Source organism: Eumetopias jubatus, unplaced genomic scaffold (genome assembly GCF_037043125.1).
Source record: "Eumetopias jubatus isolate StellerSeaLion01/CBP00866 unplaced genomic scaffold, mEumJub1_p1.0 scaffold_1, whole genome shotgun sequence".
Lineage (NCBI taxonomy): Eukaryota > Metazoa > Chordata > Mammalia > Carnivora > Otariidae > Eumetopias > Eumetopias jubatus.
In genome coordinates, this window is record NW_028274807.1 from 15,009,968 (window position 1) to 15,082,056 (window position 72,089).

At 35.7% G+C, this 72,089-nt stretch overlaps 3 protein-coding genes and 4 pseudogenes across 3 annotated transcripts in view; 6 read left to right on the forward strand and 1 right to left on the reverse strand.

Annotated features, from left to right (window-relative positions):
* The first annotated feature begins 15,925 nt into the window (after nucleotides 1–15,925).
* On the forward strand, nucleotides 15,926–16,117 carry LOC114217423 (keratin-associated protein 19-7-like). The gene has a single exon (XM_028114266.1). It carries the CDS (start codon nucleotides 15,926–15,928, stop codon nucleotides 16,115–16,117), a length of 192 nt encoding a protein of 63 aa, XP_027970067.1.
* A 6,400-nt stretch (nucleotides 16,118–22,517) lies between these two features.
* LOC148164980 (keratin-associated protein 19-7-like) lies at nucleotides 22,518–22,715 on the forward strand. The gene has a single exon (XM_088022549.1). It carries the CDS (start codon nucleotides 22,518–22,520, stop codon nucleotides 22,713–22,715), a length of 198 nt encoding a protein of 65 aa, XP_087878675.1.
* Nucleotides 22,716–27,398: 4,683 nt separating this feature from the next.
* On the forward strand, nucleotides 27,399–27,590 carry LOC114217637 (keratin-associated protein 19-7-like; annotated as a pseudogene).
* Nucleotides 27,591–34,140: 6,550 nt separating this feature from the next.
* LOC114217482 (keratin-associated protein 19-7-like) lies at nucleotides 34,141–34,326 on the forward strand (annotated as a pseudogene).
* A 1,861-nt stretch (nucleotides 34,327–36,187) lies between these two features.
* Nucleotides 36,188–36,715, forward strand: LOC114217047 (NADH dehydrogenase [ubiquinone] iron-sulfur protein 4, mitochondrial pseudogene; annotated as a pseudogene).
* Nucleotides 36,716–40,048: 3,333 nt separating this feature from the next.
* On the forward strand, nucleotides 40,049–40,241 carry LOC114217994 (keratin-associated protein 19-7-like; annotated as a pseudogene).
* Nucleotides 40,242–71,670: 31,429 nt separating this feature from the next.
* The window catches only part of KRTAP15-1 (keratin associated protein 15-1), a 453-nt gene continuing 34 nt past the window's right edge, over nucleotides 71,671–72,089 (reverse strand). The window contains exon 1 of the mRNA XM_028116864.1: nucleotides 71,671–72,089. This exon is cut by the window's right edge and continues 34 nt beyond it. Within this exon, the coding sequence (XP_027972665.1) occupies nucleotides 71,671–72,089 (419 nt within the window).

Genomic DNA, 72,089 nt, shown 5'->3' on the forward strand with positions numbered 1-72,089 from the left:
ATGCCTGCACTTTCTGCTTGCACCTTGGAGCACACTTTTGATTTCAGGTGACTATCTTCTAGTTTGCAATCCCCAAAGTGCCATATAAACACTTTCAGTTGCTTTACAGCCTCATTGTCTACTTGGAGGCAGAATGGAACCGAGAAAGAATCAAACAGGGTGAAGTAAAATCTTTCTTTATCCTTAATTGATCTAAAATGTAACTGTTTACTTAAGGCAATAATAGTAACAATGTATTTAGTAAAATAGCACAGGGATAAGTGAAGTGCTGTAAGAGGCAGGAGAGGGGAATTTAGAACACTCCGTTATTAGGTATCCATAGTACTTGTGAAGTGGTACTGCTATTTGAAAATGAACTTAGATTAGCTTAAAATGTGTGCTGTAAACTCCAGGGAAAACACACACACACAAAAAAGTATAATTGAAATGCTTTCTAAGAGAGGAGATAAAGTGTAGCCATATAAAATGCTCATTAACAGCAGAGAAAGAAGAAAAACATGAGAAGAAACAAAGACCAAATGCAATAGATAGAAAACAGTTACAAACACGGATATTAATTCACCTATATAAACTATATAAATAAACACTTTTAATGTGAATGATATAAATCCATCAGGGAAAAGACAAAGATTTTCATCATGGATTAAAACAAACAAATAAATAAAAACACCACCTAAGACTCAACTACCATGTTACCTACAAAGAAAAACCTACTTTAAGGTTATAGTAAAGGGTTGGAGAAAATACACCATGCAAACTAGGGTTCTTATTTCAGATAAAAATACTTCAGAAAAGGGAAAATGAATAAGAACAAAGAAGACAAAACAATGCAAAACTACATGCACTTAGCAGAAGAATGTAATACTGAGACAAAACCTGATGAAATTTATGGAAGAAACAGACAAATCCAGGCGCTCCTGGGTGGCTCAGTTGGTTCAGCATCTGCTTTTGGCTCAGGTCATGATCTGGGGGTCCTGGGGTCGAACCCTGCATGTGGCTCTCTGCTCAGCAGTGTGTCTGCTTCTCCTTCTCCCCCTGCCCTCCACCCTCCCCTGGCTCATGTTCTCTCTCTCTCTCTCAAATAAATAAAGTCTTTAAAAAAAAAGAAATAGACAAGTCCAGTCCTGTAGCTGAAGACTTAACATGTTTTGTTAGTAACTGATCAATCAAGCAAAAAAATCAATAGAGATATAGATGACATAAAGAATTCACATGATCTGTTTGATAGAATTCATATCTATAAAATATTTCATCCAATAAGAGTAGAATACACATTCCTCAAAAGCTTGCTAGGAACATTCATCAAGATAGACCACATTCTGGACCATTAAACACATTTTAACAAATTTAAAAGGAAATAGAAAACATACAAAGTATGTTCTTAGACCACAATGAAGTTAATTTAGAAATCAATAATGGAAACATAGCTGGAAAATCCCCAAATGGTTGGAAAATAAACAGCACACGTATGAATTAAAAATATGTCTCAAGAGAAATTGAAAAGATATTTTAAACTAAATGAACTAAATGAAAACTAAACTAAATGAAAAAATGCAATTTAGTGAAATGTGTAGGACTCAGCAAAAACAGTACTTAGAGGGAAATTTATAGCATTAAATGTATATATCAGAAAAGAAACAAAGTGGTCTAAAATTGATAACCTTGCTTCTACCTTAGGAAACTAGGGGAAAAAAAAGAAAAAAGTTAAGTCCAAAAGAAGCAAAAGAAAAATACAGAATAGCACTAGAGAAGAAATCAATCAACTTAAAAAGAGAAAAATAGGGGAAATCAACAAATCCAAAAGCTAATTCTTTGAAAAGATGCAATAATTGATAGATTTCTATCAGTTCTAGCCCCACCTTACTCATATTAGAAATGAAATAGAGGTCATGACCACTGATTTCATGGACTTTAAAAGATAATAAAGAATGTACAAATAATTCTACACCCATAAATTTGATAACTTAGATCAAATGAACAAATACTTTTAAGATACAAACCCTAAAAACTCAGATGAGGATACATAGATCATCTAAAAAGGCCTATATCAGGGCGCCTGGGTGGCTCAGTCGTTAAGCGTCTGCCTTCGGTTCAGGTCATGATCCCAGTGTCCTGGGATCAAGCCCTGCATCAAGCACTGCATTGGGCTCCCTGCTCGGCAGGAAGCCTGCTTCTCCCTCTCCCTCTGCCCCTGCTTGTGTTCCCTCTCTTGCTGTGTCTCTGTGTCAAATAAATAAATAAAATCTTTTTTTTTTTAAAGAAAACTGGTTTAACATTTGCAAATCAGGTAATGTAATATACCCTTATCAATAGGCTAAAAAAATCATATGATCATATCACTAGATGCAAGGAAAGCCTTAAACACCCAACTCCCTATTATGTTAAAAATTCAACTCCAACTAAGAATAGAGGAGAACTTCCTCAGCTTGGTTAAAACAAAACAAAACACCAAAAAACTGTTAAGAAAAATCTATTGTTAATCATAAGAAACTACGTTCTTTACCCTATGATTGCGTTATTGTATACAGGTTAACTCAGCTGTTTTCCCTTTATACAGGTTAACTCAGCTGTTTTCCCATACCTTTTTTCCACAGCAATTAACTTAGAAAAAACTTTTTATATGCTTTCCTCTCCAAATTGCCTTTTTTCAAATTAGTTTCCTTCATTCTTGTTGATTCTAAATGATAGGCTTGGGTTACATTATTAAATTACTTCTTTTTCCCGTAGGCTTAAACAAGCAAACATTGTTAAACTTCTAATATCTCAAAAAGACTTATTTCTCCTATTCTTCATCAACTCTGATCTCACTTTTGTGCATTTCAAAGTAGTATGGAATAAGTTTAAAAATTGAATGGTGGTTTAGATAGGATAAGTTATTGCTAGGATAGCTCTCAGTTAAAAGATAAAAAGACAACTATCTAATCCATGAGCTGCTTAAATATCTCTTAGGTCAATAACCTCCTGAAATATTAGCAGCCTCTTTGCTTAAATAAAAGGACTGAATAAGATCAATCACATCCCTCCACTTCTTGGATACCTCTGTGAGCTTTCCAATACCTACAGTAGGAGTTAGTGGCAAATAGTAAACATTTTAGGTTTTCTGGTCAATTATTCTCTAGCACAACTACTCAATTCATTGTAGTAGTAGGAAATCAGTCACAGACAATACATAAATGAAGAGTGTGCTTGTTCAATAAAACTTTATTTATATTACAAGTACTGGCAGGATTTGACCCCAGGGACGGCAGTTTGCTGATCTCAGAACTGGAAGATAAAATAAAAATACTTTAATGGACATATAAGATTTTTTTAGAAATGTAGACTTCTTTTTGTCTCATTTTACACCAATCCCTTCCTTGCTCTTTTTATTTTAGGGTTATTTAACTCTATTCTATGTATATGCTATGTACTATGCCACTTAAAGTTCCTTCAGAATAAAAGTTTATTTTTCCTTTTGTTCCACCTGTTAAATTCTTATTTACATTTTCTGAAAGATCTAATATATATGCATTCATGTCTAGAGAAAGTTTGCTGGTTTGACCCTCTTAGATATGAATTACTTCTAGGTGACCAACCAACCTAGTTTACTCATGACTGAGAGTTTTCCCAGCACTTGGTACATTTAATGCCCAAACTGACACCATCCATGAAAACCAGGCCAGTTGGCCACCCCGCCATTTTATCTTCAGATCTCTTAAATATTTAAATTTAATATTCCAAATTTTAAGATTTTAGATTTTACCACAACTATGTCAATATTAAATTATAACACATATACTTTTTTCTATTTATTTTCCATAATAATAAATTCTGTAACAGTAAGTTATTATTCATGTTTTATTATCCTAAAATATTGTATAGTTTCTAAACATTGAGGGGAAAATATGTGTGTGTGTGTGTGTGTGTGTGTGTATATATATATATATATATATATGGCATTAGAATTCAGTTAAGAGCAAGAGTGGAAAGCAAGAAGGAAGAAGGAAGAAAGAAAGGAAGGGTTATCTCTATGTAAATGGACTATAAATGAAATACAATTTCCATTTTAATAACCAAATAAGATTTATAGTAAAAAATATAAAATTGTTTGACCTTGCAAAATGTAAAGAAAGATTTTGGCAGAAACACTAATTATTCATTACTCCTTTTTGCTATAAGGAATGAGAGTAATACTGACAGAAGAATATGAAGATGTATTATTTCTTTCTATTATTGTAACATAAATTATAAATATTAAATAGTGGCCTCATTGATTGCCTACTAAAATGCCAAACTCAAAATCTTCACCTCTAAAATACTTTTGTGTTACCAAAGATTAAAACATGTTTCAGGAAACAAATGCTAAAATGTAACATGAGCTAGTTCACAAAACTTGAATGGGAAAAAGTTTTAAAAATACATATTTGATACTACATGGTTGTCCTCTTGTCATGTTCAATTAATTCCAATTTTATATAGTATTGCAACTTCAGTCAGCAATAGATCTAACAAGTATCTTAACAGTGAATAGATAAAAATAATGTATACAATTAAATTTGGTGAAAAATAAGTGTCCAAGGAAATGGACTGAATAAGGAGATACTATTTCAGGTGACATCATCAGAGGGCTGCCTGAGGCCTCCAAGCCTGGCCTATAGTTGACTTCGTGGAGGATTAAATCATGGTTGGCCTTGCAGGGCCCATGAACTCTTCTCTTTATGTGCAATAGGTTTCGTGAAATGCAAACTCAGCAGGAAAATCAAATTAAAAATGTAAGCTTCCTTAATTGGGTCTTTTCTAATTAAGAAAAGAAAAGTTTAATTGGATTTCTATAGTCAAACAGTCTTGGTTTTGAATACGCTTGAAGTAAATCAGCATGGTTTGCCACATGGACTGCTGAGGTAGTAGATGAGCCTCTCTGCAGGTGCTAGTTCACACATGGAGGAACTTGGACAACCCTCAACCAAACCCACAAGTCCTCACACTAGCAGCTGTTATGGAGGCCTGAGCTTTGACAACAGTGGTCTGGATTCTGGTTCTGGTTGTGCTTTGCAAAAGCTCCCATGGTCCGATCTATGGCTTAGGCTCTAGCTATGGAGGTCTTGGTCCTGGCTCTGGCCTTAGAAGATGTGGATTTGAACTTCTACTGAAAAATCTATTGATGTTTCTGCACCCCAGAAACAGAAAGCTTGACTTTCAGATCCTTTTCTCCAAAGAGTTTTCTAATATGTTCCTCTTGGATTCTATAAAAAGCTTTCATAACCCTGGTGGGACCTTCCACAAGAACAAGGAGTGGCAACAGCATCACCAGCAAGACTGGAATCCAGGGTTGAAACCAATCATGGATTCATCTCTAAACCATTCAACTACTCATATATCATCATTGCTTCCATTTCTGTAGTAATTTTTCAATAAAGCTTTAGTGACATCACAAATTCTCCTCTTCTTTCCCTACCCCCAACTGATTAAAAATAAAGAACATATCCAATCAGGAAAATGAACTTCCTTTTTAGAGTGGGATTTTTCCCCTCATGGTTGTTTCCTTATCCATGACCCACTTAGGTGACTGAGCCAACGTATTCCAAGGAATATTTTGACTTGCTTAACTGATGGTGCTTAATTTTTTAAAAGAGCTACAAGTTAAGAGTGTTAACATTTTCATGTCTTCAGATAAAAGTCATAGTAATATTGACTCTCTTCCAAATGCATCTTAGGTTTCAGGTGAGGCTTCCTCCCCCCCGCCCCGCCCCAGTGTAAAATAAGGGTAAATGGGAAAATTGTGGCACTAAAAGAATTCCATTTTTGGTATACTCTTAACAGACTCAAGGAAGCATTCTTTCAGGAATTTTTTTCTCTAATAAATTAGTTTGACGTTTAAAGAGTAGGAAAAAGGAGAGCCCCTCAAGTTTGGATGAAGACCTGCTATCCTTGCAATGCCAGAAAAAGGAACTTTGACTTTTCCAAAGTGGGCATGAGTGAACTTCTGGGTGAAAAGCAGAAACTTATTGCTTCTATGAGTGCCAAATACAGTGTCATGGTGATTGAGATTTGTGTATATAGTAGAATCAAATGAAGGTACATTCACTCGATAAGACTTATTGAACACAGACTTTATGTGGTAGGCATTCAACAGATAAAAAGATAAACCTATATAGAATTAACAGATCTTATCTGGTGCTTACAGATAAGTTGTAGAGGTTGAACTGTCATCAAATATCTACAACAAAACATGATATAGTCAATGGTAGAAGAGAGATAGAGACAAAGTTTGAAATGGGTGTTTAAAGGGATCTATAGATTTTTTTCACTAAAAACAAAATGATAATATCATTCATGGGGCAAGCACTAAATCTCCCCAATATCTAAATTCAGGATTATCAGCAGCCTGGTATTCTTGCTTGAAGGCATAATAAAATAAATTTATACTGAAGGTGAATATGTGGCAAACATAATTAAAACCTAATAACACTAATTGGAAAATATTGATTGATCTGATCCACCAAAGCAAGCCTAGTTTTAATAGATGTGAGGCCCCCTTTTTTCATGAGAAAGCAGATTACTGAGGTTTTCTTCCATATGTCCTTTGGTATAAATATTATATAGAGAGTACCTAAGACTGTCACACTTAAATGTCTTTGACCATCAACTCTACACAGTGAGCTAACTGGCAACTACCTGGGATGCCTGGATGCCAGCTTCCATGATCAGGGCTATTGCAATGACCTTGGATGTGACAGCTTTTGAAAACAAGGTATGGCGGTGGTGGATATAAATGCTGCCATCCAATTTGTTGTGGAAGATGCTGGACACTTGGTTTCTACTAAGTTTTAAGATCTAAGATTCTTGGGAGAATGATCCAACAATAAGATTTAACTTCTTAAATGTTTAATTTTATCAAATCTATTTCCAGCTTATATCAGCCAGAGAAGACGAATTGCAGGCTCACCAACTTGTTGGCCTAAGATTTAAGAGTTGTCCCTGTATATACAGCTGTTCAATAGCAATTCAAACTTATTCTATAAATATTGGATATTTTATCACAGCCATTAGTCTCCTTTCACTCTCAAGACACTCATTTTTCATCGGAAATGTCTTTAGTGTGTTTTATACTGGGAGAAATCTCTATAATCATTTTCCATTTTCCAAACACTAAATGTGTTTAATGTGGCATTACAATATGGTCTTAACTTTAGTCATTTATCTTAATAATTTTCCTTTGTTTTATGATATTTCAAATGAAGGCAACTGTTTCTCTTCCTGAGGATATCATTTATTTACATTATTAAATCAGTGAAAAACAAATACAGATTTAGCTTGAGAGGGAGAGGTTGCTGGTCTTTTCCAGCTTGCTATTTTTCTTCCCTCTTCTGTATTTGTGAGTCAGGATCCTGACTTCCAGTCCCAGGTAGTCTTGTCAGTGATCACTGAAGGTACTTATTAAATAGTAAATATGCCTTAGTTGGTTTTTTGAATTCTTAATCAAAATTTATATTTGAGCAAACTCCAATTTATGGCATTGATTTGGAGTGCTAAAATCCCTCCACTAAGATTCTGGTTATAGTCTTCATATAACTTTAATTTATTTGACCAGTTAGCCCCTGGTTCTATCCACAGTATTCTGAAGAATATTGATTCTTCAGAGAAGAGAAATTGATACCAAGGAGCTGTGTGAGAGCTTTGTAGTGAACTGCTAGACCAAGGAGTCTAACAATCCTACCCCACAGACCCTGTTATTCATTCTCTTTTCACTAGCTGCCTCATGAGTTGTTTGTAGGGTGAGGACTACTTAATCTGCTCATCAGCCAGAACTTTTTGGGCCTGATGTTTTTCCCCCAAGTATTTGTTATTTCCACAATTGAAAATTGCTTTAAATTAAACATGTTAGCAGAATTTTTTGAAGTATGGTACTGTGTGCCAAAACTTTAGGCTTAAACTCTCTTGGGAATCTATCACAAGATGATAATTCCAATGGAGAGATTAGATTGGAAATTGTATTAGAAGTCACATTAATAAAAATTAGAAACATTTTTAAATCAACTCAAATTTTATGTAAGTTAATCTAAGTCATAGTTATTGAGTAAGAAAAACAAATTTTTTTTTAATCTTAGCACTTCTAGTGGTTGAGTAGTGTGATATAATTGTGGTTTTAATTTGTGTTTCCCTGATAACTCTGATAACTAATCATGTCACACAATTTATTTGCTTATTGTATATCTTCCTCTCAATGTTCTCAGGTTTTGGGGGTATATTTGTCTTTACACATTTGAGTTGTAGGAGATCTTTACGTATGATGGATGTCTCTATCTCCATCATCTCTATTCTCTATCTCTGATCTATATCCATACCTGTCTGTATCATCTGCCCTCTATTTCTATAGCTATACTGCTTTTTTTCTGATCTGTGGCTTGCTGTTGATGAATTTCACTGCACAATGTTTTATTTTACAGTCAGTGCTTTCTGTGTCTTAAAACAAAACAAACAAAAAACCTTCTAGAAGCCTTAAAGTTTTAGTTTTTATGCTTTGTTCTGTCATACATTTGAAGTAATTTTTTGTGTAGACTATGAAGAAACGAAGGTCATTTTCTTCTTGCCCCAATAAATATCCCATTGTTTCAGTACCATTTGATGAAAAGTCTTTTGTTTGTTTTGGAATCTTTGTAGGGAAAAAAAGCCTAATTCTAGACTCCCTAATATTTTTCATTGACTTATTTGTGTATCCTCACACCAATAACAAATTTTCTTGATTATTCGAGTTTAATAAGTGTTAAAATCAGTTAATGTAAAGTTTTTTTCCTTTTTAAATATTGCATTGGATAATTTAGGTTTTTTGGATTTCCTTATACACTTTAGAATCTTTTGTAAATATATACATCATACTGTCATTTCAATTAATGATTTTATTTAATATATAATTTGGGAGGTATTCTATCCATGATCAATATATGAACATTTTATATATGTCTCTCTCTCCATATATATCTTTATTAATTTCTTCCAGCATTAATTTGTAACTATCAAAAACTAAGTCTTGCACATTTCTTTAAATTATTGTTATTTTATTTTTCTGATATTGTTAATGATATTCTTGCATTTTATTTTCTAATTTTTCATATATAATTGAATCCTGGATTTGTACATTGAGCTTATTTTCTGAAATAATTAGTGTAAAATTAATACTATTTCTTACAATAATTAGTATTATTATATAAATAAGTAGTTGCTAAAATTCACCACTAAAGCAATGTGAACCTGCAGTTTTCTTTGTTAGAAGTCTGTTTTTTTCTTTTTAATACAAACTTTATTTCCCTAAGAAATATACTCATTAAGGTTTTTGTTTCTTCTTGTGTCAGTTTTAGTAAACTTTTTATTTGAGAAATTGTTGAGTTTTCTGCAGTACAAGTATATTTCAGTACAGAAATCAAAACGGAGCATTTGATTTCTATCTCATTTGATATTAAAGTCTTTGGAAAATCAGGTTAGTTTATATTCTAATGTATTAGTCCTGCCTGGGGTGGAACCAGTACTAATGCTGTGATTTACTGATCAATATACATACAACTATAATATTGATATAGCTCAACAGAATTCAAAATTGAATTGTTGAATAAAGCAATGGTATTAAGTATTTTGTGACTTTTTAAATCAACATAATTATCTTAGAGTCATGTGGTAATCTCTCCTCAAAAGAACTTTAAATATGCTCCTTGTCATTTTTAAATTTAAAAAAAATTAAAAAAAAATGAAACACATGGATATCAGGTAGTAGAATATCAAATACCCCATGAATATTAAGTGTAAACCCTTAACAAATATTTCTTTAATTTTCTCATCCTTTGGGGTGATGGATTTAATGTGAGTATCCAAATTAACACACACATACACAATATTAAAGATATCCTTAGATTTATCTCTGAGAGAAATCACCATGACTCACATTTGTCTATGTTTTTGTTTCTCTTCCCAATTCCTGCACAAGAAGATCAATAAAGCTATTTATTTCTTCTGGCATAATACAATGATCCTGGATCCCATAAAGAAGTCCTAAATTGCCAGGATGCCCTCTTGACCTCTTTCAGGTCCTAATTGCAAAGGATTATTGACATTTATTTAACTGAGGCACCATCAGTTTTGACTAGGATTAAATACGGGGAACAAAGAATATTTATTTGTTTTGTTCTCTCTCCCTCTCTTCTTCCCTCTGTTTTTTCTCAAGTTTGGAAGTGCCTTCTTTAAGGAGGCATCAGGATTTTAAATATTGTGTGTCAAAGATTAAGAAATAAGCCTAATGAGACACTATAAACATAACTTGTTCTGTGTTGGTCCTGTACTGCACAAAAGTCAAGTAAAATTTGTTTGTATCTCAATATGTTTAGATATTTGACATCTAAGTTGTTATAGTTTCTTTTTTTTAAAGATTTTATTTATTTATTTAATTGACAGAGAGAGAGAGAGAGAGAGAGAGCGAGAGAGGGAACACAAGCAGGGGGAGTGGGAGAAGGAGAAGGAGAAGCAGGCTTCCCGCCAAGCAGGGAGCCCTGTGCAGGGCTCGATCCCATGACCCTGGGATCATGACCTGAGCCGAAGGCAGTTGCTTAACCAACTGAGTCACCCAGGAGCCCCAGGGGTTATAGTTTCTAATTGGGTGTGGATTTAAGAATAACATTAGTGCCCTGCTTACCTCAAATAATAAGAAGTAGTCCTCTCCATGAAAAAATAAAGAGAGAGCGTATGCGGTAAAGTGGTGTCATCTTGATGATGTCGTCAGACAGGCACTTGACTGAGCTGTAGAGATCCTCAGAAACCAAAATAAGGTGGAGTTTATGTGAATCTTGATGTAAGAATAGTCTTTGAAGTTGCAGATAAATATTTCTCATTATAAACAAAATTTAATAAAAGGAAGTGAGCTAACTGAGCTTAAGATTAACTTAAAATTTTTACTTCAGTGGAAGGTCACTCCATGCATATTAAACAAAAAAACCAAAAATACCTGTTTCATGAAATTTCTTCTGAGGAAGGAAAATGAGGTATATTTGGGATGATTTACCACATCCATACCTTAGGGTGTAAAAACCTCTGTGCAGATTTTGAGATTCATGCTCAGGAAACACACCTTCCATAGCAAACCAAACCTTCCAGCCCTGACCCAAAGGGTTACTACAGCAGCTACTATGGAGACCTGGGATGTGGCAGCTCCCACAGATGGGGCTGTGGCTGTGGCTGGGGAGGCTACAGATATAACTGCTGTCACCCATCTTGCTATAGAGGATATGGATTCCGTCTTCCATTAAAATTCTTCTTTATGAGTCTAATATCTGCTTCCATGAGTGGACTTGCACAATCCAATTTCAACCTCTGGGTCAACCAAGATTTTGCTGGGTCCATTTACCAAAATAATTAGCACCTAAAGCTCCCAGTACACTTATAGTTACACCGTTTTGTATCTATCGTGTCTCCTTGATTTCTTTAATAAAGTCTCTTAATTTGAAAGCGTAGCTTTTGTTTAATTCCTTATTATCAATTATGTAACTAAAAATAGATATTACTCAACTTTCAATGAAGACTCCAATATGCTTTCTTGTGTATTAAATATTTATTTCCCAAACAGATAAAGACATAAAAAAGAACAATAAATTTAGACTGAAATGAATAATAACTTCTCAAATACCTGTTGATTTTTCCTTTATTTTAATCAGATAATGCTTAGATTTAAATTAAACAAGAATAAAAAATGAAGTCTAACAATTTTGATGTATTTATGGCAACAAATAAAAATAATTTACATGTTTAACATTTTATACAATTCCATTTACCAATGCAGTCCAAAACGAAAAATAATTCATCCTTCTTTCAAAATGTGTCCTTCCTTAGTTCTTTCACAGTAAGAAAAAAAAGAGTGATAGATCAAAATATTTCTCTGAACTTCTAGGAAAGGAAAGTGTTTTTTTAAATGAATTTCTTGATTATATATAATAGTTTTCTCTATTTCTTCTACTTGGCATTCTCATGAAAATAATTATTTTATAAATATATTAAAATACTTCAAATTAGTTAATTAAAATATAGGTAGTATTAAGGATATAATTGGTTTAGATTTTTATCATATCACTGTTCCTCTGTAGCATGCAGTGATATTCTTTTTTTTAAGATTTTATTTATTTACACAGAGTGCAAGTGTAGGGAGGAGCAGAGGGAAGGAGAGACAGCATCTCATGGAGACAAACGTGGGACTCAATCCCATGACCCTGAGATCATGACCTGAGCTGAAATCAAGAGTTAGATGCTCAGCTGACTGAGCCACCCAGGTGCCCTGATATTCTTCTTTTTTACTTTCATCATCATGATCTTCATGGCATTCAAGGCTTTTGCAACTGTAAATGAAATGTAAACACCTAGATACAACCAGGAAATATATCACTCTGTAAATTTACTTAATGAGAATCATCATTCATCCAAAGGATTTTTAAGTAGTTTTCCAATCAATTACCACTCATCAAAAGCAAGCACGTTATTTTTGGTATTTTACATAATAGAGTATGTAAAAGATGTAACAAAAGTATATTGCCTTTTTAAAATTTGAATGGCATATTCAGGTAATGGAACAAAATAAAGTTTTTGTTGCTGTTTGAGTTGGTGAAATCCAATAATACAAGGACCACAGCAGAAGTGAGAGCTGACCTAGAATTAAAGATTGTACTGTGCTGCCCCTTATATCATACAGGTGCAGAAACTCCAGATGGTTAAGTGATGCCTGGAGTCACAAATACCACAAGTGTCAGAACCAAGATCAGAAACCAGTTCACTGAAACCTGGTGATCTACACCATCATGCCGATTCTTTTTCATTATATATTTACAAATTTGATACTCTCTGTAAAGTTCTTGTCTTATTTCCATGAGTAGTTACAATTTTATAGCTGAGTTTATGGGGAATAGTTCCCTCTGTTAGATTAACTACCTTTTATTGTGTTTTCTTTTACATTTTTACTGTGAAAATTTTATTTTATTGTATATAATCTCTTCTCAATTTCTAATTTAGTTGTACTTCAAGGCAAATGAAGAATGAATAGTGTTAAAACTCAATCCTCATCATGGTTTTTTATTATAAAGATTTGGATTTGTTTATACAACCTGAAGATAGAAAAAAAAATCAGCCAACTCCTGTCACTTGTCCTATCAAATGTTGTACTTTCACAGGTGAGGACATTGGGGATACAGTTTGGTCAAGTTTTTAAAGAACTTTGACTCCTATAACTAAATTTCATTTGAAATTATTCTATTCTCACACATGTCAGTACCTTTGCAGCCTGAGGAAGGTGTTACAAAGTTACAAAGAAAAAGAATTATCAATATAATTAGAATGAGAAAAAGAACATATGTGACATTCCTAGGATAATATAGTATATTTTTGTGACCTACAACTTCATAGTTTATTGATTTGTGTCTGAGTTACAGGACAACTTTTGGAATTTGTAACAAAAGTTTCCTTTATTGATATGTAAAGACTATTATTTATCCCAAGTGAAACCACATTTTCTTCTTTCCTACCCATTATCATAGTGTTATTTAACATGTATTTCAAAGGAAACTTCCTAAAAGTGAAAAGAAGAATAAAATAATCTACTTTGGGTCCAGCAACTGAACATAAAAAAATACTTCTACAAAAAATATATATTCTTCATTTTCTAATGGATACTTTCATTTTGATAAGTTTTTCACTTAGAGAAAAAAAGACAAATATTTTTTCTATGTATTTTATAATACTTTACTGTTGATATTTTGCTGCTCATTAGCAATAAAATTGGTTTTGTGTAAAACTATCACATTTTATTCCTTGAAACTATTTTTATTTATTTGACTATTGAGGTTTTTCATTTTTGTTGTTTAGTGCTCTATCTCAGGTGGATACATCTCTTTCAAATCCAAACAAACGAAAATTAGCCATTAATCACTCTCACATGATGTGGCTGCGTTATATGGGCAAATTATTCCTTATTCCAGTCTGAGTTATTTATGGTTCTCTGTATTTGAAAGGACTTACTGAGAATGAAAAATTCAGCTTATCAATTATTTCTAGTTTAGGGTGAGAAATAATGAAATAATATTAGGATAAAAGAAACTTGGGATATGTTGGGTTATGACATATTGAACCATATTTTGGCTTTAAAAAGATAGCTTGCTAAGGTGGAGTCAGCGAGTTGCACAGATTGTGGTAGCCATGATAGCTACTATTAGTTTACTTATAATTTCTTCATTAGTTCTATAAACAGTGCTTAATTCCCTATTCTGCTGTTTAAGATTAAAACATTTGAGGAAATTTACCTTTGATAAAATATTTGGGAATCTCATAAAAACTCAACTGTATATTCAAAATCACATAAATTAAGGGGCTCCTGCATGGCTCAGTTGGTTGAGTGGCTGACTCTTGATTTTGGTTTAAGTCATGATCTCGGGGTTCTGTGACTGAGCCCTGAGTTGGGCTCCATACTCTGTGGGAGTCTGCTTGGTATTCTCTCCCTCTCCCTTTGCTCCTCCCCCCATGCTCTCTCCCTCTCTCTCAAATAAATAAATAAACCTTTTTAAAAAATCATGTAAATTAAATTTTTTAGTGACCCAAGTCAAGAAACTTGAGCCAACCTTGGACATAGTTGACTAACTCAACCAAGTTAATGGAGGGATTCTATGAAGTCCAAGCCAGATGTTCTCACACATTCCTTGGTTCTGTCATTTCACTATCGTGTCTTCATTTTGAAAACTTTGAAGATACCCCTAATTTTAAGATACTTTTAAAATTCTGAAAACCCTGAGTTATTGTATGTTTTTTTTAAATGAGACCTTACTGAGCAATTAACAAGGTAGTAAAGAATAGTTAGAAATTGCCTAAGAATAAATGGATAAAGAATAGATTATATAAACAAAAGGAAACATATTACAGTAGATATAAAGAGGAGATAGAAAGAAGTATTTACTAGAACAAGCCAATAGAAGGGGTGAGGGGAAATATTGTCAACTTGAAAATTTTACCTGGTAGTTCCTAGTAGGTTTTGAGAGGAAGGGAAGAAGAATAAAAGCCAGGACGAGAATGACAATAGAAGTCTTATATGGATTACTAAAGAAGGGTAAAGAAAGGAAGAGAATGGCATGTACAAAAACATGGGGCAGATGCAATCTGCAATTTTTGTAAAACTTCGAAGAGAATCGTTATGGAGGAGGTTTTTAGGATTTGAAATGGAAATTGAATTTCTACTCTGATAAGCCTGTCTTTGAGATGGATTTTATGCAATTTCTGAAATCAATTATTCCATGTTTTGCAACCAAAAGGTTCTGAAGCTAGTGTTTAAAGCCAAAAATATTATAAAGGGATTGTAATTAAAATTCTAAAAATCAACTGCACTTTCTTTTTAAAAATGTTTTCTGAACAGAGGGACTTTCTTCAGTCTTCACCTTCATAAATGAATTTGCTTTTTGAAAAATATTGATTTAACAGCTGTAAATTGGACAAATATCTGTGAATTTAGCTGGGTATGGAATTATCCACTTGGGAGACGACTGAACAGAGAAAATGTTTAAATATAAAAGGAATGTCATCAAATGTAAATGATGTAATATATTTGGTAATAAGCAATTCAATTTAGGGTTTGGAATGTACAAAATTTAAAGGGGCAGCCATTTCTTCCCATGAAAGCCAAACAACAGGTTCAAGGACATTCTAAATAAGAAGGTAAGTAAACCGAGGTATTTTAATGGGAATGAGGGCCTCTCCCCGTGTCAGGAGACAGGAGAATAATGAATTATAACATTACAGGTAATATGCAGCATGACACAAAGGAAGAGTTACGTGTGATTATCATATGTTTTGCCCAGGGTATATAAGCATCCCTCTACACATGCTGACATTCACACTCAGGACCTTGCCTTCAACAGCAACCAAACTCATCACACCTGACACCATGAGCTACTACAGCAACTACGACGGAGGCCTGGGCTACGGCTGTGGAGGTTTTGGTGGCCTGGGCTGTGGCTGTGGTTGGGGATGTGGCAGCTTCCACAGACAGGGCTGTGGCTGGGGTTGGGGAGGCTACAGATATGGCTGCTGCCGCCCATCTTGTTATGGAAGATATGGATTCTGTGGCTTCTACTGAAATCCTGCCCCAGACGCCCAACGTCTGAGGCCACAAAAGGATTATCTAAATTTGACTACGATAACTAAGCCAAACAAGATCGTCCAGGGCCAAGCCAAGATCGAAAACATTTGGCATCTAAGACTTTAAGAATATTTACCATTTTATAATGGTCTCTTTCATGTCTCCTGGTGTCTTTTATTTCTGCTTTTATAACTGTGGGATTTCTCTGTTCCTTTTGCAATAAATTATCCTAAGTTAAAACAGCATATGTGGTTTTAATTTTTTTATGAAACTCAAAATATCAAAGTGATTATTTGTAACTGCACCCAACTGGCAATGAAGAAAATAAATTGCTCCACAAAAAGCCAAAGTCATAGGAGAGATATAAACACACACCCATATGGCTAGATAGATATATGTAAACCATAACGTTCAGTTGAAATGAAGATTTTTTCCTCTGAACACCAGTAAAATCTTATTCAATGCTTTTAGTTAAATAACATTGTTATATAATTTAGTAATGAACTAACTTTACATATTTTCATATCTGAAGTGAGTCTGACATGAAGAATTAAGTACTTTTCTGTTTTGTTCAAAATTTATTTTTATTTAGCCATTTTAGTAATAAGAAAAAATAGTGATAGAATAAAATATATCTCTAAATATATAGTGAAAATAAACATTTTTGTGTGTGTGTGTGTGAAACTCTATCATATTTTCCCCATGGTCCTCTGTGATGGGACACGGCATAGTTCTTCAATATTGTCAGCACTCTGAAATATTTTGCTATTCATCATGGAAATTTAAAAATCACTGTCATCACTTGTGAAGTAATCTGTATTAAGGCTATGGCTGACCTGGAGCTTTATACATTATAACAAGTGTCTTGTAATGCTGGCCTTCAAAGAGTGAGCATTTCCTGTTAGTATTTCAAATAAGTATTTGCCTATGAAAAATACAGAATAAAATATCATCATTCGCTACCCCCCCAGTTTTATATATTTAGGTAGTAAAACAAAAGTGAATATGTTCTGTTTGAGTTAAACCAAATTCAATAAAACCAGTAGAATTATGAAGCTGGCAGGGGTCCTGTAAAGCTTACAGTATTGCCATCTTGGCTGGGAAAGGACTCCAAAAAGTGAAATGAATTGCTAAGGCTCAAGAAGGGCATAAGAAATAGAGCCTAAGACTGGAACAGGTTTTACTGAAGACCAGGCATCTACTTCACCATGCCTACTACCACACTGATTTCATACTTCCCTTCTTGAGTGCTCTCAAATAAAACATCTTGCTCTCATCATGCATCTTTGAAGAGCTTAATTATCACAGCTGATTGACCACATCTATTTATTTTGATTTGTAAATATCCTGATGTAGAACCTTGAACTACTAATACCTAATTTAGCTGTATCTGAGTAAAAATAACTAATAATAGGGCTAAATCTAAACTCTACTTTAAAAACTTATAATGCATTTGAAATCTCAGACTTGTTTACTGATTGCATGGATGAATTTGCTCAGCCAGATTGTGTGCTTTCAGTCAATTCAGGAGAAGTGTCGTAGCTTCACCGTGAATGGATCAAGGTAAAGACATTTTAGTATTACCATTAGAGGACGGTACTCTTTAGTTTCAATGAGTAAAACATAATTTCACATAAAACTATTTTACTCCCTAACTGGAAAATAGCATCATAGTCTGAGGAAAAACTTTATATATCTAAAGAAAATAATCAATATAACTAATTAGAGAAACTAGCAGTCTTAGTATAATGCAGTTTTAGCATGTTAGTATACCTCTTATTGTTAGTTTGTATTGATTCATGTTGGAATTAAGAGAAGAGCTCCAAGAACACATTTCCTTCCAGGAAAAGCAGTCACCTAGTTCAGAGAATATCCATCATAAGATCATCAGCTGCACAACTGAGAGAGGATCTGTCAGAGTTAAATAGACTGAGTGTGACATCATTAAACCAGTTTGATTTATTGGTGTTTTTATGGCTTCCTGTTGACTTAATGAGAATGAAATATTCAAATTAACAACTGTTTTTTTAATTTAGGATGAACAATAAAAATGGAGCAAATTCTGAAGAGAGCAGACAAGGAAATTAAGGAATAAGATGTGAGGCAGCCAAGAATGTCTTAATTAAGATAAGAAAAAACATTAAACATGCACCTGGGTGGCTCAGTTGGTTAAGTGACTGCCTTCAGCTCAGGTCATGATCCTGGAGTCCTCAGATTGAGTCCCACATCAGGCTCCCTGCTCAGCAGGAAGTCTGCTTCTCCCTCTGACCCTCCCCCCCTCATGCTCTCTCTATCTCATTCTCTCTCTCAAATAAACAAATAAAATCTTAAAAAAAAAGAAAAAGCATTAAACATAAAATTTTTTCTAAATTAATGAAACAGGCCCATTCATTATATTAAGAAGTTCTGCTCATATATAGACACCATTTAAAGTGAAAAAAAAAATAAGGCATATACAGGAAGAAAATATCTCCAGAACACAGATCTGACAAAACACCAGTATTCAAGTATATAAAGAGCTCCTACAAATCAATACTAAAATATTAAAAATTGAACTAAAAATGAACAAAATACTTGAAAAGACACTTCAAAAAAGAGAATATCTAATTGATCAATAGGCATATATATAATGGAGCCCAATATCATTACTTCTCAGGTAAAAAACAAATTAAAACAATACTCCAATATTATCACATGTCCATAAGAATGATCAAATTAAATAGTCTGAAAATAACAAGTATTGTCAAAGATGTAGAGCAACCGAAACTCTTACATTGCTGGTGGGACTGCATATCTAACAACCATTTTGGAAAATTGTTAATATATTTTTTAAAGATTTATTTATTTATTTGAGAGAGAGAAAGAGCATGCACAGGGGGAGTTGCAGAGGGAGAGAATATTCAAGCAGACTCCCTGCTGAGCACGGGGCCCTACAATCAAGCCAGGCTCCATCTCATAACCCATGAGATCATAACCCATGAGATCACAACCTGAGTTAAAACGAAGAGCTGGCCACTCAACTGACTGAGCCATCCAGGCACACACCGCCCCCATTTTGGAAAATTATTGAGAAGGCCTACTGAAGCTGTTGTCAAAATCTAGAAGGATGGTTATTTCTATAGGGTGATGTTGACCAAAAAGGAACAATAAAGACATTTTAGGCATTAAGGTATGCTTGGTATAGGCAGTGCATGCATATTTTCAAGAATTCATCAAATTTTATAACTAAATTTATATATAAGATAGACTTCATTATTATGCTTGAAAAAAAAGAACCAACCCAAATTATATGATGGTTATACATTCCTCTAAAGTCAGAAAGCCTTTTGAGCTTATTCCTCTTTTAAATCCTTATTGTTTACATGCAGCCAGAATTGTTATCCATACCTGTGAGAAACATGGGGCTTATTTTTACAGACCTTAGAGTTCATTCGTCCTTTCAGCACTTATTATTTGTGTTTCTATTAGATGGTAGATATTTTAGAAAGTAATGAAATCCAACTGGAAATTGCACTGTTTGAAAATTACTTATAAAACAGAGAAAATCTGAGATGCCTGGGTGGCTCAGTTGGTTAAACATCTGCCTTTGGCTCAGGTCATGATCCCAGGGTCCTGGGATCGAGCCCCACATCGGGGGTCCCTGCTCAGCGGGGAGCTTGCTTCTCCCTCTCCTTGCTTCTCCCCCTGCTTGTGCTCTCTCTCTCTCTCTCTGACACATAAATAAATAAAATTAAATTAAAAAAAACGAAGAAAACCTGAACACTGTATTTGAGGTCATATAAAATTCTAAAGAACTTAAAGATTCAAGCTTAAAATTAAGGGCAGCATTGGAAGAACTTAACCAGGTTTGGGTCAGCTTTGACAATAAGTGGCTAACTTCTTAGAATTAGCTGAGTGACTTTTACCTTCAATTTTTTTTCCCCACTCTTTATCTTTTAACATTATAATCCACATTTTGGAGATTCTGAAGCATTTCCAACATATAATGAAATCTTACTGAATTTGACAGAGCCCTTGGATTTGTATTATCTTTTTGACACTGAGAACTTAACAACACATATTTGTTAGTAGAGAGTAGGATGGTATTTCCTGAGAAGAAAAGAAAAAAAAAGAGCACAGAATAAGCAAAAGGAATACAAGTGGAAAACTGTTGTTTTAAAAGGAAAGGTACAAGAGGAAGGAAGAAAATGGATTGACTATGGACTGAATGAAAATTGACGGGTGGCAAAGAGAAACTTTACGTACTTTACCATTTGCTCTAGCTGCCATAGCCTAATGGTTAGTGGGTGACAGAGGCTCAATGATATTCTAAAAGAAGTTGTAACATACCTATTAAAATGGCTAAAATTCAAAACACTGACAACAACAAATGCTCACATGGTTGTGGAGCAACAGCAACTCTCATTTATTGCTGATCAAATGCAAAATGGTACAGCCACTTTGGAAGACAGTCTGCCAGTTTTGTACAAAGCTAAACATAGTCTTATGCATAAGATCCAGCAATAACTCTCCCTTGTTTTACCCAAATGAGTTGAAAACATGTCCACACATAGACGTGAACATGGACGTCTATAGAAGTTTTATTCTTTATTGCCCAAACTTGGAAACAATCAAGAAACAATAGGAGAATGGATAAACACATTGTGGCACCTCCAGACAATGGAATATTATCCAGTGATAGAAAGAAATGAGCTATCAAGCCGCAAAGGATGTGGAGGAATCACGAAAGCTTATTGCTAAATGGAAGAAGTCAGTGTGAAAAAGCTACATACTGTGTAATTCCAACTATGACATTCCGGCAAAGGTGAAACTATGAAGACAGCAAGATTAGTGGTTGCAAGAGTTTGTGGGGAGGGAAGAGTGGGTGGAGCACAGAGGATTTTTGGGGGGTTTGATGGTGGTTACATGAAATTATGCATTTGTTAAAACCCATAGAATAAGAACCCTAAACTATAAACTTTAACTAATAACAACATACAAATATTGGTTCATTAATTGTAACTAATATACCATACTAACTCAAATGTTTAATAATAACGGGAAGTGTGTGTGTGTGTGTGTGTGTGTGTGTGTGTGTGTGTGTGTGTGGAGGGTATAGAAACTGTATTTTTTGCTTAATTTTTCTGTAAACTTAAAAGTGTACTAAAAATGGTCTATTAATTTAAAAAGAGAGATTGAATATGATGTTAGATATATGGGTGATGAAATGAGAGGAAACAGTGAATGTAAAAATAAAGAGGAGATATATTCTGCATTTAAAAAATATATATTTATTTATTTGACAGAGAGAGAGAGATAGAGCAAGCACAAGCAGGGGAAGTGGTAGAGGGAGAGGGAGAAGCATGCTCCCCACCAAGCAGGGACCCCAATGTGAGGCTTGATCCCAGGACCCTGGGATCATGACGTGAGCCGAAGGCAGATGCTTAACTAACTGAGCCACCCAGGTGCCCCATAATCTGCATTTTGGGAAGTAACTTGGATAGATTTTATACCAGAGAAGAGAGTTAGGATTTGGGAGGATAACTTTTAGTCAGCTTTTAAAGATACTCTGAAATAAATTTTTGGTTGCTGTGACTTGCCTTCAGTTTGTGAACAATTTTATCCCATACTTGTCAAAGCCCATGGAACTGTATGACACAAAGAATGAAATGTAAACTATGGATTTTAGTTAATAATTATATACCAATATTGGTTCATCAATTATAACAAGCAAAAATGGTTTTTATTTTTGAAAGTAATGTGAAAAGTATGTCGGTTATGTGGCCAATGTTCTAAAATCAAAGAAAACATAGATCCTTTATTTATTTTCTAGAATTCCTTCTGAATTCTTCTTGGCTCTCAAATGTATCCAATTCCTTATCTCTGAAAGAGGTAAATAACTCACTTTTTAGACTGAGGAATAAGATACTTTAAAAGGATATGATAGATGATAGAGCTTTGATTTTGACCCATTTCTTTGATTTAATTTGTAAATGAAGCACAGCAATCCAAAAAAAAACAAACAAGATGAAGAAATATTTCATTAAGAAATACAACACCACCAGATATGATTGGCATGCCTAGCTATGAAGAATTCTCTCTGGGGTCTGGTATGTTCAGCCTTTGAAGATACTGCATTCCTTCTTACAAAGCAATGCAATAACTTTTAGAGGCCACCCTAACTAGGCACCAAAGCAATCTCAAACATTTTAATGAGTGTGAGGGCCTCTCCTTGTGTCAGGGGACAAAGAATGAATGAGTTGTATCAAGTAGGTAATTAACAAATGACACAAAAGGAGGGTATACACGTGATTTATTACATGCTCTAACCAAGGTATATAAGCAACCCTTTACACATGCTGACATTCACACTCAAGATCCTTCCTTGAAGCAAACCAAACTCAACACTCTTGACACCATGAGCTACTACGGCAACTACTATGGTGGTCTGGGCTGTGGCAGTGGCTGGGGATGTGGCAGCTACCCCCAACTGGGCTGTGGCAGTGTCTGGGGATGTGGCAGCTACCCCCAACTGGGCTGGGGCTGGGGAGGCTATGGATACGGCTGCTTTCGCCCACTGTGCTATGGAAGATATGGATTCTCTAACTTCTACTGAAATCCTGCCCTGGAAGTTCAACATCTGAGGACATCAGGTGATTAACTCAAATTAACCAAAACTTGAACCAAGCAATATCAGCGGGGACCAAGCCAAGATGAAAAGTATTTAGCATCTTAGATTCTAGGAATATTTATTATTTTCTGTTTGCCTGCTTCATGTCTCCTGGTATCCCCCATATGCACTTTCATAACTGTGGAATTTCTCAGTTCCCTTTGCAATAAATTATCCTAATTTAAAATGGAACATATTGCTTATATTATTTATTTATTTAACTGAATTCTGACTTTCTCTTTCACAGTGCATTTCTCTTCTTGTGTCCTTTCAAACAAATAGTTCTGAAGTTCTGGTTACATGTCCCTGCAATTATCATAACAATATAAACACAGAGTTTTTCTATTCTATTAATTCTATTAATTTCTAGTTTAGCTGGATATGAAAAAATAACTAGCAAGCAATGCTAAGTTCAAATGTTATTTAAAATATTTAAGATGGATTTGAAAGACTCAGACTTGTTTACTAAATATAAAAATAGATTTGTTTAGCTAGATAGTAAGACCTACCCTTTTAGTCAAACTACTTGTAGTATATTAGCTTTACACTGGCTAGATCAGAGAAAGTAATAGCTTGATGACTTCCCTGGATGACTATACTATTTAGTTTGACAGAGTACAACAATAGCTATTCTATTTTCTTTTTTTCTTTGTATTTTTTATCCATTTTTTAAAATTTTATTATGTTATGTGAATCACCATACATTACATCATTAATTTTTGATGTAGTGTTCCAGGATTCATTGTTTGCGTATAACTCCCAGTGCTCCATTCAATACGTGCCCTCCTTAATACCCATCACCAGGCCAACCCATCCCCCCAACCCCTCCCCTCTAGAACCCTCAATTTGTTTCTCAAAGTCCATAGTCTCTCATGGTTCACTATTCTATTTTCTTAATGGTTAATAATATTTCTCCAGAATTTGGAGAAAGGCCTTCTGTAGCTATAAAGAAGAATAATCAATACCACCACTTGGAGCAGATGTTTGATGTTTCTAGTATAATATTATATTATTAGAATTTGAAATGACTGTTTTTATGGATCTCTGCTGGATTTGGAGAAATGCTCCAGCATATCTTTATTTCCAGGGAAAAGCTATTACTTATGTTAGGGAGAACACATCACAGCAAGGTCACCAACCCCAAAACTGATGCATATCTGGTAGTCAAATAGGAAGAGTGTGACAATGAATGAAACCTGTTTGACTTATTTGTAATTTTATGGCTTCAGCTTGACTGAATGAGAATGAAATATTCAGATTATTGACTGCTTTTTATTTTTAGAATGATCAATGAAAATGAAAAAAGTTCTGAAGAAAAGAGACAAAAAGAATTAAGTAACGCTGTGTGAGGTAGTCAAAAATTTAATTAGAACCAAAGACATTAAACATAAAAGAAAAAGATGAATTATTATATTACATTATGTTCATATACAGACAGAATTTTTTTTTTTAAGATTTTATTTATTTATTTGAGAGAGAGAATGAGAGATAGAAAGCACGAGAAGGAAGAGGGTCAGAGGGAGAAGCAGACTCCCTGCTGAGCAGGGAGCCCGATGCAGGACTCGATCCCGGGACTCCAGGATCATGACCTGAGCCGAAGGCAGTCGCTTAACCAACTGAGCCACCCAGGCGCCCCTACAGACAGAATTTAAAGTGGAAAAATACCAAACCACATACTAGGTGAAAATAATTTCAATACATAAATCTGACAAAATGCCAATACCCAAAAATCTAAAGAGTTCCTGCTAATCAATTATAAAATATTGATTAATTGATTAATATTAAACAAACCCACTTGAAAATGGACAAACTACTGGAACAGGCATTTCAAAAGAGAGGATATCTAAGTGGCTTAGAAGCATATGTAAAATTCCCAACATCATCATTGATCAGGAAAACCAAATTAAAACAATATTCAGATATCACTATGTACCTTAAAGATGATCAGATTAAGATGCTGAAATGACCAGTGTGGGTAAGGATGTGGAACAACTAGAACTCTCATAGACTGCTGGTGGTATTGTAAATTTAGCAACTGTATTGGAAAATTATTTAGTAGAATCTACTGAAGCTAAATATATATAGTATGAATTAGCAATGTGTCTCCTATGTATACCCAAAGTAAAAGAATGTCTAGGTCTAAAAAAAGAATCTTTAGTAAAAGGTACATAGCAGCTTTATTCATATTAGGAAGGAAGGAAGGAAGGAGGGAAGGGAGGAAGGAAGGAAGGAGGGGAGGGAGGAAAGAAGGCAAGAAGGAAGGAAGGAAGAAAGGGAGGAAGGAGGGAAGGAAGGAAGGGAGGAAGGAGGGAAGGGAGGAAGGGAGGAGAGAGGGAGGGAAGGGAGGGAGAGAAAGGAGGAAGGAATAAAGGAAGAAAGAAAGGAAACTACACAAATACAGATTTACCAGAGCAAAACAGTAAATAAATTGTGCTTTAGGGCTACTTTGGAGTAATGGGCTACTTTGCAGTAATGAAATGGGCTACTTTGCAGTAATGAAAACAACAAAACTAATGTTACATGCAACAACAATGATGTGTCTCACAGAGACAGTGATGTACAAAATCATTCAGGAGAGAAAAGTTGCTGGTATACCATCTGAGGCCATTCATGTGATGTCCAGATCAGGCAAAATTCTAGGGAGTAATACCAACTGGTAGGGTCAAGAGAAAATCTGGAGAGCTTGGGTGTGATCAATATAGGTGGTCTGTGAATAAAAGCAAAATATCATTAACTTGTACACTTAAGACTTGGGTATTTTATAATATGCTTTAAACAACAACAACAAAATCAAATGAAATGATGGCTTTATGTTTCTCTAAAGCAGGAAAACTATTTGAGCCAGTTCATCCTTTAAATCCTCAGATGCATTTATAGAGATATCCATGTCTACGGAAGATGTGATCTTTACCTGTAAGAACCTTAGAGTGCGTTCACCCATTCAACTCTTCCTTATTGATTTTCTGCTGCATGCTAGTAGTTGTTCAGCAGTCAACAAGTCCAGCTGGGAAAAAACATCATTTGATAATTGCTTATAAGCTCAAAAGATCTGGACAGTATATTTGAAGCCATGAAAGTTTAAAAAGAATTTAGATGTTCCATTCAAGTTAAGAGCATATCTGATGGGGCTCAACCAAGATTTAGGTCAGCCTTGGGTATAGGTGATTAACTTCTTGGAGTAAGCTGCAGGACTTTTTGTCTTCAATATGTCTTTTTCCACCCTGTCTTTTTACATTATATTTACATTTTTGGAGATTCTGAAGACATTTCCAATGTTAACAACCTCTGACTGACTTCACAGGGTATTAGGCATTTTGTTTTCTCAGCATCTAAGATCTTAATAAGCATCTCCTATCTTAGCAGACACTAAGCTATTAGCTACTTTCTGAAACAGAAAAAAAAACCCACACACAATAGGCAAAGAGATGTAATGAGCACTGGGTGTTATATGGAATTGATGAATAACTGAACTCTACATCTGAAACTAATGCTACACTATATGTTAATTAATTGAATTTAAATAAAATAAGATAAAAAAACAATAGGCAAAGAGAATACAAAGGCAAAAAATATTACGGTAAGAGTGAAAATATATATGGAAGAATTTAAGTATGAATTGGATAAAAAATGGAGGGAAGCCAAAGATAAATTCTATATGTTGTATCTATTTCATTATTTCACCTATTTCCCTGACCCTAGTGGGGATTGAGAGGAACTAAGACAGTGATATTTGAAAACTGATTAGAGTAGAAGAAAGGGAGGAAAAGGTGTCTATATGGCAGGAGACAGATGTAATCTATTTTTGGATAGATGATATGCCAGAAAGGGAGTCGGGATGTGAAAAAAGGAATTTTGAACAATTTTTAATGTTGCTTATGAAATAGATTTTTGATTACTCTGATTTGCCTTTAATATTTGAACAATATTACTGCATGCTGTTAATCCAAATGTTCATTTTCCAAACTAGTAGGCAAAATCAGAAAAGAGAATATTTTTATGATGGCTGTTATAAAATAACAGAAAAAAGATAGCTCTATTTCAACTTTATTTTTTCCTGAAGTTCTATACTGGTGTTCACAGCAGGTGAGATGATGCCCCCAGACTTTCAAATGTTTCTTTAGCTTTGCAAAAACACTACTATGAAGTATTAGGTAACTTTGAATGGATATAGTAGATTTTAGCACCTTGAATTTAACCAATTTCTTTCATTTAATCTTAAGTGAAAAATAACAAGTCAAGGTAAGTCAGAGATGATGCAATATTTAATTTTAAAACATAACACTAGCAAATGTGTTATGCAATATGCCTGGCTATGAGGAATTTTATTTTGTCTGGGAGTGTCCAGACTTGGAAAATACAGCAATTCTTTCTCATAAAAAGGATGCAATATATTTAAGGGACACCATGACTAGGCAACAATGCAGGCGCAAACACTTTAATGAGATTGAGGGCCTCTTCATATGTCAGGATTGTGTCAGACAGGGGTAACACATAGAATGACACAAAAATAGGTGGTATGTATTTTACCACATGATCTGCTCAGGGAATATAAGCATCATTCTACACATGTTGCCATTGATACTCAATATCTTGCTTTGAACAGAAAAACAACTCACCACCCCTGACACCATGAGCCATTGCAGCAACTACTAAGGAGGCCTAGGCTATGGCTGTGGAGGATTTGGTGGCCTGGACTGTGGATATGGCTGGGGATGGGACAGCTTCCCCAGACTGGGCTATGGCTGTGGCTGGAGGGGCCACGGATATGGCTGCTGCTGCCCTCTGTGCTACGGTGGATGTGGATTCTCTGGCTTCAACTAAACTGCTGTGCCAGTAACCCAACATCTAAAATTATAAGGGACTTCCCAAAAGTGAGTTCAGTGTCTGAACATTCAATATCATGCTGGGTTTATTTCCACAAAAGTACTTAACTTCTCAGAATTTTGGAGTTCTCAATATATTCCTACATCTTCATCATAACTCTAGAATCCTCTTCTTTTGCTTTTATACCTATTTAGATTATCTGTTCCCCTTCTAATAAAATGTTAACTTTGAAAACAAAATATGGTTTTTGTTTTGTTCATGGAACTCAGTTATGTGGAAGTGATACACTCTTTTTATTTTTAGCCCTATAGGACACATCCACAGATTTTGGAACTATTACCTGATTAAGTATGAAGTGATAGAGCCACACAATAGTTATTTTACCTGCTCTGTACATTGAGACTCTAAAAGACCCAGATGAGATTGACTGAAGGGACAATTCTACTCAATTGTCAATAAGGGAAGCAATCTCTCTGGCTTAGAATTATTTTTTTTCATATACCTCACAAATATGCATACGACTAGTTGTAAAAACTAATAATTCTAGACTGAAATGAAAAAAAAAGTTTCAATTGGTTAGTAATTTAATATTTTTCAATTTCTTGCTTTTATTTAGATAATGTTTAGATTTAAGTCAACAAAAAGCAATGGCACTTTAATATATCTATGTATTTATTTATCAAATATATGTGTTTATATAAGTTGAATCACATTTTTCAATTCAGTACAATGCATAATAAATCTTTTCATTTATTCAAAATTTATTTGGCTTTTTTTATTTTAAGCACAATCAAATGATAATAGATCAAACCTTATCCCTAGTCTAATTATAAAGTAAACCACCTTTCCAAGAATTTTTGAATTTGAATAATTTCATCCTGTGTATCATACTCTTCTGCACATTGTTTCAAATATTTGACATTTGCATCAAGCAGCTGACCTTTAAGTCAGTAATGAATTGGGGTAAATTTTTTCCTGTGAGATCATTTTACTCAAAGCATTTTAATTAAAATTTTTTAGTTAGCTCTCTTATATTCTTATTGCATTTTCATGACTAGACATGGCATTCTTCTTTACCCCCATTCTTATATTGAAGAAATTTCTCAGCCCAATAAGGGAAAGAAACAACCAGACATAATTTCAAACTAATTTAATTTTTAGCTTAAACTGATGCTAAACACAGCTGAACCCACAGAGCCTTCTTATAGATCTGAATTTTCCCTGATAAAAATTGGCAGGAGGGGACATTTTATTGATGAAATAAGAAAAAAGATATAAGGAAATATGAATGTTTTTTCCTAAAATCAAATGATATATTCAGGTAACAGTATAAAATTAAGAAATTTTATTCAAACGTGTCAAAATAGGTAAAATATGTTTGATTCAATTAAATAGTAGTGTCATAAACTTGCCAAAACCAGACATTAAATGGCAGCAGGGCCATGCCTCTTATCTTGCAGGTAAAAAAATACACAGACACAGACACAGACACACACACCCCTCAGAAAAGTAATTGGCTTTTGTAGAATTATGTAAGCACTGGTAACAGAATCAGGATCAAGGCCAACGTCTTCTGAAACTAGGTGCAACAGTGTAAACTCCTTTGCTCTGTATATTCTCCCTTCATGGAAGTGTCCATGAACACAGGTGTATTTATGAGGATGTGAAAGATTACATTTCTTAAGTAGAAAAACCATTTCTATAACATTTTGTTGTTATGACATAGAGAATTAAAAACTTACTTTCAATGTTAGTTTTATCCAGGTTTCACCTATATGTATACACATCTCTATCATCTCATCCCTATCATCTCTATCATCTCTATCTCTATCATCTCTATCATCTCTATCTCTACCATCTCTCTATCATCTCTATCATCTCATCTCTATCATCTCTCTCTCTATCATCTCTATCATCTCTATCTCTATCATCTCTCTCTATCATCTCTCTCTCTATCATCTTTATCTCTATCATCTCTCTCTATCATCTCTATCATCTCTATCTCTATCATCTCTATCATCTCTATCATCTCTATCATCTCTCTCTATCATTTCTATCTCTATCATCTCTATCTCTACCATCTCTCTCTCTATCATCTCTATCATCTCATCTCTATCATCTCTATCTCTATCATCTCTATCATCTCTTCTCTATCATCTCTATCTCTATCATCTCTATCATCTCTTCTCTATCATCTCTATCTCTACCATCTCTCTCTCTATCATCTCTATCATCTCATCTCTATCATCTCTCTCTCTAACATCTCTATCATCTCTATCTCTATCATCTCTATCTCTATTATCTCTATCATCTCATCTCTATCATATCTATCTTCTCTATCTCTATCATCTCTATTTCTATCTCTATCTCTATCTCTATCTATCAAAAGTCTTTTTTCAAAGGCACAGACTTATTCAGTCTACCTAAAAATAACTTTGCTTGGCCATCGGTTATCACCCAGCTTTTTAGTCAATCCAATCTGGGTGTTGTAGACTCTCAGTGTACATAGCAAATGAGATACAGTTGTATAGCTCCATTGTTTCACACTTGATCAGGTAATAGTTCCACAGTCTATAAACATGCCCTATAGGGCAAAAAACAAAACAAAACAAAACAAAAACAAAAACAAAGCAAAAACACAGCCATCCATGTCATTAGATTGAGAAACACTGTCTATGACACATGTGAAGGAAAAATATTTTGAATTTATAACAGAAGTGCCCTTAACTTCCAAATATAAGCTATAATCTGACCAATGGAAGAATATATTTTCAACATTTTGTACAACAATTCAGGATCTGAGTTTCACATCAAGTCATTGTCTTGTTGTAGAAAGTTCCTGAAAACAGAATGACAAACAATTGTCTAAGTTTTTGAGGCCACTGAATTAAGAGAAAAACAGACAAAAACTCTCAAGACATATACATTTCCCAGTTTTCAAAGATAATTCATATCCAAAGGATATTACCATTTTTCCATTTTTTAACTCAGGGAAAAGGAAAACAATAAAAAATATTTAGTTCATATATTTGACAGTATTCACAATTATTTTATTTTATTTTATTATGTTATGTTAATCACCATACATTACATCATTAGTTTTTGATGTAGTGTTCCATGATTCATTGTTTGTGTGTAACACCCAGTGCTCCATTCAGTACGTGCCCTCTTTAATACCCATCACCAGGCTAACCCATCCCCCCACCCCTCCTCCCCTCTGGAACCCTCAGTTTGTTTCTGAGAGTCTATAGTCTCTCATGGTTCGTCTCCCCCGCTGATTCTTCCCCTTCGTTTTTCCCTTCCTACAATCTTCTCTCTTTTTTTAACATATAATGTATTATTTGTTTTTAATCATATACCACTTTTCTTCTTTGAAAATACATAAATAAGGGTACATTTCACCATTGAACTTTTTTAAAAATTTGCAAAATATATTGATTTTTATCTCATATGGACATAGTTATTTGCATCAGAAATATGAACATAAATTAGTCATCACAGTCAAACAATCTAGCAGATTTACTCAAAATCTTAAACTTGTTAGATTTATTTGTGGGATTCTTAAACTTGTTAGATTTATTTGTGATTGACTTCAAAATGACTCCTTGAGAATTAAAAATTTTTCCAACTTTTTTTCACAGTGAAAAGTAGAAATGGAATAAATTTTGATTAAAAGGAAAAAGGATTTAACAGCCAAGGCAAATCCTGGGTTAAATATTCCTTTAAAACTTGAAAGCCATTTTAATCCATATTCCATCTTCGAGAATTACTACAAGTTATGGCAGGTAAAATTCACTCTTTCATTAATTCAACAAATATTTTTGTTTGTAAGAACAATGAACAAATCCAGTTGGGAGAATGAATTATCAAAAATGTTATTGGGGTGCCTGGGTGGCACAGTTAAGTGTCTGCCTTCAGCCCAAGTCATGATCCCAGGGTTCTGGGATGATCCTTGAGAGAGTATGCTTCTCTCTCTTCCTCTGCCCCTCTCCCTGCTCATGCTCTCTCTCATTTGCTCTCTCTTTCTCTCAAATAAATAAATAAGATATTTAAAAAATGTTACAAAAACACTAAGTCAGGAAGTTATATGCACCGCATGTTCACTGCAGCATTATTTACAGTAGTCAACAAATGTAAGCAACCTGTGTCCATCGACAGACAAATGGATAAAGAAAGAATAACACACACACATGCATGCGCATATAGAATGGAATATTATTTATCCATAAAAAAGAGGGGAATCTTGCCATTTACAAAAACATGGATGGACCTTGAGGACATTTGCTAAAGTGAAGTAAGTCAGAGAAAGACATACACCGTATGATCTCACATATATGTGGAATCTAAAAAAACAAAAACCAAAAACTAAGCTCATAGATACAGAAAACAGATTGGTAGTTGCTAGAAGCAGGGGATGGGGATGGAGTAGGAAAAATGGGTGAAGGGGGTCAAAAGGTATAAACCAGTTAAAAAATAAATAAGTCATAAAGATGTAATATACAGCACAGTGACTATAGCTAATACTACTGTATTGCATTTTTTTTAAAGTTTTTATTTAAATTCAGGTTAGTTAACATACAGTGTAATATTAGTTTCAGGTGTACAATGGAGTGATTGAACACTTCCATGTATCAGTCAGTGTTCACCACAAGTGCACTTCTCAATACCTATTATCTATTTTTTTATTTAAATTCAATTAGCCAACATATAGTACATCACTGGTTTTTGATATAATGTTCAATAATTTATCAGTTCAGTATTGCATATTTGAAAATCTCTAAGAGAGTAGATTTTTTTTTAAGATTTTATTTATTTATTTGACAGATAGCGAGGGAACACAAGTAGGCGGAGTGGGAGATGGAGAAGCAAGCTTCCCGCTGAGCATGGAGCCTGATGCGGGGCTTGATCCCAGTACTCTGGGATCATGACCTGAGCTGAAGGCAGCCACTTAACTGACTGAGCCACGCAGGCAACCCATAAAAGAGTAGATCTTAAAGGTTCTCATCACAAGAAAAAAATTGTAACTGTCTATGGTGATGGATGTTATCTAGACTTATGGTGGTGATCATTTCACAATACATACAAATATTGAATCGTTATGTTGTACACCTGAAATATGAATAATATTATATGTCAATTATATTTCAATAAATAAAATGTTACTTACACATTTCAAAACAAAACAATACAATACAACAATAACAAAACAAAACTTCTGTAACATGTCTAAGGTCCTGTAAAGTAAACATGCTGTTAAAGACCCAAGTCCAAGATATGATCACACTCCAGTGGGGTTTAAACTTTGGGTTTGGTTTACTGTCTTCATAGAGTGAGCTGAGCAGACAGTGAGCACTGGCTCTCTACCTTCCTTGTTTCCTGACTCAGTCATTTCATGACTGCACATTCATTCTTGGAGATTTTCAAGGCATCAGGATTTTAAGAGACTCTGTTAAAAATATTACATGATTTTAAGAGTATATATTAAAATAAACTAAAGCCTTATTAAATAAGTAATAGCGTACAAAAAAATGTTTGCTGATTGCCTGAGAGAAAATAAAGGGCTGGGACACACAGAATTGGTAAAGAAAATATAAGAACAAAGATACTATGAGGAAATTAGGGATATGAATAGAGAGATGAACTACTGAGTGGAAAAAATGGATAAGAACAAAAGACCTAGCTAGTGCAAGTATGTATTGGGGATGAATGTAGAATGAGATTTAAAGAGAGGTTTGATAAAAGATATGACATATGGATTATGAAGGAAAGTAAAGAAGAAAAAAAATAACTGTAAAGCATAAAGCCAAGGTCATCTGCATTTTTAGCTAATACTTTGGGGATGGCCTGGTCTGGAAAAATGAGTAATGTGTAAAGAGAATATTTTTGAAGAGCTTACAGATTGATTATAGAAGTGAGTTTGGTCTCTCAGTTTCTGAAATAAATTTTACTATGTTGATTAAACAAAAGGATGTTCACAAGCTGATGTATAAAGTCAAAATAGTTTTCTTTTGTGTGTGTGTGTTTGTGTGTGTATTCAACTTGAGAAATAAATTTGACATTTGGAGAATTTGATAGATTTAAGAATTTTAAATGTGATCAGTATATTTTAATCTAGATGGAAGTAAGATACAAGTACCCGGAGAATTATATGAAAATGGGAAATGAGAAAATACTTAATGAGAAAACTACCATCGAATATGAATGATGCAATATGTTTAGTGATGAAGAATTCTATGTAGGGAATTTTTATTTTGTGACTTTGAAGACAGATTTCTTTTCTCATTAAAACAGAAAGAATGTAATGAGTTCAAGGGTGTTCTAACGAGGCAGCTAAGCAAGCTCAGAAATTTTAATGAGTGTGAACCTCTCCTTGTGTCAGCAAACAGATTAATGAGTTGCCTCAAGTGAATGAGTAATTTGGAATGATACAAAGGAATGGCCCCATGTTTTATCGCACTTTCTGCTCAGAGGATATAAGCATAGCTGTATGACATTCACACTCAGGATTTTGCTTTGAACAGCAAACCAACTCACCATCCCTGACACCATGATTTACTATGGCAGCTACTATGGAAGCCTGGGCTTTGGTTGTGGGGGATTCTGTGGTCTGGGCTCTGGCTGTGGCTGGAGATGTGGCAACTTTCACAGACCGGGCTGGGGCTAGGGAAGCCACAGATATGGTTGCCACCACCCATCATGCTATGGAGGATATGGATTCTCTAGCATCTACTAAAGTACTGCTATAATAACCCAAAATCTGTTACCATGAGCGGATTTGCCACAACATTCTTCAGTCAATGCAGCGGGATTACCCTAGGCTTATTTGCCAAGAGAAGTCTAAGAATTTAAGAGAATTTATTATTTTAAGGTATCTGCATTATGTCCTCTGGCATCCCGAGTTTGGGCACTAACAGATGATTTATGTTGAATGCCAATAAATGACCTAACTTGAAAAAGAAAATACGGTTTTGGGGGGGGGTTGATTAATTCAGTTATATGCACATACTTATATGTAAGTGTTACTATTTACAATTAGAAATACAGAATACACAATTACATATGTGTGTGTACACATTAATGTATAAAAAAGAACTCTGGTTTGAAAATTAGTAATTTGGAACAATAGAATGTCACTTTTCTTCTTTATTTTAGTTATATAACTTTCAGAATTGAATTTGGCAGCAAAAAATCAACTATGGAGTTTTAAGTCTTCCTACGTTTTAAAAAATATAGTTGTTTTACATATTTCATATTTATCTATTTCTATTTCTTAATGGAGTTCAAAATTTGCAACTAATCTTCCACCTCTATTGTCTCCCTTTATTTTGTTTTATAAAAACAGGTAGTGTTACATCTACATATTTGTAGTTGCTAGACAACCACATCCTTACAACTACAATCAGAGCAAACTTTCCACAAATCTCATAATCCATATTGCTAAATTTTCATAGAAAATAAGCTGTTTTCCTGTGAATCTTTGAAATATATATTATCTTCCATTATTCATAGTCTGTTTTCATCTATTTATTATGCACGTAAAATAAGACAGACATAAAAGTTATTGTTAACCTGGATAATCAAATGTGAACTGGAGTCATTCATCTCCCTCATCATCATCCTTGTCACACTGAAGTATCTGTAATCCAGTAAGAATAATATACAAACAGAAATATCATTGTGAAGCAAAATGTTGTATGATTTCAACTAACCAAAAATACCATTCAATAATTAAAAAAAAATTAGACCCCATTCATCCCTTCAAGAATGACTATTTTATCGACGGGACAGTAGTCCCCCCTTATCAGTGGTTTTATTTTCTGTGGTTTCAGTTACCTGAGGTCAGCCATAGGTGAGAAGCAAATGATCCTCCTTCAGGAATGTTGTCAGAAGATCAAAAGCAGCTTCACGCTACCTCACAATGCCTATGTCACTCACCTCATGTCATCTCACTTTGTAAACATTTTATTATCTCAAGAAGAAGGATGAGTACAATAAAGGTATTTTGACAGAGAGAGCACATTCACATCACTTTTATTACAGTATATTGTTACAGTTGTTCTACTTAATTATTAGTTATTATTGTTAATCTTTTCTGTGCCTAATTTATGTTAAACTTTATCACGGGGATGTATGTATAGGAGCAAACATGGCATACATAGAGTTCGGTACTATCTGCGGTTTCAGGCATCCACTGAGAATCTTGGGACATATCCCCTGTGAATAAGGGGGGAATACCATATAAGAAATAAGGAATAAAATAGGTAAAATATCAGAATTTCTAAATTTTTCCTAAAACTGAATGGCATCTTCAGGTAATGGTATGAATCTATTGATATTTGCTATAAGCTGGGCCAATGTAATAAAAAAAGGACAAAATGAAATCACAGAATTAAAGATCTGAAAGGGACAATAAACTCTGTAATGTTGTCCCATAGTCTTGCAGGCAGGGAACCTCAGAATAAGCCATTTTAAGACTAGAGTATTCGATTATACTATGCTGCTTCTCTCTTTATCTATTTTCTCCTTGAATGTTGTCACATAAACCATTTTGAAAGTTCTGGTGATGCTTATAAGGAAAGCTTAGATGCAGCAAGATGGCGGCGGTCTCAATGTCAGAGGGGCTGAGGCAAATGTTGTGGGAGAAAAGAGCAGTGGCTGTAGCTGCCATTTCCGTTTCCAGGGTTCCTATCAGGTGGTTAAGCACTTCCACATGGAGGCTGGCACAGGACCAAGCTTGGGACACGCAACTCATAACAGTTGATGAAAAATTGGTTATCACTACTTTAACTGGTGTCCCAGAAGAGCATATAAAACTAGAAAAGTCAGGATCTTTGTTCCTGCTCGCAATAACATGCAGTCTGGAATAAATAACACAAAGAAATGGAAGATGGAGTTTGATACCAGGAAGCGATGGGAAAATCCTTTGATGGGTTGGGCATCAACAGCTGATCCCTTGTCCAACATGGTTCTAACCTTCACTACTAAAGAAGATGCAGCTGCCTTTGCAGAAAAAAATGGGTGGAGCTATGACACTGAAGACGGGAAGTTTCCAAAACCCAAGTCCAAGTCTTATGGTGCAAATTTTTTCTTGGAACAAAAGAACAAGAGTATCCACAAAATAGGTTGGCACTGACTATATCTCTGCACTTGACAGTGAATAAAGTCAGCTGTGCAGTATTTATAGTCCATGTATAATACATCTCTTAATTTCCTAATAAATTTGACCTTTAACCACAACAAAAAGCTGATTTTTATGGAGATTGATCCCTTTACTTAGATTAAGACCTATGTTTCTTTAACATTTTTATTGTTCTGATATAGAGAACTGCACCTGTCAATTTGTAGGTTATCTGCCTTTGGATATAATTAAATAATGAGCAATGTTAAACTTGCTCATGTTAAATTCAACTTTAGGTAACAAAACAAATGAACATAAAGACCCATGATGACCTCTTCTTTCAGTCTGTGCCATCTAGGGGTTGTATGGGCTGAGCAAGGGAAGTAGGGCCAAGTCATTTACCCTATTGAAGGATCACACTGTGGAGTTTGATCCTTTCATTTGGTTAGTATCTCCAAGGACAGGTACTTTGGGCCTGACAAGCAGTAATCGATATAATTATTACTGCCGTTGACATTCTTAGTATAATCAATATTATCATAATTTTGTTTTGTTTAGATTATATGAATCTGCATCTAAGGTGAGAGAAAATGTTTGGAATTTATAACAAAAGACTTCTTCACTGCTAGGGAAAATGTAAGAACATTTTTCACTCCTCCATCCATCAGCATCAGTAGCAACTTGGGTCATGAGTGAAAACTTAAAAAAATAATAATAACAATGATCCACATTTGCCTTTGATCCACTAAATGGGCAGAAAAATAATAACCCCTAAAGAAATTTCCAATGTAAAATTTTCACTTATGCATATGGGGAAAAACATTTGTTTTGTATTTTTCAAATTCTTTTTTTTTTTTTTTTACAATGGATGGACATTTATAAGTGATGAATACCAAAGTCATGTGTTTTCTTCTTTGAAAACACATTTAGTGTTTATTGCTAGTGAAATTTTTCATTTGTGTCCCATATTATTTCCATCTATAAAGCAGAGATAGTCTTAGACGTTAAAAAAATAATTAAAAGCCTTTAATCATAGTTACATGCTCTGACAGAGCTACACAAGGAGACTATGGAATCCTTAATGCTATGCAATTTATTCATACTTCTAAATGATTCATTAAAAATGAAAATATTCATTCTATCGATTGGCTGATTTCTGAAATGAGGAATAAAAATGGAATGGATTTGGGTTAGAATAGCATGGAGATTAAAGGCTAATATTGGGGTTAGTGCCACTCTGAAACCAGAAAGCCTGTTGGAACTCATGTCAGCCTTAAAACATTTCCTAGAACAGCAGATCAGTTGCTTAGGTTATGATATGCATTGTCCTTGCTTTAAAAAAAAATATTGAGTGCCAACTAAATGCTAGGTTTCGTTTAGATACTAGGTCAGGTCAGTGAACAGACCCATCCAAAAACGATGTCATATTACTTAGAAATCTCAACAAAATCTTAGCAAAATGGTTATTGTCATAGAAAACAAGTTTCTTGAGTCCCAAGTGTCAAGGGATGGGCACATTTGCATAGAGCTTTAGATATCAATGATTAACTCTCTGGGCTGAGGTGAGGAACTCTGTGAATATCAGGCCAACTGCTTCCAAAGAGTGCTTCTTTATTTCTTGTCCTTCTTTATTTTCTTATTTTTTTATTATTATTTTAAAATTTTTATTTACTTATTTGAGAGAGAGAGAGAGCACAAGTGGAGGGGTGGGAGAGGCAGAGGGAGAGGGAGAGGCAGACTCCCTACTGAGCCGGGACCCCCCCCACACACCTCCAACATAAGGCTCAATCCCAGGACCCTGAGATCATGAACTGAGCTGAAGGCAGACGCCCAACCAACTTAGCTACCCAGGCACCCTTCTTGTCCTTTTTTAAAAGTGTGCTACACATGAAGGAAATTTCTTACATCTTCTAGGTTGTACAAGGTCTTTTAAAATTTAAGATGATTTTAGGAGTTTTAACAACATTGTCAATATCTTAGAAAGTTTTCGTTGATATCTTAGGAAAGACAAGCTAGAAATTACCTACAGACAAAAAATGGGCACAGACTAAGCAAAGAGAAGACGGGGCAAATATATAATATTGACTCTGGAGATCTAGGTAGAAGGATGCTGTGTTCTTTTAAATATAGAGTTAGAGCCAAAACCATTTTTCCCACTTCACACTTATACCTGGATGCAGCAATGAATCATGGAGGAAGGAAGTTGGGTGATGTTTGGCGTAAGATTTGAAGAAGATCTAAGATACATGGATAGATGATGAAGGGCAGAGAAAGAGGGGGACATGGTGTAGGGGGGCAAATATAATCTGCATTTGTGGTAGCAGAGAGACTAGAACATATTCTGGAGAAAGGGCCCAGGATATTAAAAAAAAAAAGTACTGTGGGAAGACTTCCCACGAGATGGATTTTTGATCACTGTGATAGTCTTTCCACTAGTGATTCCAATTCTGCTATGCATTTAAACCGAACAAGTATGCTGGCATTTAAAGCCAAAAATAAAACTATTAGTTGTACAATGCCAAAATTTTAAAACTCTAGAAATCAGGTGAGCTTTTGTGGTTGTTTTCTGGTATACATGGCAAGTGAACCAAATCTGTCTTGATATAAAGTGTTCTTTTATATTCTAAAGAGAGGTGCATCATTTGCTTCTCATGATACAAAATACATGTGCCTTTTAAAGAAATTGGTAAACTTAAGAGCCTTGATCTTAATTATTTTTTGCTATTTTGTAGAACCAATTACAGTAACTCTCAAATGCTGGTGATGAGAAGATATTTAATTAGAAATTCAACAATATTTAATGTAACTGATGTCAAGTGACTGGCAATCATGTATTCTATTTAGGCTTTGGTATGTCAATACTCTGAAGAAATAGCAATTCATTCTAAGAAGATTATAGCAGCAAGCTCTGCTCTACATCCTATGTAGCCAAGCAGGTGCAGACATTCTTTTTTTTTTTAAAGATTATTTTTTTTAAAGATTTCATTTATTTGACAGAGAGAGAGACAACGAGATAGTGAACACAAGCAGGGGGAGTAGGAGAGGGAGAAGCAGGCTTCCTGCTGAGCAGGGAGCCTGATGCCAGACTCAATCCCAGGACCCTGGGACCATGACCTGAGCTGAAGGCAGATGCCTAACATTCTTTATGCCTGTGGTCGGGGGTCCACAGATTAATAAGATGTGTCAGGCGAATATAATTCATGGAATGACACCAAAGGAAAGGCATATGTTTTGTCACATTTTCTGATCAGAGTACATAAGCCTCCTTGTAAAGATATCAACATTCATACTCTGACTCTTGCATTGAACCGCAAACCAACTCACCACCCTTGACACCATGAGCTACTACTATGGCAACTACTATGGAGGCCTGGGCTATGGCTGTGGAGGCTTCAGTGGCCTGGGCTGTGGCAGTGGCTCGGGATGTGGCAGCTTCCCCACACGGCTGGGGCTGGGGCTGGGGAGCCCGAAGATATGACTGCTGCTGCCCACTGTGCTATGGAGGATATGGATTCTCTACCTTCTACTAAAAGTATTTTTGAAATTGGATGCAAAGGGAAAGCCTCCAAATTTATTTGGTCCTATTTTTGTACTTTGACTCCCAAAACATCTATCTTATATTCTCCAGGACCAACTGATAGCTATTTATCAATGGTTAAACTGCTTCTACAAATATTTGATGCTTTTTACCTCCAGAACCCATCATCTTTTTTTTTTTAAAGATTTTATTTATTTATTTGACAGAGAGAGAGAGAGAGAGAGAGAGCGAGCACAAGCAGGGAGTGCGGCAGGCAGAGGGAGAAGGAAAAGCAGGCCCCCCACGGAGCAGGGAGCAGGGGCCAGAGGCGGGGCTCATTCTCAGGACCCCAGGATCATGACCTGAGCGGAAGGCAGATGCTTAACTGACTGAGCCACCCGGGAGCCCCTAGAACCCATCACTTTAAGTGAATATTCAATATGTAAAACTGTCCTAGTTTGCTCTCCTCAGTTTAGTTTACTTCTCTTGCCACCATTACCAAAATGTTATCTTTCTAGATCTTAAAGAAAATTTGTATTTTGCTTTTGTCCAATAAAATGATTTCTCAAAATCTAAATACTCTGGTTTTGTTTGATGTTTTAATTTTTATTATTTTAACATCTTTTGCAACTAATATAAAAAATTGGCTTATGAAGCAGTAAGTTCTGTGGCTATTGATATGTAGAGGATGATACAACAGTTTCTAGTTCACCACATTATGCAAGCTTGAGAACACATAGGGAGTAATACTAACAGTTAATGAAAATGACTTGCCCTGTCTGCTACATTAACATATATATATGTATATGCATGTATGTATGTATCAGTCCTCTCAAATGTCCCTTAAGTGTTCCTGGAACAGGGCACCTGGGTGGCTCAGTTAAGTATCTGCCTTAGGCTCAGTTCATGGTCTCGGGGTCCTGGGATCAAGTTCCGCATTGGGCTTCCTGCTCAGCGGGGAGCCTGCTTCTCCCTCTCCCACTCCCCCTGCTGTGCTCTCTCTCTCTGTCAAATAAATAAATAAAATCTTTAAAAAAAAAAAAAGTGTTCCTAGAACTGCTAAGGAGTGTGTCATTCTCATATTTCCATTCAAGTACATGTTTCTGTGTGACTTTGCTACCAGCTAAATATTTTCTTTCTTTTTAAGGCTTTGTTTTAGTTTCACAGCATAATCAAGAGGAAGGTACTGAGGGTTCCTACATTCCCTCTGCTCCCACACCTGCACAACATCCCCCAATATCAATATGCCCTATCAGACTGGTACATTGGTTATAGCTGATAAATCTGCATTGACACATTATCATCACCTAGCGCACACATTAGGGTCAATTCTTGGTGTAGTACATTCTATAGGTTTGGACAAATATACAATGACATGAATCTATCATTATAATATTATACAGAATATTTTTACTGTTCTAAATATCTTCTTTTTTAAAGTTTTTACTTAAATTTCAGTTAGTTACTGTGATTTGTAATACTAGTTTCAGGTGTACAATGTAGTGATTCATCACATTAAGTGTAATCCTTAATCCCTAAATATCTCTTATGGTCCTTCTATGCATCCCTTCCCTTGCCGAACGTCTTCTTAGTACCACTGGTCTGGCCAGACATGCCTTTCTTTCTTTCCTATAAACTTTGTCTTTGAGCAGGGGAGGAGTTTGGAAAGCATCATTCATTTCCTGAGCAGGAACTATACTTCTATAGTTGGCATCTACTGAGGGCTATCGTCCCATATAAGGCCATGGTGCACTGGAACTCAATGCTACAGAGTTCTATGGAAAACAAAGGTGTATGGGGTGTTCTTTTCTGATTTCTTTTTACACTCTGTTAGAAGGCTCATAATATTCTATAGATCTTCTTATGAATGAACAGTGGTACAAAGTCAAACCTCAGGCACATACCAGTTGCTTTACTGATAAGAATCTCCCATGGCTGGAAACTCTGGCCCCATTGCTCAGTCAGAGTCAAACAACCTGGCTTTTTCTTTCTTCAGAATTTACTCTCTCCCAAAAAAATTCCTCAATCTCTCATGTGGAACATTCTTTTAGGCTTTTCCCATCAGTTCACCCTTTGGAACAAGCCTCTTGGAACATCAACAGTGAGCACAGATTGAATTCTCTTTTAGAAGGTTTCTTAACCAACTTTTAAAGTGACCAGAACAGCCTGTTTCACCAGTTTGTCTGACATGATTGGACATGTCTGAATCCACTCAAATTCATACTTGGACCCATATGACTTATGTCTTGAGAAATTCTTTTTATCCTTCTGTAACTGAAAGGAAAAACATTACTGGAAGAACAATTTGCCACAGCAAGAACTGTTAACTTTTTACCTGCACTGCAGTTTAGATTTTAAATCAGAAAACCAAACAAGAAATAAGAGAAAAAAAATGAAAGAGAAGAATTCATAGAACAGGGCCTGCCTGGTGACTTACATAGAATATGCCTTCCATATTTTTGTGAGGTTGACATGAGAACAAGAGTGGTGATTACCTGCCCAAGTGCTAATAAACTGGAAGGTGTCAATTCAAAGGTTCTCCAAAAGATCCCTTCTGCATTCATTTAATCTCGCTAGTAATGCATAAAGCTTAGTATGTTCGTACATAAAGCTTAGTGTGTTCTAAATCCCTGTGATAAAATAGAATTCTTCAGGTAATTAGTTTTTGTTCTAACCAAACAGCACAGTGCAATGATCCCTGTAGATTAATAATAATGATAACTGTAGCTATTTTTCTATGTGATTTGTAACTTTGGTTGTTCATTTTCCACTGTCTAAAATGTAACAATATGCGAACTAGTTTGCACACTTACATGTGCTCTATAAGAGGTGTAAGTACATATAAAGTTTGCCCTGACAAACGTATATAAGGAATTACAGGCCTTTTAAAAGAACCATTACTTGGAATACAGAGTATGTGATTGTTCAACATAATTACCTCTGGACAGACAGTACACTGTACTGAATATGACCTTGTATATCATGCATATTAGATTTAAATGTTGCCCTTATTTGAAGGTCTTTTTTATTTTTGATCTGCACTGTCCAGATGCTATTAAATTTGATTTGGGGCCAAACATAATTAGTGATTCTCCTGAATGTCATGGCTTTTAGAAGCATATTGCAAAAGCTATGTTGATGTTCTTGGTTACACTCTTGGACACTCGGAAGCTGGGAACATGAAACGCATTTCTAAATTGCAGTCACTAAATAGTTCTGTTGGGAGAAATTTTGTTTATATCTCTTACATCAGTAAGCTGTTACATTCTTCTGAATGTAAGTAGGGGGAAAATATCCTGATTAAAGATAAAGGTCCTAATTTTGAAGAAGGCATGACAGCGTTAGGTGTACCCCTTGTGGGCTAAGGAATAGAGATTACATAATTTAGGATCCGGGATTAATGTTAAAGGATAGAGTGAGAGGGAGAATAATTTCTTGAAACCCAGATGCAAAAAGTAAAATGTATTACCTCCACTGAAAATAGTTTTAGAGACATAATAATCATAATCACATCTCATTACTGACTTCAAATTCGTTATAGGCAATCTAATGGTAAAAATCAATATAAAAACTCTTTAACCAATAAAAGTTGCTCTATTAATATGAAAGGGCAGTTTAGTAGATATTTTATCATATATCTGAATAGAATAAAAACTTAATATAACCGATTGATTTTCCAAGTCTGAATAAAAGGTTTTTTTATGTTTATATTCAACAAATAAAATTGCTGGTCTCCAAAACGTGGAGGACTAGGGTGAAGCTATGCATCGATCTATGGCTCTAGCTATGAACTTGGAGATTTTGAGGCTTAATATTGTTATAGATTTAGTTATGTTTCTGCCAAGCACGTTGCTATGGGCTATAGGAACCATCTAGGTTTTATAGTTCAATTGGTTGATAGTGGCACCATGATCCATACAGCCACTCAAGTCAGAATTTGTGGAGGCTTCCTATATCTCTTCTCTCATCTCTGCAAGCGACTGGTAACTTCTGTCCTACCTCCTTAATGTACGTATTTCATTTTACTCATTTTCTAAAGTCCATGGTCATCATTTGTCCCTAGGACTGTGGTTATACCTTCTCATCTATTGGTTTCCAAGATGCAAAGCCTCCCTTCACCTTTTAGTCCCTTTATTAAAAGCCCTTTGTTTAAAATGTCTCTTTATGTGTCTTGGGATGGCACGTAAATCTATTATGAAGAAAACATGCAGCTCTCAGTGTGCTGGAATGGAAGGAAATCTAAGACAATTCAGTTAAAAATCAATTTGCAAAAAAGCATGGACCAGAGAACTGGTCCATCAGACATATAGTTCAGTAAACATTAGCTATATTAATATGTGTTATTTCCTAAATAACCCATAATCGTTCTCAACTTATTTGCCTTTATCCTAGCTCCTGCATCACCTCAGGTGGTATGCTCTTCACTTTGCATCATGAATTCCTACTCATCTTTAAAAATCAACCTAATTTTTATCTCTGTTGGAATGTCTCCCCTAATTGCCCGAGATAACCTGGTAGCATCATTTATGATAGCATCATGTCACTTCCTGACTACCCTACTGACCTCTAGTCCTTTATATAGCTCTTTCCTCATAACACTTATCACCAGTGCGTGTTATATATTGGCTTGTTTCCTCACATATTTTGTGTCTTCCCCAGGGAAAGCAAAATCTATAAGGGCAAGGACATTCTGTTTTATTCACTGCTGAATCCTCAGTGCCTAGAGCAATGCCTGATACACAGACAGTATTTCATAAAATATGTACTGAATAAATATGTGATAGTACCAGCCTATTAATTATATCTATATATATATATGCCAAATTATCCATTACATTAAGAGTCCTCTTATTATAATGATATGAACCTATTGATAAAAAAACACAAACTTTTATTTTTATTTTAAACTTCATACTTTATTCATCATTTCCATAGATACATATGCTAAGCACTCTGCTTGGTACAAAGGTATAGCCACAAGCCAATGTCAATATAACTAATAATGATAACTTATATTCACTGTGTACTTACTTGGTCTGACATTATTACAACTAAACTTCAGAATTTAAGAGATAGTTATTGCTATTCCATTGGAATAGGTGAGAAAATTGTAATTTGGAGAGTTTAAATTACTTATTCTATATCATACAATAGTGAGTTTTGAGTTAAGAATAACCAATGATAAGTTAAAAAATAGAGGGTTTTCAACCTCAGCACGAGCTTGTGTACCTGAGCACAGGTAGTAAAGATGTTTATAAGAAAGCTACTTGCCAGGGCGCCTGGGTGGCTTAGTCGTTAAGCGTCTGCCTTCAGCTCAGGTCGTGATCCCAGGGTCCTGGCATCGAGCCCTGCATCGGGCTCCCTGCTCGGCGGGAAGCCTGCTTCTCCCTCTCCCACTCCCCCTGCTTGTGTTCCCTCTTTCACTGTGTCTCTCTCTGTCAAACAAAAAAATAAAATCCTAAAAAAATAAAAAAAAGAAAGAATGCTACTTGCTTGCTACCACAACATTGCTGCATAACAACCATAAACCTCAATGTTTTTTTTAATTTTATTTATTTATTTATTTGAGAGAGAGAGAATGAGAGAGAGAGAGAGCACATGAGAGGGGGAAGGGTCAGAGGGAGAAGCAGACTCCCTGCTGAGCAGGGATCCTGATGCGGGACTCGATTCTGAGACTCCAGGATCATGACCTGAGCCGAAAGCAGTCGCTTAACCAACTGAGCCACCCAGGCGCCCAAACCTCAATGTTATATAACCATAAGTTTGATACTTATCCATCTGAGAGCTGGGTTCACTAACACAACTAGGGGTTGGCTGACTGTTGGTGTGGGGAAGTGGGTGACCTGGCTCTGCTCCACATGTCTCTTTTTCTCCAACGGATGACCAGATGTGTTCTCATGAAGATGGCAGGAGTACGACAGCAAAATAGACACCTGCAAAGATATTGGACACCTATACCCAGAATGGACACACTATTAATTCTGTCTCATGTTATTGGTCAAAGCACATTATATGGCTGAGCCAGGAAGCAGAGTGGGAGAACACTACAAAGTCATAAGGCAGAGTAAATGAGAGAGGGGCAATGTTTTACCTTCTATCATAGACCCCACAGTCTACCCTCTCCTTTGAGCATTTCTATTTCTTAGGTAATGTCATCTACTCAAAGCAATCCATGGTCTCCTCTCTGCAAGCTGATGACTCTCAAATATGTAACTCTAGTGTGTGGGGATGCCAGATAAAATGTAGGACAACCTGTGAAGTTTGAATATCTGATAAACAACAAAAAAAATGTGTTTTAAAAATATCACATGGAACATGTAGTAAAAAGAAGTCATTTTTCTGAAATTGAAATGTAATTGGCACTTTGTATTTTCATTTGCACAATATGGTGTCCCTCCCAATCTGGCCCCTCTTTTGATGTTTTTCTGCTTGAAGAGTGTTTCCAAATGTGTATCTATATAGGCAACTGAAACTCAACATGTCCTGACCAATACATTATTCTCTCACACGTTACCCTTTCTGCCCCAGGCCTTCCATTTCAGCATTTCTACAACCTGGTACTCCAAGACTGAAAAATCAGTAATGAAAGTAATTCTCAATTTCCCTCCTCTCTTCATTCACTGATTATGAATTCTCTTTAATTCTCCATATAAATCTTACTGAAAGAGGGTGTGCCTGGGTAAGTGTCAACTCTTGGTTTTGACTCAGGTCGTGATTCCACCTGGGGGCTCAGCTAAGAGTCTGCTTAAGATTCTCTCTCTCTCCCTCTCCCTCTCTGTCTGCCCCTCCCCCACCCATGCAAGCACACACCCTTTCTCTCTCAAATAAATAAATACATTTAAAAAATAAAATAAAATAGATCTTGCTTGAAGAGGTCCCATCTTCTTCATCACCAGTTCTCCTTTCTTATTTCAAGTCCCTCCATAACATAATCCCAATATTCTCTCTTAAGGGTCATCCTAACTCCTTTTTTATGCCGTTCACATCTTAAGGGGCTATTCTTCTTCATGGCCATCTTATTGGTTAGAAACCCAAACTTCGAAGTCAGACTGCTTGGGTATCAATATCTATGTTGATTAACTCCAAGACCTTGGGCAATTTATTTTACTTCATTAAGTCTCACTTTTGGTATCTGCATATAGAAGATGATTTCATGGTTTTCCCTGTAATGTGGAGAGGATTAAATGAGCTAAGGTTCGTAAAGCACAGAGGAATGGCCAAGCCCAGATTAAACAATATTAGCTATAGCTATTATTTTTACCTTAAGTCTTTTATCTCATTATAATACCTTTTTTTTTTTTCCTGTATTTCATTCCATAGGAAACACCTCCTCATCCTGTAAGGACTAGAATATAAAAATTCCAGAGGGGGGGGAAAGCCTAGCCTCAATGATATTCTTTTCACCTATTTTCTTTTTTCCACAACAAACTTTATTATACAATGTGATGTTTGCTTATCTTTCTCCCCCACTCAATAGTGAGCTTGTTCATTGAAAGCTGAATTTACTCAGCTTGAATGCATCTGCATTGAAATTCATTAGAGACTCATGTAGTGAAATGTCTTACTTTCTTATTTCACTCCTGGCTATAATACTAGATGGTTATTAAACTTGATATGATCCTATTGTAAGTTGAGTTTCTTTCATGCTATATTTTTATGTTGAAATGGTAACTGAAATAATTTGCTAAAAAGTTTAAACAGCCCATATAGAACAGCGGATTGCTTCTGGGCAGACAGTAAATGCACAAGGCAATTACAATAAATTATTAGAACCTCCATTCCAACAGTCATTTGTACCATATGAAGACACCCAAACTCAAGTTCTCCCCACCAGTCTACTCCAAGGCTCTGTTCAGAGGTCCTAGCGCAGTGCTATTAAATTAACAAGGAAGTAATTAAAGGAAAGATACCAGGACTACATCATTGTCTTCACTGTGTACTTTTCTTCCAGAAGTAGGACTGAAGAGAAAGACAATTTATCTGAGATGGTTCTTCATTGAAAGAGATGGAAATCATTTTTAAAAAAATAAACTTTTTTTTAAAAAGATTTTATTTATTTATTTGAGAGAGAGAGAATAAGAGATAGAGAGCATAAGAGGGAAGAGGATCAGAGGGAGAAGCAGACTCCCTGCTGAGCAGGGAGCCCGATGTGGGACTCGATCCCTGGACTCCAGGATCATGACCTGAGCCGAAGGCAGTCGCTTAACCAACTGAGCCACCCAGGAGCCCTAAAAAAGAAACTTTGAGAATGTGGGTAAATCAAAGAACCTGTGGGTAAGTGGGGAGATGAAGTTGACAAGATATATAGGGCCCAGGGATATAGAGACTGCTGGAATAGCGACCAAGCTAACACTGCAGCAACAGTTTTGTTACGCTACCACTTCTTCCATTACCATCACAGATGCTTTTAGCCACTACTGGACACCACAACTCTGGATAAATTTTGAATTATTCTTTTGTCTTTGTATCACTTCGTCTAAGATCCAAGACCAGGTGATATCCTAGTTCCTAATTCATGCATACAAGATATCACTATTAGGAATAGTAAAAGGAATTGTCTCGTCCTCCTCAGGGTCTGTATTGGGAATTACAACACTTCTTCATTCTGGAACAAAGCTTAGCTACTGAGTAACCCCTTCGCCCTCCCCAAAAAGCAATGTCAATGACACAGAGCTGAAATGAATCCACATTAGATGTTTTCTTCCATAACAGATTCAGCCCAGAAAATAAGTACATGGTCCTCTTAGCTCCTGTGATGGTTTGTTTTATGTGTCAGTTTGACCGGGCTATGGTACTCAGTGATTTATCAAACAGTAATCTAGGTGTCACTGTTTTTGTATGCTGGTCTTAGCCTACCAATAACCAATGTTATGGTTGGACCAGACTTTGCAGTTCTTATTAAGATTGTGAGATGCCCTTCAGCAATAACCATGGTGAAACTTTAAAAAAAATAAAGGAAATTTACTTATAAGATGTAGAAATTACACAACACATCTGGGACCACACAGTGAGGTCATTGGGGGGAGAGAAAGAGAAGGAGCAAGAGAGAGAGAGAAAGAACATGGGCCTGGGGTTCTGCTTTTATTAGGGTCAAGGGTGGGAGCTTAGGGTTTTGCTGTTGGTGAACTTAAAACATGAGAGAGAATTTAAAGCTAGGAAGAAAAAAAAAACAAATGGCCCAAATGGTCAGTTACTGAAATCAAGTTATATATCTCTAAAACCAAGAAGCTTCAGTGTGGGGAGGTGGCCTGGATATTTATCCGGTGTGTGGCTGGAGATGTGTTCATTAAGGATCACCATCTTTGAAGTGGATGCCTCTTTGAAGTGGTGGCAATCAAAGCTTAACTCAGGTACTTGCAGTACAAAAAGGAAAACGACAACAAACATCTGTCAGGGTTTACTACACTGTGACAGTATTTTGAAGATGTGGTTAACATCTATAATCAGTTGACTTTAAGTAAAGGAGATTACTCTGGATAATGCAGGTAGATCTAATCCAATGAATTGGAGGCCTTAAAAGCAAACTGATGTTTCCCAAAGAAGGTATTCTGCCTCAAGAGAGCAGTATCAACTCCTGCCTGAACTTCCAGCCTGCATGATTTGCCAGCCACCACAATCATGTGAACTGGTTCCTTAAAATAGATCTCTTCATCTAATTATATGAGATCACTCACACATATATACACACACTATATACGTATCTCAATATATATATATATATTTATACCATAGTATGTACTATATACAAGAATAAATGTATATACTAAAATAGCATACACACACAGAGACACACCCATTATTGATTCAATTTATCTGGAGACTCTGATACACCTCCCAAACCACTCCTCCAGTTTTCCATAGCTGATGAAAACTCCCCTAAATCAAAATTAGCACTTAACGTTATGACATGTGATCATGGTTAGAACTGGAATTTCATTTGGGGTTGAGAGGAAGACCAACTATACATTGCTCCCAACCTGTCCCTAGACACTAAACACAAAAATCTGGGGAGGAAAAGCAAAGAGGAGAAGGAGAAAATGAAGAGACAAACCGCAGCAAGAGATGTAGTATCAAGGGAACAGGCTCACGTGGAATGCCACAGTGAGAGACCTGGACCCCAGGGGAGAGCCTGTGGGGAGTGAGCTGTAAGAAGAGATGTGACAACGGGGAGGGGCAGACACCAAAAGGAAATGGAGAAGGAGTCGAAGATCAACTATCTCTACAAAAATTATGGCCCAAGCTTTTATCGATCTAAATGTGTTGTTGATAACACCATCAAGTGTCTATCTTACTCCCCTTCTGGAGGGCTCTCTAAATCAGTGGTGCAGGCAAGTGAAAAACACATAGGCTCTTGAGTCGAAGGCTCACCTAGGTTTATATCCAACTGTGTGCTAAATAGCTGTGATGTCCTTGCATATGTTATTACTTAAATTCTCTGAATTGAGGGTGATACTAGTATCTACCTCACAGGATGATCGTATTAAGTGTACATCTTAAGTTCCTGGCACAAAATAAGTATGAATAAACACTTAATATTCATATTCTCACTATTATTACTACCAAGGTGAGAGACGTGTCTGTCTCAGGGACTCAGTTGAAGTCATTAACCCTTCAACAGAGGTTTGTTTTGAAGAATGGTTGGACAGATCATGACATTTACATAAGATATGTTCTTACAGAGAGTGTCAGAAGCAGGCATATATAATTAGTGGACCCAAATAATCTTTTGAAACACAGTATTACCTCATGTCATGGAGTGAGTTTATGGGAATCTAAACCAAGGTAGGATAAAAGCTAAGGCTTTGAGGATGGAAAAATTACCTCTAATAGGCACAAAGTTGATTAAAGGAATACTAAATTAAAACATGTTCACATGCTAGAATCAAGGGGATATTAAAGAGTTTGGGGGGGTTCAGATGCCATTTGAACTGTAGAGGCTGCAGGCTTTCCCAGCTTCACTTCTGAAGATTTGTCAAGTCCCTGTGCAGAGAGTGACATTTAAGCTCAAGTAACTCAGCTTTTACTACCCAACTAAATTCATTCCTGTAATAGAGAGTAAGCTGAAGTCATTGACAATCCAAGCTTCCACACAAACTTTATAATGGGTATTGTGACCTCAGGGTCTTAGTTACCACTCTCATTTGGACTTGGAGATGAAGACTCTGGAGGACAGGGTGAAAATAATATTCTGGCCTCTGTCTGGTCATGGAAGGTATATATTCTCAGCAATCAATTCAACATTCATTAACAAGATGTTAACATTCTGTATTCGTTGAATTAATACCATCTTTGTCCCATTGCTGGGACCTATTTTGATCACTTGAAGACTGGGATCTTTAAAGCATGACATTTGTCTGCCAAATGATTTCATTGAGTGACTATTTAATTGTATTTTATTTCCAGTATTTGTCATAGACTCTGTCTCAACTTTGATATCTTACAAATCACATTGCAGTATTCCAGGCTGCTTAATTTGTACCTCAGAAATCAATCCAAGGAAATAATCAAACAAGCTGGTTTTGCAACGTGTTGAGCAATACTGTTACTTATTTTTCTTTAATATATTTGATGCATTAAATATTTAGTCACTGGGGGAAAAAAACCTATATGACAAAAGACTTGTAGGATATGGCATCCTAATCTCAGTGAAGATTTAATAATGAACAATATTATCTTTATCTTTAATAAAGAATATTATGGCATTGCATACAACCTACTTGACCCATTTTTGTACCAGTTCTTCCATTTAGAAAGTCAGTTTTACCCACAGCTTTTAACTTGGTGGTTGTATTTGTGCAGTCACTTTGTAATATTTGCTGACCTTGATCCCAAATATTCAGTTTATATCTTTCACAATGATTGTGTGAGGTATCAGTTTTCTCCTTGTATTTTTAGTTGGAATCTACTTATTATTGTTATAAAAAAGCAGTGATTTCTGAGTATCATGTTTCTTTGGTGTTGATTGGGTCTTCTAAATGAGCAATGATTTCTTATTTTTAGAGATAGCATACGTTGTTCCCATAGACACCTGATTAAAATGACTAGGTAGACCCAAGTGTTTTTCAAAGCCAATTTAAATGATGTAGCTGATATAATAATCTTTTAACTCTTAACAAAAACACATCTCTTCTTTCCTTTTAGAAACAGCAGTAAGTAGTCTGTGGTAACTTTAAGTGTGACTTTATCTGTGGAGTTAATTTTTTCAACTTTTATTCCAAAGAGTGGCACAATACAAACATCATACATCATTTATACACCGTGCTCACATCTGTATACTGCTTCCATAGCTCACCCAGCTGCATTCTCCACATCTATTCCTCTAGTTTCATGACCAAGTTTTTGACATTCTGTGATTCCTGTTTTTACTGTTGCTACTGAGCAGAGTTTCTTTTTGAATACTAAAATTTCAAAAATCTTTAGAATTAGACATGTCCTTTTGGTTTAAGACAAATGGCTAAGAATTCTTATCACTACTACATTATTACATAATATATGTTTTTCTGTTTTTTTTTTATTTTATTGTAACAGAATTTCCTGAAATGTTGCTTGCCTGTCTCAATTGGCTATCTGATTATCTATTAGGTAGCCTGTAATATCTTAAGGAAAATGCTACACCTTTCAAACCAGATATATGTTTCCAGTTTTACCTAAAGTACAAAGCTGTAAAAAAAATAACTGCTCTTCAGTGTTTACTGAAGAATCTAGTGAGGATTTAAATTCATGACTTGAAATAACTTGGGTTAACTGATTTTTATTTTCAAGACATTTTCTTTTGCTTCATAAATTGGTGCTTATTGATAAAAATAAAACAAGCAAACATATGCATTTCGATGAGTTTGAGTTATGGTGCTCAAACTCTTAGTTTAGCACTTAGTTAGTCTGGCTGGCTTCAACTTTAATCACCTGAGATCAATTCATTTGGATTTAATAAAAAATCTACCATTTAAAGTTGAATAATTTGCAACATGATGAACTTGAGGACATCATGTCAAATGAAATAAGCCAGACACAGAAAGACAAATGCTGCATTATATCACTTATATGTGGAACCTAAGAACATCAAAATTATAATAACCGAGAATAAAATGGTGGTTTACCAGGGGCTGGGAGTGGGGGAAATGGAGAAACATTGGTCAAAGGGTACAAACTTGCAGTTAAAAGATGAAAGTTCTGGAGACCTAATGCACAGCATGATGATTATAGTTAATAATAATGTATTGTATACGTGAAATTTGCTAAGAGACTAAATAGCAACTGTTCTCACCACAAAAAAGAAGGTAACAATGGGAGGCGATGGATATGTTGGTTAGGTTGATTGTGGTAATCATTTCACAATGTAGATATACATTAAACATCATGTTGTGTACCTTAAACATATACAATGTTTATTTGTTCATTATACCTCAATAAAGCTGGAAAAAAAAACCCACCATCTAAATATGCAATTTTACACTTAACTTTTTATCGTCATCATACATGTAGACAGGGAAGGGGCAGCCAAAAGGCCCCTCTGCTTATAAAGCTCATTAGAGTTTTTAATCCCCTTCATAACAAGGCAACAGTTGTCAAAAATGCTGTTGGGTTCACCAACTTTCTTTTATTTGTTTGATTCCTTTCTTCATTATACCTTCTTTACATCACTTTATCTTATCACCTTGGTCCGAATTTCCTATTTTTTCCCATAAATATTTCCAGTAAGCATTTTCTTTACTGAAACAGATGGAACAGAATTCCTTTCCCACGTGTTTGCCTCCTTAAATTTTTCCTACAATATGTTATATCCCTAAATTAAAGTGATACAAAAATACAAGGAATCAGCTAATACATTTCTTGACACATTAGACAGAAACCACAAGTATCAAAGATAACTCCATTTTTGGTCAATATCAAGAATGTGCTTGCATTTGAATAAATACATATGTATGTTTATATTTGATTTTTTGAGCTTCCTATATGTGAGGACCACCCCTTGCAGACTACTTACCTGTGAAATCTGTATTAATCCTCATTTGAATCAATATTAGGAATATATTCAATTTTGGATGGCTGAAAGTTTTTTGAGAATCTAACCTAAGAGCAAGAAAAAAAAAATAAAAAAAGAAAGCACTTTTCGTATGAGTTGATAAAGTATTAAAGTTGATGGTTTTAGCTTGAGTGTTCATCGGCTAGTGTCGCTGAAACTATGAAGACATAATTTTAGATTCATCCCCTTCTATGTCTTTTTTTTAAAGCCTCTGAAGGAAAAGAATTGAATCTTCAGAAATCAAAATGAGAATTGCAGAGAAAATAGAAATGTTTTCCTAAATTGCTTTTACTCTTGTTACACAAAGGTTGGGAAACGGTATCATAGTTGGAAGGAGTGTGCTTGTTTCTCATATGTACCTGATTGCGCACCAGGAATTAATCACAACATTTATCTTTCATCTAGTGATTAAAAAACAGCTTCTGGTAAGTTTAATAAACTCCTGTTTATACAAGCAATGTTCTTCTGAAACTGCAAGATACCATGACTAGCGTTTGAAAATTTACATACATTTCTAGACCTAAGAAAAATTTTATACATCTCTGTCAGTCCTTATTTGGTGCACTACTTCCTTGCTTTGCTGTTTCTTTCTCTTTTTGTGTTTTTCAAAGCCTACTTTATTGAGGTATGCGTGACATACAAAAAGCTGTATATATTTAATGCATACAATTTGTTGAGTTTGGAGATAAGAATATATCTATGAAACCATCACCACAATCTATGCCATAAATATATCCTGACTTCCAAAAGTTTCCTCCCATCCTCTTGATGATATGATGGTAATGAAAACACTTAATATAGGATCTATCATCTTAGAAAATTTTTAAGTGAACAATACAACATTATTATCTATAGGCACTATACTGCACAGTAGATCTCTGGTATTATCATCTTCCATAGCTAAAACTTTGTACCCTTTAACTAATACCTCTTCATTTTCCCTTTTCCCCCAGTCCCTGGCAATTACCATTCTACTCTTTGCTTCTATGATTTTGACTGTGCTAGAGTCCTCATGTAAGTGTATCAAGTAGTATTTGTCCTTTTGCGGGTCTGGTTTATTTCACTTAGCATAATGTCCTCCAGGTTCATTCATGTTGTCACAAATGCAGTATTTCCTTCTTTTCCAAGGCTGAATAATATTCCATTGTTTGTGTATACCACATTTTTTAATCCATTTGTCTGTCAATAAATACTTAGTCTGCCTCTATGTCTTGGCTATTGTGAATAATGCTTAGCAAATATGGAAGAGCAGATATTGTTGTTTCCCCTTCGAGTGAAATGTATTGACGTTTCCAAGGGTGGCCTTATAAAGCAATGACCTTATACAAGAAAATTAATAAGGAGAAAAGTGTGGTTGCAGAGAAGAGAAATGAGATTAGCTAGCATTAAAGATACCAAGAATCTTAGAATTTGTAAGCATAATAATAGATACATAATACACCAAAATAGTATAACCATCACTTACTCATTACCTAATTTAAGCCAAAAACTTTGACTACCTTATATAACCTCCGAAAACATTATAATCTCCAATTGCAAAGATAAAGAAATTGAATCAGGAAATTTAAGTGACTTAACTCAAGACCACACAGCTAGTAGGTGATAAAGTTAGGATTTGAATTTGGATCCAAAACTCATGTTTTTTCTTTTTACTACATCCTGCTCTTGTCAGAGAACAAAGATCAGTAGTGATATTAGTAGTGATATTAAAATAAACTCTCACCGTGGAATATGAGAGATTGACTTTGTAGTCATCATTGGTCAATTTAGATTGAGCATAAATTGGCAAAACTCAATTGAGTTGTAGAAACAAGAATAAAATAAAGAGAGAAAATGAGCCTTGCCTAAGATCACAAGTTTTTGATTGGAGCATATCTGGGTAGAATGCACGAGACTCTAGTGTAAGCCAAATGTAAACAGTTCTCTATAGTATTCTGTTTTAGCAAACCTGATTTTATTTATTTATTTTTTTTATTTTTATTTTTTTTTTAAAGATTTTATTTATTTATTTGAGAGAGAGAGAGAATGAGAGATAGAAAGCACGAGAGGGAAGAGGGTCAGAGGGAGAAGCAGACTCCCTGCTGAGCAGGAAGCCCGATGTGGGACTCGATCCCAGGACTCCAGGATCATGACCTGAGCCGAAGGCAGTCGCTTAACCAACTGAGCCACCCAGGCGCCCAGCAAACCTGATTTTAGATGCATTGAATAGATATCAATAATACTTTGTGTAGGGCTGTTGAACAAGAGCCATAATTCTAAATAGAGAATGGACAGAAATGTCACCTTATTAGAGAAAAACTCTCTAGGCTCAGGACTGCAACAGTGGGATTCAGTCTAGTGGGACATGGTGAAGGAAAAGCAGACAATGTTAGTCTTTCTTCATTCTCCTCTTGTCCTTCTCCCTTTCACCATGGAAAATATGATGCCTTAAACTCTATCTGATACCTTTTAAGGAAGATAAGGATTTTGCAAAAATGCTCCAGGAAAAACAAGGCATTTTACGGGAGATAGGCTAGGTGCTTGGAAAGAGGAAATTTAAAAGGATTACCCAGAAGGACAGAAAGTTCTGAAAAAAGGAAGGAGTCTCTCCTTCACAGAGCATTTTCCTAATTTACAATATTGCTTAACACATAAAGTCTAGCTTTTCTATGCTAAAGGTGATTGGACTTTACTAGAGGGCAGATGGTTTGAACAGCAGAGGTAATGTAAATGAGGTGCTCATTAGATAGGATTATAAAGAAAACAACATTTTAAATTTAAAAAAAAATCACAATTGGGAAGAGAATCAGTACGATTTTCTCACAATTCAAGATTCTATAGAAATCCCTGGTACAGACGACTTCTGTAACTTGAGTCAAGCAAAATGGCTGCAGTGGTGCCCTAGTACACCAGGGGGCGTATTACAATTGTTCACTCTGTTCACCACATTTTGAGATTTCTAAATAATTTTCAGAACTCTTTCATTCACTCCTTCTGTACCTCATCATCTCATTGATCATATGAATATCTTTCAAGACTTCAAGACTACCCTTGTCTCTTCTAATATTATTCTGGAGGCCAAAGACCTGATGTAGGCTGGAAGTTTCTACTTTAAGTATCATTTATAGGCCAACTAAGAGCCATTTTAAGATTGGAATAAAACTTTTCAGACTTTCCATTCTTTATTTCCAAGCCTAAATTCTTTGTTCTATGAAGCCTGATATTTCTTCTGAGGTAGAAACCGGTGAGCATGATCTAGTTTTCAATAACTTATGTTTTGGGTGGTTGTCCTCCAATGCTAGCTTGCTGAGGATCTTCTGGACTTTACGTAGAACTATTCTCATTAAAAATCAATGCCAGATTAGGACACAAATTTCCTAGAATGTTGTTTAATGACTCCTAAAGAAAAATTATTAACAAAACTTCTTTCTTTTTACCTATTAAAGAGTATAGATTTTTGAAACTATTGTAACCTATGTTGTACAGAAAGTACTAGTCAACAAAAATAAAATGATGTATATATAATATATGAAATATATCATATAATACAATGATAAGATATAGAGATAAAGTATGTATTTTATTGCAATAGATATAGTTTATATACATAAGCTTTTATGTATATAAATTTATGAATATTATATATAGTTTATTTCTATATATGGTTTATATATCATAATATATATAGTTTATTATACTTTCAGGACACATGGCAAATGTAAAATTGAATACAAAAAAAGCTATTCTTATACTTTCTTGAAGAAACATTTCAGAGTTTTAGCGTGTTGGACACCAATACTCTAGAGAAAGAGCTTTGTCAGCCAGTTGATTTTTAACACTTAACACAGAGTTTGCATCTCAATAACAGAAAACATGATTTCCTATGTTTCTTGCAGAGCATAGCCTTTGTAAGGCGAGTACCTCTTACAGATCGGAATTAGGGAACATACCGAGAGGTGAATGACGTAGTTTCTGAGGCATGTCATCAATCACACTCCATTTGCACTCTGGAAATGTCTCTGCTGGTAGTCACCTCTGTTTTCAGAGGTCAAGTGGAGTACTCATCTCCTCTTAAATGCAATGCAAACTACAAAGCAAAGCTTAGTGGCTGGATTGTGGCTTATTTCTCAAGAGACTCTGATAATTACAAGTGAAAAAATCGTGGACTGTTCTCATGATAGAAGGTTTTGGAAAGAAATATACCAATGCACAAGTGTTGCCTAGCAACATGGTTTTCATAAAGAAAAGCCAATTTTTGAACCTTTTAGAAAGTCATCACTGAGGATACCATATTCCTATTCCTTTAGTGAAAGGGTGGGAAAATTAGTTAGAGGACTAATTCCTTTTTGACCCCACTATCAATGCTGAACTAGTGACGCTTACATATGAAGTTCCAATATTTATTTCCTTATGCAATAATTCACATTTTATTGGACATCTGTTACAAACTAAGCATGTACTTCAGTGTGATGTCTACCCCTCACTCCACCAGAACATCATCCACTATCTCTTGAAGAAGTAGAAAATTACAAGGAAAATGATCACTATATCAGAGTATTTCCATATTACTTAATGGTTATAAAGTTGGCAAAGAGAGTAATATTTCAGGGATCATTATTTAAAACACTGACTGGGGAGCCTTTTCTAATTACAAATGCAATGCAATAAATATTAATGAAATATCTACTATATGATTGAAAAAAAACTGGGCTAGATGTTGTATTAGATTTTTAACGAAGGTAAGACTCAAATGGTGGGAAATAAACATGCATGAGTGGCCATGATACCAGGAGAAAAATGGTAAGTACCATCTCATCAAGCAGAGGGACTCTTCCGAGAGGGTGAAAGTATGAAGAGGCTGAGAGTCTAGCATTTCAACACAAAAAAACAGAGCAATGTCCCAAACAAAAGCAAAGGTATATCAAAGCTTGGCATTAAGAGGAAATTAATGAACAACTTGGAGTGTGGTAAGAAATGAATCTGCAAAAGCAGTTTGGGACCAAATCAAAGACTCTTCTGTGAAAGAACCGTGCTGAATGAAAAGCAGACAGAGCTAAGTCCTGGTTTCAAAAACCATTAAGCATGTATCCTTGGGCACGTTATTTGTTTTCTCCTATCTTGGGTATCTACCACAAAGAGTTGTGAGAATTAAGTAAGATACTTCATGCAAAGACCAGACTCTATAAGCACCCAGTAATGAGAGCCCCACAGTTTATGTCAATGGGTATGAGAGAGCCACGAGAAAGGATTCAGGACATCTTATCTCAAATGCTATCGTAGGTCACATTTGGTTTGTTTTGTGTTCACATAGACACACTTGGTTAGTGTATTCAATATGTAGACACAGTCTTCTTTCACAAGGAAATATGCTCTTTTGTATTTTTTTAAAACATACAGCCCTCTCTTGGGGCATGTGGGTGCCTCCGTTGGTTAAGCATCGGACTCTTGATTTTGGCTCAAGTCATGATGTGGGCTTTGTGCTCAGTGGGGAGTCTGCTTGAGGATTCTCTCCTTCTCCTTCTGCCTCTCCCCACAGCTCATGCTCTTTTTAGTTAACCTTTAATGAGTGATGGGAAGGGTTAGACAAAACCAGAGGTAAGAAGGGGACAGACACCTGGCATTACTTTGCCGAGGGCAAACCAGTAATGGATTAGTCTCTATGCTAAAATCAGCACTGGCACGAATGTCTTGGATTAATTTTGATTTAATGACTTAACCTGGTAATGCCACTGGAATGTAAGGTCTTTGGGGTCAGGAATCTTCTCGGCCTCATTCACCACTCTGTACCCAGCACTTGCCTGACATAATCAGTTAAAGGGTGTTGACTGATTGGCTCATTGATGCAGAAGTCCTTTCTGACTCACCTGCTCTAGGGTTCTACTCGCACTGTATTTCCTTAATTGGATTCTGAATATCTTAATGGTGGGAGGTGTTGACTTTTAATTCTTTTGGTTTCCCACAGTTCCTTTGAATACATGTGATATTTTTAAAAGTTCTCAAGAAAGGTGGGCTGCAATTAGTTTAAATTACAGCTTTTCATCTGATAAAGCTGTATTATCAGAATATTTTTAAAGGCCTACTTTTCAGGCATCCAGTTACTTCTGGTTGTACTAGATGCTTAGCCATGGAAAAGACTCCAATTCAATGTTTGAGAACTAATGGCTAAAATTATGTTAAACAATTTCTTTAAAAAGATAAAAGATTTGCAAAATTAAAGTATTTTATAAGATTTATAACATATAAATAGGTTTTCCTCACCACCAACTTGTAGGAAATTCAACTAAATATTAATGCATGTGACATATTCCTGCCAGCAATTTCATTAATGTGATAGATTGATCCAATTCATCATATTTAGATGTCACACCCACTAATAACCCTTTATGGGTTAGAGTATCAGGTGATACACTCTATCTCAGACCACTGTCTAAAAACGAATTCAGCATCTGTTGATAGTCTAAAGATATTCAGCGTCTAAAGATAGTCTAAAAACAACTATCATCTGTTATTCTGGAAACTTCAGCCAGGTCGTTGAGGGCTCCCTTTAGCTTCTCTCCGGCAGTCTTCCTATCCAAGCCACTTTATCTATTGTCTTCCTAGCACCTTTCAAGATAGTTCCCAACTCCACAGTGACTGCCATGATTCTTTCCACAGTGCCACTGGCTACCAGTGTTGTGGTCAGTCCCTGTATTTCCAGCCCGGACTTTCTCCTTCTCCCATCCTTGACAAAGAACTTATAACAGATCTTGGGATTCTAGGAGGAGGTTCTACCATCTGGGCAGAGGATCCCTGGGGTTTCCATCATTGAGTTATTAACACCTGTGATATCTCACCATGTGGAGAAACTGGTCACCTGTGACTGACTCAGAAGCATCCAGGACCTACCACTGAATTTGCAGGAATTCTCAATCAATGCCCTGGCCATCTTTCGAGAAGTCTTCTAGTTATGAATATTAGTAACCTGCAAAGTCTCCATTTTGAGGAAATTGCAATGCAATATCTTTGTGAAAGTAATAAATAACTTCAATAATACAATAGATGGTATTCATGAGATAATGCATGTGTATTAAAGTCCATATAAACTGTAAAACTATACAAACATTAAACTTTGTTGAGTATTACTTAAAAGAGTTCAAGCTTGAATATCTACTTAATATCTTTCTTGGATCACTAATATAAGCAGAGATATACGTGGGTTATTTTTAAAAACATTGATTTAAACTTGTATCAATATACTTTCTAATTGTTACTTATCCCTTTTAGGGTAAAGGCTCTGATTTTGTCTTAACTATCTTTCAATCCAAGGTTTGCAATTTCATCTAATTAAAAAGTGTCCAGAAATCTAAAATTTCTTCAGTGGACGTCTAGTGACCTGTGGTTGAACCACGGTTTACTGGGAATTTTGTTCCACTTACTGGGGGGGAGAGACAGTGGGCAGTTATATAAAGGAATGGAAACTTTTTGAGATCATTTCAAGCAGGAAGACACAGAATTAGCTGCTTTAATAACTCCCATGTGGGTAATCTCAATACCAAAAGTTTTCAGTATCTGAATCTTGTATCATTAGTGGGTCACAAAATCTATTTATTGATGGTGATCAGTACTTCTTTTAATGATAACTAATAGAATGGGATGGGGTGGATGAGAGAGGATAGAAAATGGTAGAGTCATCTTACACATTTTTTTTTTTTTTCTGAAAGTTTGGTTCTTAGGAAAGAGTAAGAGAGAGAGAGAAATACAGAGCGAGAAAGGAGAGAGACAAATAAGTTCCAAAGTAAAACATGTTTCTCAGTATGGGTCAGGGTCACACAAATTTTAAAGCCTCTGCTCTATAAGAATCTTCCTTGGCACCCATCCCTGTGGTGTGGACACTCTGCATTAGAGCTGCTCTGGATACAGTTTTAAAGACTCACATACATAGAGGAAGAAGTAATAAAATTCCTACAGCAAGTGTCCGTTTGAATTGTACAGTATTTGAAAACAATTTTCTTCTTTAGCTAGATAAAGAAGAAATAAAAACTGTTTCTAATGCACTTAAATACACATGGGGATTTTCTTTATACTACTTTTTTTCTTTTTTAACTGCCCTGTAGGTTGTTTGAGGGTAAGAACTATCTTCTCATCTTTGTAAACCCAAGGACAGTGAAGTGACCGCCACACAGTTGACATTCTGTAAATGTTTATTAACTATCCACTGAAGAAATCACCATGGTTGAGGACATGTAAATTAAAACTAGTAAAATAATAGCGGATAGAATCTAACATTTATCAGATTTATCAGCTGCCTTCCATTACATAATAAGTGTTTTTTTTTTTTATGTAATGTCTCCTTTAAATCCTTAGACTAATCCTACCATATAGATGATTTTATCCAATTGTAAAAATGAAGAAATTGAGAAATTGAGGCTAGGATGTGAGTCACCCAAAGTTATCAGCTCATGGGCCAGAAAAAAACTTAAACTAAGCTTTAAAAAAAAAAGCTTAAGTAGATTTCTCAAGAACGCATGGAAACTAAGTGATGGAATCTTAAGTCATCTTTCTACCACATTCCAACTCAGAGGACACTCAGGCTCTTAGCCTATCAATAAATACCTCTCTCTCACTCTCTCTGTCTCTGTCTCTATCTCTCTCTCTTTGGTTACTTAGTCTTATTGAATTTATTTTTTTTAAAGATTTATTTATTTATGTGAGAGAGAGAGAGTGAGTTGGGGGTGGGAGAGGTGGGAGAGGAGGGGAAGAGGGAGAGAGAATCTCAAGTAGACTCCACACTGAGCATGGAGCCCAGCAAGAGGCTGGATCTCACAACCTGAGATCATGACCCGAGCTGAAATCAAGAGTCAGGCGCTAAACAAACTGAGCCACCCAGGCGCCCCACTCTATTGGTTTGAGAAGACACTTTTAAAAAAGGGAAACATTTTTATTCTTAATAGAGCTCATGTCAGGGTGCCTGGGTGGCTTAGTGGGTTAAGCGTCTGCCTTCAGCTCAGGTCATGATCCCAGGGTCCTGGGATCCAGCGCCATGTCCGTCTTTCTGCTCAGTGGGGAGTCTGCTTCTCCCTCTCTCTCTGCCTGCCACTCCGCCTGTTTGTGCTCTCTCTCTCTCTCTCTCAAATAAATAAAATCTTTAAAAAAAATAGAGCTCATGTCAAGTTTTATTCTTAATAGAGCCCATTTTATATAGCAAATACAACATGGTTGTGTACATAAAATGGTTATATATGCAACAGAATAAAAAATATAAATAAATATTGAATAGTTATGTGTACCCATTGAAATACAGGGAATCTTTGGAGGTTACAGGGAACAATGGACAAACTAAATAAATCCTTATTTCTCATAAAAGAATCTGTACAAAATTGGCATATTTTGTGATTTTTACGGAAATAGAATGGATTTACAATTAATTGACCACAGCTTCACAGTAGCCTGGTACTACGAGCTTGAGCAATTTAGAATTTATCATTATAGACTTTCATTACTTTGTTTCAATATGCAGCAAAAATATTCTGAGCATGACATATGAAAGAACAAAATTAAAATGTTCCAAAGTCTTAATTTTCTTGCTGGTTCTTTTTGTGTTCCCTCTATAATTATGTAAAATCCAATTACTTAAGTCAATATCATAATAGTTAGAAATCGCTAATCTAGTAGTTATGAGAATTTAGTAGCCAGTGGTTTTATTGGGAATGTACTGTATCTTATACCAGAAAGCCTGCTCTTTACTTAGGTCTTCTGCATGAACACTCCCGTTTTTGTGCAGATATGTAAATCTAGGGAGGATCGTTCTCCAACTGTATTAATACCATCCAATTCTCTAGACTATTTCATATTGTCATTCTTCAATTTGCACTCCACTTGCTCAAATAAATGTTCTTAAATATTTCATCATATGTCCTGCCATATCTATTTAGAATTTTTTTTAGCATTCATTTACCTTTTGCAGAGATTCATAAAATAAATTTGTGGAAATGCAATTCGTTAACGGCACAGACTCCTAATAAATAAATTCGACATTATCCACGATCTTTGAAAAAAAGTAATGCTCACTATTTCCTTGATATCAAATGCTTGGAAATGTTATTAAGTCAAATAGACATTTTATTACCTAGAATATTGTGACAGTGCTCTCTTGTTTATTTATTTATTTATTTATTTATTTATTTATTTATTTATTTATTTATTTTTACTCATTGTGTAGGATTATATGATTTTTTTTAAAATAGAGTTTTAAAAGTAGAACTGAGTTTATAATATAATACTGACTTAGCTGTGTGATTTTGGACAAATAACCTTCTCTGTACCTGAGATGTCTTATTAAAAAAACAAACAAATAAAACCAAATACACAACCCAACTCTTTGTACTGCTCTATCGATTATAAAAATACACTGCTATAGCATGTATAGTTAAAAATAAAAGCCCACAAAATTTTGACAACTGCTTTTAAAAGTAACATAAAAGTGAATAGACTGATGATCTCAATTTTCATAATTAATTTTTATTTTTAGGTATAATGATGAATCAGTTGCTAACATTTTATTAAATGATACTCTGAAAGTAACAAATTATGCAGAAGATCACAGTCCTGTCTTAAGGGTTCCTTTCAGATAAGCAGGCAAGAGTTGGAAAGTAGGATATAGCCCATAACCACAAAAATATTTCCAGTACCTCTGGCCAGGATTCCAATGACAAAACAATCAAATAGAAATATTATTGTAAATGAAATATTGACTAAAACAATCAAATAAAAGCTCTTATTTAAAAATATGTCTCCCAAAAGCATATTAAATTTAGGTGACAGAAGGAAATTCTAGAATTACTACTCAGAAATTTCCACTGTTCTCCAGTTCCTTTCATAATGTAATCAAAATTTGTTAGCATGATATCCATGGCCAAATAGCCTTTCTAGTTCAAGCTCTTTTCCAAATGCAAAGGGAAAGGGAGGGTCCTTGCCCTTCCTCAAACAGGTGTTTTGCACACTGTACTTGTCCTACTTCCTTTCCTGTAACTTTACTCTGCCTGTCCAAATGCATTATCCTCAAGGTCCTAACTGGAGCTTTACTTCTTCTGGAAAAAGTCCTCCAATCTTCATTTCTTTTCTCGTGAGATTCTGCCAGTCTAACTAAAGTTATAGTTAGTTCATAATGTTGATAGCTGTGTGTCAATTCCATTACATTGTTGCTTAAACTTGCATCCTCCAGGACTTAGCATAAACCCTGTCATGTAGCAGGGACAAATAAATATTTGTTTAATGAACTTGTTTTCTTGTATTTGAAATATGAATCCCTTTGAGCAGATGCTTGTTAACATGAAATATTTGGTAGACACAACTGAAGAAGTTCATAGTCAGTGAAGTGCTCATATGATACATTGAAATGTGGTGTTGAGATACTTAGAGAGTGAAACCCGTGATATCAGCTTCAAAGCTTCAAAATGAAGAAATGTAGTTTATGATCAGCTCCATCACTGCCGGTCGATACTAAGAGTTGAAGTCTTTTCTTGTAGAGTACACAGAATGAGTCAGACAAATTGAAGGAAGCCCTAAGAATACCCAAAGATATTAAAGCAGAGTCCATAAACCAGAAATTGGTCTCAGCTGGTCTTAATTATCTGAAATATAGTGAGAAGATAATCTAAGTCTTGCTATTTCTCCTTGGTCCGGGATGATCGAAGAGTGAGTATGATCCCAAAAGACAACTTAGATGTTCTGCTACTGAGAAACTGGTCACAAAAAATGTCATATTTTTCCCTCTAATTGCAGTTGAACAGGTCATTACAATTATGAATATCATCACAATTACTACATTCATGTGCAAGAGTGGAATAATATTTACCAATAAGTAGCTCAACATTATTTTAGATTTATGAAATATCCATGCATTTATTCAGTAGTTATCACTTATAATACCTTTTGCATGCTTGGAGTAATACAATATTTTATTTTCACTGTCCTATCTCCATCCCAAATAGGGGATAGGTCCGGTGTTCTCAGTTAAGAACTATCCTAAGCAGCTCATTCCCCAGATACCCATCTAAATCAGTGGTTCTAAACAAAGAATAATTGTGCCTCTGGCGGACAATTGGTAATGTCTGGCAACATATGTGATTGTCTCAAGGGGGATAGGGTGTGTGTATGTGGGGGGAGGGTGGCAGTGCTACTGGCATCTAGTAGAAGGGGCCAGGGAAGCTGCTAAACATCTAACAATGCACAAGACACCCATATCCTGACAAAGAAGTACCCAATGCAAATGATAATAGTTCCAAGAGCTGTGGAAACTATGAAGAGAATGAACACTTGGTTAAAGTACAGGAAACAAAGCAGAAAGGTAGAGAATGATAAAGGAAAGTCATGATAAAAATGGGTGGAGTATGACAAAAGCTAATGAATGAAGCAAACATGAGAAATATGATGATCAGAAATAGCCTAAGATGGGCAAATAGATGAAAAATTATCCCGGGGGTGGGGGTCGGGTGCCTGGGTGACTCAGTTAGTTAAGTGGCTAACTCTTGGTTTTGACTCAGGTCATGATCTCAGGGTTGTGGAATGGAGCCCCTCGTTGGGCTTCATGCTCAATGGGGAGTCTGCTGGAGATTCTCTCTCTCCCTCCCCGCCACACCCCCACCCCCGCTCACGTGCGCTCTCTCTCTCTGAAATAAATGAATCTTTAAAAGGAAATTTTCTTGGAAACAAATTCCCTGAACATTGCCCTCTGCCCTAATATGTCTCGTGCACAGCTAGGCCAGAGTTGCGTTCCTAGCAGGACTGCACTGGAGAGATCATCAGCAGAAAAGAAATTGTTCTTACGAACACACATAGACACATATTAAGAGGTTTCCGTATCCCAGTGAGCAATTGTGAAACTGCTAGAAATCTCTCTTACAAATTAGACTTAAGAATATGAAAAATGATCTAAAAAAAGAAGTATGAAAATAATTTTATGAACTGAGAGGAAGATTACTTACAAGTAAAATTTTAATTTACTCTTGCTTAAAGTCTTATGCACTAATTTATACTGTATATGTTATGAAATAGATACCCTCAGCCCAGATTTTCAAGAGAACGGAGATTGTGGCAGATAATTATTATGTGTCAACTGGACTAGGTTATGGTGCCCAGTTGTTTGGTCAAATACTAGTTTTGTGTTGTTGTGAAGACATTTTGTAGATTTAATTATCATTTACAATCAGTTTACTTTTAAAGAGATTGTCTAGATAATGTGGGTAGGTCTTGTCCAATCAGTTAAGGCTTTAAGAGCAAGAACAAAGGCTTCTCCTAGAGGAAGAAATTCTGCCTCAAGATAGTAAAGATAGCAAGAGGGGAAGAATGAAGGGGGGGGGAATCGGAGGGGGAGATGAACCATGAGAGACTATGGACTCTGAGAAACAAGCTGAGGGTTCTAGAGGGGAGGGGGTGGGGATGGGTTAGCCTGGTGATGGGTATTAAAGAGGGCACGTTCTGCATGGAGCACTGGGTGTTATACGCAAGCAATGAATCATGGAACACTACATCAAAAACTAATGATGTAATGTATGTGATTAACATAACATAATAAAAAAAAGGGTAAAAAAAAAAGAAAGAAAGAAAGAAAGAAAGAAACCCTGCCTCAGTTTTCAGCCTCCTGGACTGCGCTGGGAGTTTTGGACTTGCCAGACCTCACAGTCATGTGAGCCAATTCCTTAAATCGCTGTCTGTGTGTGTCTCTCTCTTTGTCCATCTGTATCTCTCTTTCTCTAGTCACATCCTGAAGAGAAGATGTGGCCACACCGTTTTATAGTTTTTAAGAATGTTTCAACCATCAAGAGAAGCTTAGACATTCATAAGGGGGAGAAGTTTACTCTCAAAGAGTTCATTCTGGTAGAAGGGTATCAACCCCCACCCTCTTCACAACACACACACACACACACACACACAGTGCTTCTCCTTTCTTGTGAAGGGAGAGAAGCTCATGAGGACCATGCACGGACAGTGTGGTGGCTGGCCAGAAGTGGCGACAGTAATCTTATCCTATACAATAGGAACATTTTATATAATAGGAGCTCAACAAATATTTGTTCAATGAATGCCTAACTGAAAACAAAAATTTTTGAAGCAATTAGATGAATAAATGCACTTCTGAGAGAATATAAATCTCTCAAACATGAGCTATGTCATATATTTCAATTCTTATTTAACCTTTCTTCTTTTTGTCCAGAAAAAAAATAATAAAATATATGAAACAAAGAAAACAAAGAGTGTTGACCCAGTGAAGACTTTTGAAGTACGGGCTGCATTCACTAAACGTGTCATGTTAATAAAAGGAATGGGATATCTGTGGGATTTTGTGGCCTAGAGCCACTGAGAGGACAATGCAGAAAATTAACTATGTTTCTTGGAGGCTGTGAGTTAGGGTAACTAGTATTCTCTGTTTCTCTCTTAAAAAGCTGCAGTGAGTCATTAGCATTGGTTGAGTGAAAGGAAGCTGCTCTAGGAGCAAACTCTGCTTCCATGGATAGACGGCTAGTGTTTGTGTTTCCTCTGGACTAAGAGGTCTATCTCTAGAGCAAATGGATGCTAGCAGAAGAAAGCTGGATGGGGTGTAGCCCTGATGATGGGTAGGAACTGAGGGTGAGACGCTAACGAGAAGTTGTGGAAGAGTGTGCTGTCAGGTGAATGGTTCAGTGCAGGAGATTCCAGGGAGTTGGGTGGGGTTATAACAAGATGGTTCCTCCACTAGGGAAAGAGCCGGTACTCAGACACCTGTGAAAACTGAGGATATTCAGCAGCAAAGGCAGAATCACAAGTAGCACTAGCTAAGTGAAGACTTTTATGTCCCTCTGAACACCTTAGAGTATCACCAATCTGTTACTTAAGCAAAATGAAGCATAGCCGAACTTCTTGCAGTGAGGGGCAGACACCAGGAGAGTTTTAGCTGTGATTCCAAAGAGAGGTGTTAGAAGTGAGATTCTGGGTTCAAATGGTGTCAAGGTAGGAAAGTGATTGGGACTGGGCAAACTTATTACATGATACTTTAGGACTAGTGAGCACAGCAAAGAGAACATACTGATAACAAGCCTCTCGATAAGCAAACGGTTGCTCACTTTGGTCTCTGTTTTTCCATGTCTACAGACCATTTTCTCCAAAAAGCTAGTCCATAGGAGTTTCCTCAAGCATACAGTGAAATGATTCCTTGGTTTAATCTCGTCTTTTCCTAGGGAAAGTTTCCTGAAACAAAGAAGTCACATTGACACAGGGCGTCTAAACCATACTGAGACAGATGCCCTGAGTTCTCACTTTCTTTCCTCCCGTCCTTTCTCTCTGGTTTGAACAGGAGAAGTTGGGAGCAGCACTTTGACGGAAGACAAGGTAGAGCAAGGAGCTTAAATCAAATGATCATGCCCCCAGTGGCCTGCCAAATCACATGACAGGTTTAAATTAAGGGAGAAGGGAAAAGACTTGATGTAGCTGTAAGGCTGGTTTTTAATTTCTACTGGATTAGAATTAACTACTAATGTGAGATAAAGATGTTTCTTAATATCTTAATGTGATCATAGATCTGCCCATGGAATTGTTCAGAGACCCAGGCTAGTTAGAGCCCTCAGGTCAAGTGTGAAATTCAATAGCAGGAGAAAGATGAAGCAATTTCCTAATTATGCCCTACCGGGTCCAACGTGTTTAACACATTAGTTATATTTAAAATCAAAGATGACCATCCAATAATCCTCAATTCCTTCTTATATTAAGCTGTAGAGTTAGAGTTTCACTCACTGAGTCCTAGATAAGGTTTGTTACAGTAATTAATTTTTTGATCAAACTAAGTAAAAAAGAGATAATGAACGTAATTCATGAAAAAATCCATCTTTTCATTTATCATGTCACCATTTATTGTAAATCAGAATGAACATCATGGAACCTATGAAAACATAGCTCTCACACCTCCCTCTGCAGGGAACATGATTAACTGACATCTCCAGCTGCCAGTCTCTGAATCTACCACCACGTTCATGTCGACGTCATAACATGCCCTCTTCTTGGCCAGTTACTGAGCTTGGCAGGGATACTAAGGCAGGCCCATCTCTGTGAGACACTGAACTCCTTTGATGGGTAACTTGGAACTGCCCTGAAGAAGGTTATTCCAACCCAACATTCCTTCTTTGCTTCTCTCTTTCCTTCACTGAATTCAGATCTGCATCGTGGTCTGATGACCCTCCCAGAATTCTCCAGCTACCGCTCCATTTTCCCTGACAGGCATTTTCTCCAATAAATTTCTTTTAGGTCAAACCCTGTTTGGTAGCTATTTCTCGAAGGACTACAACTAACACATTAGATCGACGAGAGTTATTTTTTTTTAAATATGAAATGGTAATTCTTTGGATTGTCAGTAATGAGTTTTATGTGATTTCCTCACACTTTTTCCCCCCACACTTTTTTTGAAGTCCCTGTTCTTTGTATTCCTATTGAACCTTAATTTTTTGTCCCCATTATTGTGCTTGCTGCATGATGATACGTTAGAATTGTACGTGTGTGAGCTTCATGAAGGCAGGGAATTTATGCCTTTGTTCAGCACAATGCCTTGTCTATAATCAAAACTCAGTAGGGACGCCTGGGTGGCTCAGTAGGTTAAGCGGCTGCCTTTGCCTCAGGTCATGATCCCAGGGTTCTAAGACTGAGTCCCTCATCGGGCTCCTTGCTACACGGGGAGTCTGCTTCTCCCTCTGCCTGCAACTCCCCCTGCTTGTGCTTGCTCTCTGTCTTTCTCTCCCCCTCTCTCTGACAAATAAATAAATAAAATCATAAAAAAACCTCAATAAATATTTTGCAGTGAATGCCTAACTAAAAACAAAATTTTCTAAGGCAATTAAATAAATTCATCTATCAGTGTACATAAATCCTTAACCTGTAAGATATATCACATTTTTTTAGTATACGTGCTGCCAAAGTGAGCACAAGATATATCACATTTTTAATTATCCTTTAAATTCCTTGTTTTCTATTCAGTAACATATTAATAAAAGCTATGAAACAAACAAAACAAAACAAAAAGGTGCTTACCTAGTGAAGACTGTTGAAGGTATTGGATACATTCAACAAATGTATTGTATGAATAAGAAAAATGGAATGCCATAATTCATGGTAGAGAAAAGTTTATTTTGAATGTCAATTCTATTTGAAATACACTTAAGTGAAAGAATCCTAGGAGAAAAATAAGAGAAAAATCTTAGAGAGTAATGAAAGGGACTCTGAGCATTGACATAAAAATGAACATTCAAGGCTTATCTCATATGTCTGATTTAGAAAAGTTCACAGGCCAAGGTTACTTTGTCCACAATGAATCACATACTTCTGGGAGAGATGGTGATGGCGAGTCTTGGTGATGCAGATCATCAGTAATCGCAGATATTGAACAGGCTACATGTTAAGGTTTCATAAGGCACAGACATAATGGTGAGATAATGGGGAATATTCAGCAAGTTGATCCAAAAAAGCGAGAGCTAAAGGCTGGTTGGTAACAAGTTGACTGGCAACTCCTAGAAGAAAAGTAAGTTGGACGACTGAAGCTGGACCCACAGCCCAGAGATTGGAAACCAGTGCTTCCACAACCGAAAGACCCAAGACCAATATTTCCACATCCCAGAGACCCCATGTAATTTGTTTGGCAGGGACTGAAGAAGAAGGAATTCTTTGGGCGGAAGCAGGATGTCTGGTAGGGTCTGGCCCCAGCACAGGATGTCCCGCAGCTGGTGCGTTCACAGCAGGTCTCCTGATAGCCATCAAAGACAGAGGAACCCAGCTGGCAGGTGCTGGGAGAGTAGATTTCATTGCTGGGGTAGAAAGAATCATAGGGAGAACCTGGGTACCCCAGGTAACCTCCGAGAGAGCAGG

Bases quoted from the DNA above. Each gene is read 5' to 3' on its own strand.
- LOC114217423 (XM_028114266.1), top strand. From the start codon at position 15,926: ATGAGCTACTACAGCAACTACGACGGAGGCCTGGGCTACGGCTGTGGA.
- LOC148164980 (XM_088022549.1), top strand. From the start codon at position 22,518: ATGAGCTACTACGGCAACTACTATGGTGGTCTGGGCTGTGGCAGTGGC.